The 72,089-nt window shown below is 40.0% G+C and overlaps 1 protein-coding gene across 1 annotated transcript; it reads left to right on the forward strand.

Moving 5' to 3' along the window:
• Positions 1-24,783: 24,783 nt before the first annotated feature.
• Positions 24,784-60,093, forward strand: LOC308499047 (uncharacterized protein; the record flags this gene model as incomplete). The annotated part of the gene is made up of 5 exons (XM_081051830.1): positions 24,784-24,957; positions 27,277-27,303; positions 37,839-37,965; positions 38,252-38,347; positions 55,161-60,093. 5 exons carry the CDS (start codon positions 24,784-24,786, stop codon positions 57,695-57,697), a joined length of 2,961 nt encoding a protein of 986 aa, XP_080907956.1. The 3' UTR covers positions 57,698-60,093.
• Between the last annotated feature and the right edge of the window lie 11,996 nt (positions 60,094-72,089).

Here is a 72,089-nt window from a genome sequence, read left to right on the forward strand (position 1 = left end):
AGTGCACTGAGTTCCAACCAGGATAAACCCAAACAGGCCCATACAAAGACACATGATAGTTAAAATTGCAAAGGTTAGAGACAAAGAGAGAATCCTAAAAGCAGCAAGAGAAAGGCACAGTCTTACATACAAGGGAACTCCCGTAAGACTATCAAATGACTTTTCTACAGAAACATTGAAGGCCAGGAGGGAGTGGCAGGAGATACTCAAAGTGATGGAACACAAAGGCCTACAACCTAGATTGCTTTATCCAGCTAGGCTATCATTTAAAGGTGATCGAGAAATAGAGCTTCCCAGAAAAGAACAAACTGAAGGAATTTTTTACCACCAAGCCAGCATTGCAAGAAATACTAAAAGGACTTCTGTAAATAGAAGAAAGATGAAAACAATCTAACCACAAATTTAAAACATGGCAATAACTATGTACCTATCAATAATCACTATAAATGTAAACGGATGAAATACTCCTATCAAGAGACATACGGTGGCTGAGTGGATAAGGAAGCAAGACCCTTGTATATGCTGTATACAAGAGACTCATCTCAGATCAAAAGACACACACAGGCTGAAAGTGAAGGGTTGGAGTAAAACATTTCATACAAATGGAAGCGAGAAAAAAGCTAGAGTTGCAATACTTATATCTGACAAAATAGACTTTAAAATGAAGAACATATTAAAAGACAAAGATGGGCACTATATAATAATAAAGGGATCAATCCGAGAAGAGGACATAACCCTAATAAACATCTATGCACGTAACATAGGAGCGCCTAAATATATAAAACAGGTACTGACTGGCATAAAGACAGAGATCAACAGTAACGCTATCATAGTAGGGGACTTCAACACACCTTTGACAACAAAGGACAGGTCCTCCAGACAGAAAATCAAGATGTAAACAACAGCTTTAAATGATACATTGGACCACTTGGATTTAACCGATATTTTCAGAGCATTTCACCCCAATACTGCAGAATACACGTTCTTCTCAAGCGCACATGGAACATTTTCCAAGATAGATCATATGTTAGGACACAAAACAAGTCTTGATAAATTTAAGAAAAATGAAATAATACCAATTGTCTTCTCTGACCACAGTGCTATGAAATTAGAAATGAACTACAGGAAAAAAACTGGAAGACACACCAATTCATGGAGGCTGAATAACTTATTACTAAATAATGAATGGGTCAAGCAGGAGATCAAGGAAGAAATCAAAAGATATCTCGAGACAAATGAGAATGAGAACACGACAACCCAAAATCTATGGGATGCCGTGAAAGCAGTCCTAAGAGGGAAATTCATAGCACTGCAGGCCTACCTAAAGAAACAAGAAACATCAATAATTGACAGTTTATCTTCACACTTAAGGGATCTGGAGAAAGAACAGCAAAATAAGCCCAAAGGGACCACAAGAAAGGAGATAATAAAGATCAGAGCAGAAATCAATGAAATAGAAACCAGAAAAACAATACAAAAGATCAATGAATCCATGAGTTGGTTCTTAGAGCAGATAAACAAAATTGACAAACCTCTAGCCAGACTCATTAAAAAAAGGAGAGGACCCAAATTAATAAAATCAGAAATGACAGAGGAGAAGTGACAACAGACACCGCAGAAATACAAACAATTTTAAGAAATTACTATGAGCAACTATATGCCAACAAATTTGACAATCTGGAAGAAATGAACAATTTTCTATAGGCGTACAACCTTCAAAGGCTAACTCAAGAAGAAACAGAGAACCTGAATAGACTGATTACCATCAGGGAAATTGAATCAGTAGTCAACAATCTCCCAACAAACAAAAGCCCTGGATCAGATGGCTTTACAGATGAAATATTCAAAACGTTCAAAAAAAGAATTATCACCTATTCTCCTCAAGCTCTTCCAAAAAATCCAGAAGGAGGGAAGACTCCCAAACACTTTTTACAAAGCCACTATCACACTGATCCCAAAAGCAGACAATAACACCACAAAAAAAGAAAACTACAGGCCAATATCTCTAATGAACATAAGATGCAAAAATCCTCAACAAAATATTAGCGAACAGAATTCAGCAATACATTAAAAAGTTCATTCACCATGATCAATTGGGATTGATCCCTGGTATGCAAGGGTGGTTCAACATCCACAAATCAATTAATGTGATACACCACGTTAACAAAATGAAAAATAAAAATCACATGATCATATCAATAGATGCAGAAAAAGCATTTGATAAAATACAGCAAACTTTTATGATAAAAACCCTTAAAAAAGTGGGTATAGAGGGATCATATCTCAACATAATAAAGGCCGTATATGACAAACCCACAGCTAACATCATACTCAATGGGGAAAAGCTAAAACCATTCCCCCTAAGATCAGGAACAAGACAAGGTTGCCCACTTTCTCCACTTCTATTCAACATAGTGCTGGAAGTTCTAGCCACAGCAATCAGACAAGAGAAAGAAATAAAAGGCATCCAAGTTGGTAAAGAGGAAGTAAAATTTTCATTATATGCAGATGATATGATACTATATAGAGAGAACCCTAAAGACTCCACCAAGAAACTATTAGGGCTGATAGATGAATTTAGTAAAGTAGCAGGATACAAAATCAATATTCAGAAAATAGCTGCATTTTTATATACCAATGATAAAACATCAAAAGGAGAAATTTAAAAAGCAACCCTATTTACAATTGCTTAAAAGACTTAAAATATCTGGGAATAAATTTAACCAAAGAAGTAAAAGATCTGTACTCAGAAAATTATGAGACACTGAAGAAAGAAATGAAAGAAGACATAAATAGATGGAAACACATTCCATGTTCATAGATAGGCAGAATTAATATAGTTAAAATGTCCATACTGCCTAACACAATATACATATTCAACGCAATTCCTATCAAACTACCAACGACGTTTTTCACAGAAATAGAACATATAATCCTAAAATTTATATGGGACTATAAAAGACCCCGGATAGCCTCAGCAATCTTGAGAAATAAGAACAAAGTGGGAGGTATAACGATGCCTGACTTCAAACTATAATACAAGGCTACAATAATCAAAACAGCATGGTACTGGCATAAAAATAGACACATAGATCAATGGAACAGAATAGAGAATCCAGAAATAAATCCATGTCTATATGCCCATCTAATATTTGGCAATGGAAGCAAGAATGTAAGATGGGGTAAAGACAGTCTGTTCAATAAGTGGTGCTGGGAAACCTGGACAGACACATGCAAGAAAATGAAGCTGGACCACCTCCTCACACCATATACAAAAACAAATTCAAAACGGTTTAAAGACTTAAATGTAAGATCTGAAACCATAAAATATCTAGAAGAAAATATAGGAAGAAACTTCATGGACATTACCCGGAGTAAGACTTTCACTGATATATCCCCTCGCGCGAGGGAAGTAAGAGAAAAAATAAACATGTGGGATTACATCAAACTAAAAAGTTTTTTCACAGCAAAGGAAACCATCAATAAAACAAAAAGGGATCCTACTGAATGGGAAAAGATATTTGCCAATGATATATCCGATAAGAGATTAATATCACAAATCTATAAAAAACTTACTCAACTCAACTCCAAAAAAACAAACAACCCAATTAAAACATGGGCAGAGGACTTGAGGAGACATTTTTCTAAAAAGGACATACAGAAGGCAAGCAGACATATGAAGAAATGCTCAACCTCACTAACCATCAGAGAAATGCAAATAAAAACCACAATGAGATACCACCTCACCCCAGTCAAAATGGCTATTATCAATAAATCAACAAACAACAAATGCTGGCGCGGATGTGGAGAAAAGTGAACACTGTTGGTGGGATTGCAGATTAGTGCAGCCACTATGGAAAACAGTATGGAGGTATCTCAGGAATCTGAAAATGGAACTACCCTATGATCCAGTAATTCCACTCCTAGGCATTTACCCGGAGAAATCCAAAACTCCAATTCAAAAATCTGTATGCACTCCTATGTTTATTGCAGCACCTTACACAATAGCCAAGGCATGGAAACAATCGAAATGCCCATCGGTAGATGACTGGATTAAGAAGCTGTGGTACATTTATACATGGAGTATTATGCAGCCATAAAGAAGAAAAGAAATCTTATCATTTGCAACAACATGGATGGATCTAGAGAACATTATGTTAAGTGAAATAAGTCAGAAAGAGAAAGACAAGTACCATATGATCTCACTTATTTGCGGAATCTAAAGAAAAGAATATGTGAATGAACTAATCAGAAACTGTTTTGGGGACAAAAAGGAAAAACTGAGAGTTGTTAGATGGGCGGGGGGTTGGGGATAAAGGGAAAGGTGAAGGGATTAGGAAGCAGCTGGTAACCACAAGATGGCCTCAGGGTTTTTGAAAATTAACTTGGGGAACGTAATCAATAATGTTGTAAAGATTTTTTGGGTATTCGATGGACACGTGTCCCATTTGGGAGACCACCTCAGGGATACTGTAGATGCCTGATCATGGCACTGTACACCAGAAGCTAAACAATAATGAATGCCAACTATAATTTTATATATATAATGTGATGGCTCGGTGCGAGGTTGGAGGGATAGTGGATGGGGGAAAGGGGATTCACAGTGTGAGGGATATAAATGATGAATGTCTAAGTGTTATCTTGTTGTGTACACCTGAAACTAATTAATTAAAAAATAATAAAAATAAATAAATTAATAAAGCAAAATAAAATAAAATAAAGGGGATTCCCACAGCTTTGAGGAATATGAGGCATTTTTCAATGGCCAAGGTGACACCGCCCCCGAGAGATACCAGAAGTCACAGCAGTGCAGAGAAGAGAAAATAAAAACTTGTGCTTTGGCAACATCTACTGAAAAACAAAGAAGGAACTCTACATATAAACTTTTTAAACAAGGAAGTGTCAAATTCCTTTTTAATAGTTTTCATTCCCACAAATATCCAGAGAGAAAAATAATTTATCCACCATAATGAATAATTAAGGTAATAAGAGATTTCAGAAATAAAATGAAAAATCTCCAGAAAATAAACTTAAATGGACGACTGTGATTTAAATGACAGGGAATTCATTTTGGGGGAATCCAAAGATGGCAGAGTAGATAAGTGCTATGCTTGCTCCTCCTGTGACAACATTAAAATACAACTAAATTACAGAACAATCATACTGGAGAACCTCTAAAGTCTAGCCAAATATAAGACTTATAACTAAGGATATAAAGAAGCCACATCCAGACCTATAGGAGGGATGAAGATGCAAAACAGGCCCTCCCCACACAGTTTGTGGTGGTTGAAAATCGGGAGAGATATTTTGGTTTCAGAGGTCACTCCCAGAGTAACAAGGGACCCCAGCCTCACACTGGGTTCCCCAACCTGGAGTTCCAGTGCCAGGAAGAGGAGGCCCCACAATATTTGGCTGTGAAAAGCAATGGGTCTTTCAACTGTCCTGGCGAAACAAAAGGCTGTAGGAAATGCAGACATCTCCTACAGGTCCAACATACAGACTCACAGGCACTCACTCTGGGATCCAGTGAGGGGACAATGATGCAGGAATTATCAGAGACATGCAGGGAGAGACTGAATTGTGTGGCTTCAAGGAGAGTACTGGAGAGATAGTGACCATTTTCCCTGTATAGAATCCTCTTCATGTGCACCTGCAGGTGGGCATCATCTTTCCTGTGTGGAGCCCGCCCTCACATGGCCAAATTTGAATCTGAATGGGCCTGATGAACTCCACTCACTCCACCATGACGACTCCCTGGGACTCCGCCCCACACATCTCATGCAATGATGGAGGCACTCTTCTGGCCAGGAACCAGGGCTTCCAGGAGCCAGTTCCACCAGGTACTGCTCTCCTGAAACAACTCTCGGGGGTCTGTGGGCACCAGGAGGATAATGGCTGGCTTCAGTGTGCTCTGAGACTTTTGCTGAGTATCTCTGGACTCAGCATTGACACCAAAACAGAATCTACATTACCCTGGTAAAAAAAACCTCTTGTCAAACCCTGGTGTCTCCCTGAGACCCTACCTTAATCAATTCGTGTACCACATGAGGTTTTATCAGTGGCTGAGCCTTACAGGAGCTGGCAGGCAGCAGCATGGGATTTTTGCAGAGCTACCCCCACAATGGAAGCAGCCATCCCCAGTTTGCAGTGTGGCGGCACATCAGGGTTTAGCACAGGCAGTGATCAAACAAGGATTGCTTTGTAGCTCCTACCAGGTAGTCCCTGGCCAGTTACAGGCAGTAACTAAAAAGCTAAAGGAATTCATTACCACCAAGCCAGTATCACAAGAAATGTTAAAAGGACTTCTTTAAGAAAAAAAAAGGGGAAAACAAACAAATAAATGAACATATAAATATGAATGATAAAACGGCATTAACTATGTACCTATCAATAATCACTTAAATGTAAATGGATTAATGCTCCAATCAAAAGATGTAGTGTGGTTGAATGGATACGAAAACAAGATCCACACATATGCTATCTACAAGAGATCCAACTGCAGATCGAAAGTCACACACAGATTGAATGTAAAGGGATGGAAAAGATATTTTATGCAAATGAAAATGAAAAAAAATCTGGGTTAGCAATACTCATATCACACAAAATAGACTTTAAAACAGACTATAATAAGAGACAAAGAGGGACATTACATAATGTACAGGGATCAATCAAACAAGAAGATATAAACCTTGCAAAAATATATGCACCCAACATAGAAGCACCTAAATGTATAAAGCAAATATTAACTGACGTAAAGGGAAAAATTGACAGTAATGTAATCATAGTAGGGGATGTTAACACCCCATTGACACCACTGGATGTATCTTCCAGACAGAAATTCAACAAAGAAACAGTGGTCTTAAATGACACACTAGACAGGATGGAGCTAACTGATATTTTTGGAACATTTCACAGCAAAGCAGCAAAATATGCATTCTTTTCAAATGCATATGGGACATTTTCCAAGATAAACCACATGTTAGGCCACAAAGCAAGTCTGAATAAACTTAAGAAGATTAATATCATATCAAGCATCGTCTCTGACCACAATGATATGAAATTAGAAATCAATTACAAGAAACTGAAGAACACACAAACACATGGAAGCTAAATAACACACTCTTAAATAATGAATGGGTAAAAAATGAGATCAACGAAAAAATCAAGATACCTTGAAACAAATGAAAGTGAAAACACAGCCCAAAATCTATGGGACAGAGTGAAAGCAGTCCTAAGAGGGAAATTCACAGAAATACAGGCCTACCCCAAGAAACAAGAAAAACCTCAAATAAACAACAAAATGTTACACTAAAGGAAATTGGAAAAAGAACAGCAAACCAAGCCCAAAATGAGTAGAAGCAAGGAAATAATAAAGATTGCTGCAGAAAAATTTAAAGAGGTTAACAAAACAATAAAAAAAGATCAATGAAGCTAAGAGCTCGTTCTTTGAATAGATAAATAAAATTGTCAAACTTTTAACCAGACTCATCAATAAAAAAAAGAAAGGACCCAAATAAAATCAGAAATAAAAGAGGAAAAGTGACAACAGACACCGGAGACAAAAAAAATTTTTAAGAAAATACTAGGAGCAATTATATGCCAACAATTTGGACAATCTGGAAGAAATGGATAAATTCCTAGAAGCATACAATCTTACAAGGCTGAATCAAGAAGAAACAGAAAATCTGAACTGACCAATTACTATTAATGGAATTGAATCAGTAATCAATGAGCTCCCAACAAACAAAAGTCCTGGACTAGATGACTTTGCAGGTGAATTTTACCAAGCATTCAAAAAGTAATTCATACACAGTCTGCTTAAACTATTCCAAAAAATTCAAGAGAAGGGAAGGCTCCCAAGCTCCTTCTACGAGGCCATCATTACCCTGATTCCAAAACCAGACAAAGACATTAGGAAAAAAAAAGAACTATAAACTGATATTCCTAATGAACATAGACACAAAAATCCTCAACAAAATATTAGCAGAAGAGATCGGGTGCATTCAGGGTGTATGGGGGAGGGGGGTTGTCACTCTGTGAAGGATATAAATGATAAATGTCTAACTATTACATTGCTTTGTGCACCTGGAACTAATAAAAACAATTTTAAAATATTAGAAAACCTAATTCAGCAATATATTAAAAAGATCATACACCATGATCAAGTAGGATTTATTCCTGAAATACATGGTTAGTTCAATATCCACAAACCAATTAAAGGGATACACCACATAAACAAAGTGAAAGATAAAAATCACACTTGTATCATCATATTAATAGATGTAGAAAAAGTGTTTGACAAAATCGAGCATCTATTTACGATAAAAACTCTCATTAAAGTGGCAATACAGGTAACATACCTCAACATAATAAAGGCCATATACAACAAACCCACAGCTGATTTCATAGTCAAAAGGGAAAAGCTAAAAGGATCCTCCTTAAGATCAGGAAAAAGACAGGGATGTCCACTTTCACCACTATCATTCAACAAAGTACTGGAAGTTCTAGTCACAGCAATCAGATTAAAAAAAAAAAAAGTATCCAAATAGGAAAGGAAGAAATAAAACTGTCATTATTTGCAGATGACATAATACTGTACAGAAAGAAACCTAAAGATTCCAACAAAAAACTATTAGAACCAATAAATAAATTCAGTAAAGTAGTAAGACACAAAATTTATATTCAGAAATCAGTTGCATTTTTATACATCAATAATGAACTGTCAGAAAGAGAAATTGAGAAAACAATACCATTTACAATTGCATCAAAAAATAAAATACCTAGGAATAAATTTAACCAAGGAGGTAAAATACTTGTACTTGGAAAACTATATGACACTGAAGAAAGAAATTGGAGAATATATAAATAAATGGAAGAATATACCATGCTCATGGATAGGAAGAATTAACATCCTTAAAGTATCCATACTACCCCAGCAATCAATAGATTTGATGCAATGTCTATCAAAATACCAATGGCATTTATTTTTCACTAGAACAAAATCCTAAAATTTATATGGAACCATAAAGACCTCAAATAACCATGGCATCTAAAGCAGAAAGAATAAAATTAAAGGTATCATGCTACCTCATATCAAATTACTACAAGGCTATAGTAATCAAAACAGAATTGTATTGACATAAAAAAAGACACATAGATCATTGGAATAGAGTCGACAGTCCAGAAATAAATCCGTATCTATAAGGTTATTTAATCTACAATAAAGGAAGCAAGAATATACATTGAAGAAAAGACAGTCTTTCAGCCTATTAAATAAATGATATCAGGAAAAATTTCACAAACACATGCAAAAAAATAAAACTGGAAAACTTTCCTACACCACGTAAAAGAATAAACTCAAAATGGATTAAAGATTTTTTTCATTTTTTAAGACTTTTTAAATTAAAGTTTATTGGGGTGATAATTGTTAGTAAAGCTGCATAGATTTCAGGTGTACAATTCTATATTACAACATCTGTAAATCCCACTGTGCATTCACCACCTAGAGTCAGTTCTCCTTCCATAATCATACATTTGATCCCCTTTACCTTCATGTACCACCCCCTCCCCACTTACCTTCTGGTAACCACTAAACTATTGTCTGTGTCTATGAGTTTTTGTTTCTCATTTGTTTGTTTTGCTCTTTTGTTGTTTTTGGTTTATATACCACATATCACTGAAATCATAGGGTTCTCTGCTTTTTCTGTCTGACTTATTTCTCTTAGCATTATTCTCTCAAGATCCATCCATGTTATCACAAATAGTCCTATTTCATCTTTTCTTACCGCCAAATAGTATTCCATTGTGTATATGTCCCACAAAAATAGCTTCTTGATCCATTCATCTATTGAAGGACATTTTTGTTGTTTCCATGTCTTGGACACTGTAAATAAAGCTGCAATGAACATTGGGGCACACTTATCTTTACGTATAAATGTTTTCAGATTTTTTGGGTAGATACCCAGGGAAGGGATTGCTGGGTCATATGGTAATTTTATTCATATGGTAATTTTTTTGAGGAACCTCCACACTGTCTTCCATAGCAGCTGCACCAGTCTGCATTCCCACCAACAGTGTATGAGTGTTCCATTTTCTCCACAGCCTCTCCAACACTTGTTACTATTTGTCTTGTTGATGATAGCCATTCTAACTGGGGTGAGGTGCTATCTCATTGTGGTTTTTATTTGCACTTCTCTGATGATTAGTGATGTTGAGCATTTTTTCATATGTCTACTTGCCATTTGATTGTCCTCTTTGGAGAAATGTCTCTTCCAGTCCTCTGCCTATTTTTCAATTGGGTTGTTTGTTATTTTGTTGTTGAGTTGCATGAGCTCCTTATATATTTTGGATATTACCACTTATGAGAGACACAAAAATCTTCTCCCATTCAGTTGGTTGCCTCTTTATTTTATCAATGGTTTCTTTTGCTGTGCAGAAGCTTTGATATAATCCTAGTCATTTATTTTAGCTTTTATATCTCTTGCCTTTGCAGTAAAATTCATAAAATGCTAGTTGAAACCAAAGTTTATAAGTTTAGTACCTATGTTTTCTTCTATGCAGTTTATTGTTTCAGGTCTTTTGCTTAAGTCTTTGATCCATTTTGAATTAATTTTGGTATATGGTGACAGATAGCAGTTCAGTTTCCTTCTTTTGCACATGGTCTTCCAATTCTGCCAGTACCATTTATTGAAGAGGCTGTCTTTTCTCCATTGTATGTTTTTCACTTCTTTGCTAAAAATTGTCCACATTTATGTGGTTTTATATCTGGGTTCTCAATTATATTTTATTGGTCAATGTGTCTGTTTTTCTGCCAATACCATGCTGTTTTGATTAAGGTTGCCCTGTAGTAAAAGCTAAAGTCTGGAGTGTGATACCTCCAGCATTGTCCTCTTTTCTTAAGATTGCTTTGGCTGTTCGGGGTCTTTTGTGGTTCCAAACAAATCTCATGATTCTTTTGTTCCATTTCTTTAAAAAATGCCATTGGGATTTTGATGGGGATTGCATTAAATCTGTATATTGCTTTGGATAATATGACCATTTTAACTATACTGATTCTTCCAATCCATGAGCACAGAATGTCTTTCCATTTCTTTGTGTCTTCTTCAATCTCTTTTAAAAATGTCTTACAGTTTTCAACATATAGGTCTTTCACATCCTTGATTAAGCTTATTCTTCGGCATTTTATACTTTTTGCTGCAATTGCAAAAGAATTTTTTTTCTTTTTCTGAGATTTCATTGTTAGTATATAGGAATGCAGTGGACTTTTGTACATTGACTTTGTAGCCAGTAACTTTGCTGTATTAGTTGATTGTTTCTAACAGCTTTTTGGTGGAGTCTTTAGGGTTTTCTATATATAGCATCATGTCATCTGCAAAGAGTGATATTTTAACTTCTTCATTCCCAATTTGGATGCCTTTGATTTCTTTCTCTCGCCTGATTGCTCTGGCAAGGACTTCCAACACTATGTTGAAATGTTGAAAAGCAGAGGTGATAGGGGACAGCCCTACCATGTTCCTGAACGTAGAACAAAAGGCTTCAGTTTTTCACCATTAATTATGACATTAGCTGAGGGTTTGTTGTATATTGCCCTTATTATGTTAAGGTATTTGTCTTCTGTACCTATTTTATTAAGTGTTTTAATCATAAATGGATGTTGTATCTTGTCAAATGCTTTTTTTTCATCAATTGATATAATCATATGATTTTTGTCCTTTATTTTCTTTATGTGATGTATCACATTGATGGATTTGCATATGTTGAACCATCCTTGAGCCCCGTGGATGAACCCCACTTGGTCGTGATGAGTAATCTTTTTAATGCATTGTTGCATTCGATTTGCTAAAATTTTGTTTAGGATTTTTGCATCTGTATTCATCAGAGATACTAGTCTGCAGTTTTCTTTTTTGTGGGTTGTCCTTACCAGGTTTTGGTATCAGGGTAATGTTGGCCTCATAAAATGAGTCAGGTAGTACTGTCTCTTCTTCAATTTTTTGAAAGAGTTTGAGCACAATGGTATTAGATCCTCTTTGAAGGTTTGGTAGAATTCACACGTAAAGCCATTTGGTCCCAAACTTTTGCTTTTGGGAAGGTTTTGGAAGAATGATTCTATTTCGTTACTGGTGATCGGTCTGTTTAGATTTTCAAGTTCTTCATGGTTCAGCCTTGGAAGGCTATATGTTTCTAAGAACTTGTCCATTTCTTCTTGGTTATTGAATTTGGTGGCATTTAGTCCTTCACAGTATTCTTGGATGATCCTTTGTATTTCTGTGGAGTCCGTGATAACTTCCTCTTTTTCATTTCTGATTTTGTTAATTAGTGTCTTCTCTCTTTTTATCTTAGTGAGTCTAGCCAAGGGTTTGTCGATTTTGTTAGTCTCTTCAAAGAACCAGCTCTTTGTCACATTAATTTTTTCTATTGTCTTTTTGTTCTCTATTTCATTTAGTTCTGCTCTGATTTATGTTATTTCCTTTCTTCTGCTGACCTTGGGTTTCACTTGTTCTTCTTTTTCTAGTTCTTTAAGGTGTAACATGAGGTTATTTATTTGGGATTTTTCTTGTTTCTTGAGATAGGCCTGTAATGATATAAATTTCCTTCTTAAAATTGCTTTCGCTGCGCCCCCAAAATTTTGGTAGGATGTATTTTCATTGTCATTTGTTTCCATGTATCTTTTGCTCTCTCCTCTAATTTCTTCTTTGACCCAGTCGTTCTTTAAAAGTATGTTGTTTAATCTCCATGTATTTGTGTTTTTCCTGCTTTCTATTTGCAGTTGATATCCAATTTCAAAGACTTTTGATCAGAGAATATGCTTGGTATGATTTCAATCTTCTTAAATTTGCTTAGGCTGCATTTATGCCCCAATATATGGTCTATCCTTGAGGATGTTCCATGTACACTCGAAAAGAATGTATAGTCTGATGTTTTAGGATGAAGTGCTCTATATATGTCAATTATGTCCATTTCATCCAATGTGTCATTTAGGGCTGCTATTTCGTTACTTATTTTCTATTTGTATGATCTATCCATAGCTGTCAATGATGTATTTAAGTCCCCTAGTATAATTGTGTTTTGGTCAATTTCTCCCTTTAGTTCTGTTAGTAGTTGCTTGGTATATTTTGGTGCTTCCTGATTGGGGCCATAAATATTGATGACTGTTATGTCTTCTTATTGTATAGTCCCTTTTACCATTACAAAATGTCTATCTTTGTCTCTTGTTATCTTTTTCACCCTGAAGTCTGTTTCATCTGATATCATTTTGGCTACACCTGATTTTCCCTGGGTACCATTCGCTTGGAGTGTCACTTTCCACCCTTTCACTTTGAGTCTATGCTTGTCCTTGTAGCTGAGATGTGTCTCTTGGAGACAGCATATGGTTGGATTTAGTTTTTTGATCCAATCTACTACTCTGTGCCTTTTTATTGGTGAGTTCAGTCCATTTACATTTAGGGTGATTATTGATACATGAAGATTTCCTGTCATTCTATCTTTAGTTTTCTCTTAATGCTGTGTCTCCATTGTTTCTTTGCCTTTTTGTTGTTGTCTGTTATTTCTGTGTGGTAGTATTCTATGATGTTTCCATCTATTTCTTCTTTTATTACACTACAAATTTCAGTTCTGAATTTTTTTTTTAGTGGTTACCCTTAAGGATATGTAAAAGAAAGTTTGATATTTAAAGTATTCCATTTTCTTCAGCATGCTTATTTTCTCCATTCCCATATTCCGGTTCAGGCCTTTACTCTCCCCCTTTTTATGTTTTGTTTTCCACAAATTGTCCTTGTTGATGGTGGTCGAATATCCTCCTTTAGTATTTCTTGTAGTGCAGGTCGTGTATTAGAAAATTCCCTCAGCTTCTGTATGTCTGGAAAGATTGTTATTACTCTTTCATATCTAAAGGATATCTTTGCTGGATATATTATTCTTGGCTCATAATTTCTCTCTTTCAATAGTTCGAATATTTGGTTCCACTCCCTCCTGGCTTGTAGTTTCTGCAAAAAACCTGATGATAATCTAATGGGCTTTCCTTTGTAGGTTACCGTCTTCTTTTCCCTGGCTGCCTTGAGGATTCTTTCTTTGTCATTGATTTTAGACAGCTTCATTACAATGTGCTTTGGAGAAGGCCTGTTGGGATAGAGTTAATTAGGTGCTCTATTTGCTTCTTGGATTCGAGGATCCAGTTCTGTCCAAAAGTTTGGGAAGTTCTCATCAACAATTGGTTTGAATATATTCTCTGTTCCCTTCTCTCTTTTTTCTAAATCTGGTATGCCCATTATTTTTATATTGCTCTTTCTGATGGAGTCAGTAAGTTCTTATAGAGTTATTTCATTTCTTTTAAGTCTCAAGTCTCTTTCTTTTTCCATCCGTGTCATTTCCAGGTTTCTATGTTTGATGTCACTGATTGTTTGCTCCATCTGGTCAACTCTACTACTTAAGCTGGTTATTTCATTCTTAATTTCTTCTACTGAGTTCTTAATCTCCAGAATTTCTATTCGGTTCCTTTTTAAAATTTAAAATCTCTTTGGTAAATTGCTCATGTTGTTCTTTGATTGTGTTTCTGAGTTCATTAAACTGCCTTTCTGTGTTTTCTTGCATCTCATTGAGTTTTTTCACAACTGTAATCTTGAATTCTCTGTCATTTAAATCACATATTTCCATATCTTTAAGTTCCTTTTCTGGAGATTTTTTCCTTTCTTTCTGAGCTGTCTTGTTGCCTTGGTTATTCATGGCAATTACTGACTTATTATTTCTCTCCCTAGACATCTACAGGACTGGCTTCTGCAACAGGTTGATAGGAAGAGGTCTTTCTTTTTTTTTTCCAATACTTGTTGGTAGAATGTTTTATTTTCTCTCCGACTGCAGTTTTTTTTTTTCTCTCTCACTCGGTAGTGCTCTTTTATCTGCACTATTCCAGCTTCTTACACAATGGGGGGATTCTCTGGGAGACGGGCTTCTCCTCTGTAAATATTTCGCATGGGTCACAGGGCGTAGTGACCTGGTGGTTATGTGGAGAGCTTTTGAAGTTCCAAAGCTCTTCCTGCACCAGATTCAGAGCCTATGTTTTTCAGCAATTCTGTTTACTCCTGCAGAGATCCACCCAGATAGGTGGGGCCAGGGCAGGGTGAGCTGTGAGAGGTGGCCCAGATCAATGGTGGTGACCACCACCACAGCCAGTCCTGCTTCCACAGCTCCCTCCCCGTTTCTGGAACTAGTTGGGCTGCGAATCTGTGTCTGTGGTCCACCATTCTCAGAACAGCAAATATTCTGTTCTTTTGATCTGACACTGCTACTGTTCCACTTCTACCACCGGGCAGGTGGGGCAGGGCGAGCTCTGGGAGGGTAGGCTAGTCTCCGTCTCTAAGGCTTCTGTTCTCTGCTTGGCAATCAGGGCTTAAACCACCGTTTTCAGGCTTCTTCCCTCAGTCTTTGCTCCGAGGTCTGTGCTGTGAGCATTTGATTCAGCAGTGTTATATGCTGCCCCCTCAGCCCTGTGGGCCATAAGCAGAGCCCTAGCAGGCCGACTTCTTTCCTCTCCCGAAGCTGCGGTAGTTCCGGGATGCAGCAAGCTTGGAGCACTGAGCTAGGTCTGAGTCCTGCTCCCATGCAGCTTCTTCTTTGCACTTCCCCTTTCCTCCTTCCCTATTCGTGTGATTCACCCACCTTTAGGTGAAGTCAGTAGTGGGCTTCTTTGTCTTGCCTGTCTGCTGTGCAGGGAGTCTTTTGTGGAGTTATTGTTGTTCAATTAGTTGTAAATTCTAGGGGAGCTTTACAGAGGCCCACCTCACACTGCCATTTTGATGATGTCTCCATTTTCATTTAGTTTTATGCAAGTTTTTGTTTTATGCAAGAAACCATCCTTTTGCAGCCTAAAGGGTACTAGAGTTGAAGCCCTGGTATTATGTGAGGATTTCTGTCCCTTGTAGGAGCAGCTTCAAACATGTACCCTACTTCCCATCTTTAGTTCCCATGATGATTCATTTTGGATAATCATGAACTTGATAGAGAAACGGGTATTCTGAGGTTAACACCAATTCTCTCTGTGCTGGCTATAAGCACCTCACTAAGGGAGTAACAACACAGTGGGCGGTCTGCCTGTGGACAAAAATTGGCTCACTATCGCCAAATTATATGGTCTTGGAGGATGCTTTTGCCTGAAGAGTTTGCTGCTGCCGCTTCTCTACTCCTTCCCACGTGTGATAAAAAGCACCCCCTGGTACCCTGGGTGGCACATTGGGCCTCTCTGCCAGACCTGACCCTACCCTTCCAAGGCCCTGTTCTATCAGGGTGTTCTAGTGGCCAGCACACTCAAGGAGCAAGTCTTTCAGGCTGTCATTGCAATGGGCGCCAATGGAAAAATCTGCTTGTCACCCCACCTGGTCACACCTCTGCATGTCAACAAAAGCCTTCTGAACCCAGCTGCCTAGGCTCAACAGTGACCTCAGGTAAAACCTGGCACCTGTGCTTTTCTGTCTTCCCTTTCTGCTCTAGCTCAGTCAAAATATCCTTTCTAGGACATGGTAATCTAGTTATTGCCATGGGATTGTTTGAACAAATAATATCTTCTGTCTAATATCGTTCTTCTTTTCCACCTGGAAAAATCTTTCAAAATCTTGGTCAATAATTGCTTTTTGAAGACTCTGCACATTTTCTATAGATCACATCTCCCAGACTGTGGAGGATGCTCTTTACAACACCCACAACCTATGATGTATGCTCAGACCACATCCCCAAATTCTACCATCTGCCTCACCATGCCCCACTTTCATTACCTACATATCACACAGGAGGCATTGCATTATAACGACCTATGACACACACTCTTGACAACATGCTTGCTATGTGCAGGGCTCCTTGCTAACTGACTGCATTTTAGAATGTGAGAACTTACAACTCCTGATCTCCTAGTCCCTGTCCTAAACTAAACTGCATTGTTTTCCTTCCCTTTCTTCCCTCCCTCTCTTCTATGGCCCTCTTTTCCTCCTTTCCTTCCTTCTTTCCTTGCTTCTTCCCTCCCTCCCTCCTCCCTCCCTCCCTTCCTCCTCCCTCCCTCCCTTCCTCCTCCTTCCCTTTTTCCCCCTCCCTCCCTCCCTGCCTCCTCCCTCCTTCCTACCTCCCTTCTTTCTCTCCCTCCTTCTCTTCCTCCCTTCTTCCCTCCCCCTTCCCTCACTCTCTTCCTTCCCCCTTCCTTCTTTTCCCCCTCCCTCTCCCTCCCATCCTTCTTCCTTCCTCTTTCCCTCCCTTCCTCTATCCCTCCCTTCCTTCCTTTCTCTCCCTTCCTCCCTTCCTCCCTCCCTCCCTCCTTCTCTCCTCCCCTTCTTTCCCCCTTCCTCCCTTCCTTTCTCCGCCCTCCCTCCCTCCTTCTCAGCCTTCCTTCTTTCCTCCCTCCCTCCCTCCTTTCCTTCCTTCCTTATGCCCTATGTGGGGCGGCAGATCCATGAAGTTGCAATTTCCATGGCCACCCTAGGGAATGTTGAAAGCCGATTGCAAAGGAAGTTAAGACAGGAGGTCCGAGCTGTCAAGACCTGGAAACCCAAGTCAAAAGTAAGGGAGCAAGATCGTGGGCCTCAGAGAGTAACATGCACGCAGATGTGGTGTGCTCTCGTGGCAGCAGGGGTCGATTGGGGAAAAATAGACTGACAACCCAATGCACTCCTGCTGGAACTTTGGAAACAGTTGCATCCCAAACAGCAACTCTGGAGAAGCCTAAAGGAGAAGTCTGGGAAAGCCTGTCCTTGCAGGACTTCATGTGGCCCGCTTGAGACTGACTTCTTTCAGCTTGATTAGGAGTGGGGCCAAGGTCAGAGAGGTCAAACAGGGACCGGAGGCCTCACCTGGAACTGTCCCTACATTAGTCCCCTTCTAATGAGCAGAGGGTTTTGGCCCTAGTTGACACTGGCGCAGACTGCAGTCTTGTTTATGGGAACCCAGAACTGTTCCCTGGGCCAGCAATCTGCATTGATGGCTACGGGGGAAAGACTGTGACTTTGAAAGCTGTTTCCTTACCACTGGCATACGAAGGCTTCCCCCTCGTACCTACAAGGTTTATGTCTCCCCCGTTCCAGAGTATATTCTAGGGGTGGACATGCTACATGGCCTCAGCTTACAGATGTCCATAGGAGAGTTCCGTCTCTGGATCCAGGTGGTGAAAGCGGTGACATACGGGCATGCTCACCACCCTCCTCAAGGGCTACAGCCCTGGCATGTGAATACAGTGTGACTGTACCGCCTGCCAGGAGGGCAGGAAGAGATTGGTCGTCCAATATTGGAATTGGAGAAGGCACATATTGTGAGGCCAACGCACAGTCCCTTTAACTCCCCAGTATGGCCTGTAAAGAAGCCAGATGGGACCTGGCGAATGACTGTGGACTATAGGGAGTTAAATAATGTGACGCCACCTTTGCACACTGCAGTGCCTTCAATTCACAATTTGGTGGATCGTCTGACTGTCCACCTGGGAACGTATCATTATGTAGTGGACTTGACCAATGCTTTTTTCTCTATTGACATTGTCAAGAGCAGTTTGCTTTTACTTGGGACAAGCAGCAATGGACTTTTTAAGTCCTTCCACAAGGATACTTGCACAGCCCCACTATCTGCCACGGGCCTGTAGCCCAGGATTTGACACAGTGGAATCACCCATCCTCTGTGGCCTTGTTTCACTATGTTGATGATACTTTACTAACATCTGATTCCCTTTCAGATTTAGAGCAAGGAACTCCCTCTTTTCTCCGCTACCTGAAGTCATGTGGCTGGACGGTGAATGTGGAAAACGTCCAAGGCCCTGGCTTATCCATCAAGTTTTTGGGTGTTGTGTGGTTGGGTATGACAAAGGTCATACCTGAGGTGACTATTGACAAAATACAAGCCTTTCCCGGCCGATTAAGTTTTCCAACTGTAGACGTATTTGGGTCTGTTGGGGTATTGGCGGGCATTTGTACCCCATTTAGCACAAATGGCAAGGCCCTTGTGAACATGATAAAAAAAAAGGGGGCCTCATGGGACTGGACAGAGGCTATAGAGCAAAAACGGGCAGTGCAGCAAGCACAGGCTCTACAAGTAGTAGCTCCTGGCCGCCCATTTGAACTTGATGTTCACGTAACCCAAGAGGGGTACGGATGGGGCCTCTGGCAACGGCAGGTCACCAGTGGGATTTTGGTCCCAATTGTGGATAGGAGCGGAAGTCCACTACTCTCTAATAGAGAAACAGCTGGCCGCTGTGTACGCAGCCCTAGTGGCCACAGAAGCCATCACAGGGACGGCACGGGTGTTGGTTCAAACAATCTATCCCGTCCAGGGGTGGGTCCATATGTGGACCCAGGGACCCAAAACGGGGGTGGCACAGACCACCACCCTCGCCAAGTGGGGTGCCTACTTGGAGCAACGTAGCACCCTTAGTTCAAGCCTTTTGAGCACAGAGCTACAACAGGTCCTGGGGCCTGGGGAGCTTGTAGCCCAGGCTGAGCCACGCGCTCTGCCTAAGGGGAAGAACTTGGAGTCCTCACCCTACAGAGAAGGACAGCCCCCAGTATCTGAGAATGCCTGGTTTACTGATGATTCTAGCTGAGGAGCTGTAGCCATTTGAATGGCTATTGGTGTGCAGCCCAAAACAGACACCATTTGGTTTGATACTGGGATGGGCCAGGGTACACAGTGGACCAAGCTACGGGCTGTGTGGATGGTAATCAGCCACGAGCCTGGGCCCCTAGTTATTTGTACTGAAGCTGGGTGGTGTTCCGGGGCCTAACGCTGTGGCTCCCTACATGGAAACATCAAAACTGGTTGGTAGGACACCGTCCATTGTGGGATCAAGCCACGTGGCAGGACCTCTGGGACCTAGGGCAGAGAAAGGAGATGACCCCAATACATGTCACAGGTCACTCCCCCTTTGTCTCCCCAGATAATGATGAAGCAGATGCCCTAGCATGGGTCCGATGGTTAGAACAGGCCCCTGCCACTAATGTGGCCCATTGGCTGCATAGGAAATTGCAGCACGCTGAAAGCCATACCATGTGGCAGGTGAGCAGATGCTGGGGTCTGCCTTTGAAATGACAGGAGATAGCAGATGTCTGTTATGACTGTGCCGTCTGTGCCCAGGTCAGCCCCCAAAGACGGAGGCTCCCCTGGGAGATACAATAAATTATGTGAGGGAGGGTGCTCCTCATTCCCTGGATAAGTGGATACATTGGACCCCTGCCTAAGGCCCACAATGAGATATATGAGTTCACAACAGTGCACACTGCTATGGGGTTGATGTTTACTTGGCTGTGTCTGGCTGCGGATCAGCGGCATACAGTGGTTGCTCTTACACGGCTGTGCGCCCTCTATGGGTGCCCCCAAGTCATTGAAAGTGACAGGGGTACCCATTTTAAGGGGAAAGAAGTGCAGCACTGGGCTGCCAGGATGGATGTACAATAGTTGTTTCATACCCCATATAATCCACAAGCAGCTGGCATGATCGAATGCTACAACAGTCTTTTGAAGCAAGGCCTCTGGGTGTCAAAACACCCTCCCACAATGCGTGACTGGGCCTCGAGTCTACGGGACGTCTTGAGAATCCTGAATGAGAGACCACGGAAGGTAGGGCCTGGACCAATAGAAGCTCTACTACATCGAACAGCGTCTTCCATTCAATTATAGGTTACCGCAAGAGAGACTCTGTTAAAGCCAGGCTACAGCAGAAATGGAAACATTTTACTGCCAGCACCCACATGCTTGAAATCAGGGGAACGGCAGCAATGGACTTGGCTCTGCCAGGTCAAAAACTCCCACTGTCAGTGGTTGGGCCTGATAGCCCCATGGGGGGCTGGTTTGATTCGTGATTTGCAAGTGACGTCAGGGGTGGTGGCCAAGTGACCACCGCAAGTGACTGTAGTATACGGAGGTCCTGATGTTGGGACAATTTTGCGGGGAACCTATATGCTCTCTCTATGTCCTATTATGAGGTCCCCTGTTCTGCTACATGTTGAAACTATGCAAGGGACCCCAAGCATTGCCATAAAGGTCTGGTACCACAAACCAGGAAAGGTGCCAATGGAAGCGACCCTCCTTTCCCAGGACAAAAAGCTAGCATGTATCCTCCCAGATGGAAAGGATTTGCCATTGTTGGTTCCTAAAACTGCTATTTCTTTCCGCCCATAGGTATACAGAACAGGGCCCCTCACAGAAGACACTTTTCATGTGTAGATTGTGAGGCGAGACCCTGGAGCAGTGGACTGTGGGGACAGAGTCCCAGAGAGCAGTTTCCAGGCTCTCAGCCTCACGTGGGGACGTGCTGGTTCGGGTGGTGAATGACCATCAGCTGTGATTAGTTGGCCATAAGCTGTAACCAGTTAGCCAATTGGCTACTCAAGTAACTGCTGGGACAGAGTTGATCAGTTGGTTGGTTGGCAGGCAGAAGAACTGGACAGCGGACTGCGGATCATGTGGATCCTACTGCGTGTGTCTCACCCGGCCACTAGAGAGAATCTAGTCGTATAACTCCCCATTCACGACTCCGTGGGTGTTCCTTTTTGGAGTCACCATATCCTGCATTCTTATGGGAGGAGTGGGACCAGAGACCCCGCATGACACCCTGCAGAACATATTCTCATTGCTCTAAAAAGTATGTTAAATCTCGAGTGTGTATATGTGTGTTTGGGCATATCTCCACATTCCACATAGACTGTTATAATGATTGAACTGAGTTTTCTATGGGAAATTCACACAAACTTGTCTAATATTTTGTATGAAGCAATTTTATCAAATATCATACTAAGAATTATCTGTTGACATTACAATCTTAACAACTCCTCAAAGTGAAAGAACCCAGAGAAAGAGAGCATAGCACATGATGAAAAGAATTTTAAAAAATTAGTATTAAAGATTACTCTGTGAGTAAAAATAAATGGACTTTTGATTTTTTTCAACATTGAAATTTAGTAGATCATAAATGTTCTCACTACACAAAAATAAAATGGTAACTATGTGAGGTCATGGATGTGTTCACTAACATTATAGTGGTAATAATTTCACAATATATATGTGTATCAAATTATCACATTGTACACATTAAACTTACATAGTATTATATGCCATTATATCTCAATAAAACTGTAAACAAGAATTGACAGTTAAAAAAGAAAGTTAAATTTTAAATGTTCCATGGCAGCCATCAAATTAACATGAAATAAAAAGTACTTTTCCTTTATTACCCTGAGCTTCTTAGGATGGTCAGTGATCATATCAGAATTTTAAGCCACTATGTTACTTTGACCCAAATCAGAAAATATTAGTTCTAAAATTATATCAGTTAAAAGTGGATGTATAAATATATTTTCATATGACATAGTAAGCAAAGAGTGTGTGGCTATTTTGGATATTTTATTACAATTCCAATAGAAATAGAAATATATGGGAATAAAAAATCATGAAATAGTTGTGAAACATTTGCAAAATAGACATAGTATTTATATTTTGCTGAGAAATGGGAATATTTGATAGTAGTTGAAAGCATTTACTTAAGTTAAAAATATTAAAGAAAAACAATAAACAGAGACACAGACCTTACACTTTCACAAATATTAACTCAAAATGGATCATAATCATCTTAGAAGTAAAATACAAAAGTATAAATCTTCTAGAAAACAACACAGAAGAAAACCTATGTGACCTTGAGTTTGGCAATGAGTTTTTAGATAACATCAAAAGTGTAACACATGAATGAACAAACTGATCAGATTGACTTCATTAAAATTAAAATTAAAAACTTTTGCTCTGTGGAAGAATGTCAGGAGAATGAAAAGGGAAGTCACAGACTGACAGAAAAGATTGACCAAAGACATATCTGATAAAGGAATTTTATCCAAAATATACAAATAAGTCTTCAAACTCAGTAGAAAAATGAAAAACCCAATGAACAATGGGTGAAAGATTTGAACAGACACCTCATAAATGAAGATATACTTATGGCAAATAAGCACATAGAAAGAAGCCCAGTATCAATGTCATTACAGAATTATAAATTATGAGATCCCATTACACACCTATTAGAATGGCCGAAACCCAAAACACTGGCAACGCTTAATGCTGGAGAGGATATGGAGCAGATGTCTTTCATTGCTGGTGAGACTGCAAAATTGTACATTCACTTTTGGAACACAGTATGGCAGTTTTAATAAAGTTAAACCTAGTCTCTACTATACAATCTAGTGATAGCACTCTTTGGTATTTTCTCAATTGATTTGAAAACTTATGTTCACAAAAAAGCCTGCACAAAATGTTTATAGTAGCATTCATAATTGCAAACACTTGGAAGTAACCAAGTGTCCTTCAAAAGATGAGAATAGATGAGTGAATAAACAGACTGTGTACATCCATACAATGCAATATTATCCCGGATTTTAAAAATGAGCTATCAAGCCATAAAAAGGCATGAAAACAACTTAAATGCATATTTTAAGTGAAAGAAGCCAGTCTAAAAAGGCTACTTACTATATCATTGTACCTATCTTTCTCGAAAAGGTAAAATTATTGTCAGTAAAAAGATGAGTGGCTACCTGGAGCTCAGGATAGGAAAGGAAGAGGGCAGAGGTTGAACAGACAGAGCATAGGAGATTGTTAGGGCAGTGAAACTACTCTGTATGATAATGGAATGCTGGACATTACACAAGATGACATTATGCATTAGGTAAAACCCATACAACTGTACAACACACAGTGACTGCTAATGTAAACTAGTTTAGACGTTAGCTAGTAATAATGAATAATTCTTTAATAGTGCAAAATATACCACGCTAAAGTAAGATGATAACAGCAGAAACAGTGTGTGAGATGATAAGAGTAGTTATATGGGAACCCTTCCGACTTTCTGCTCAATTATTCTGAAACTTATATCTGCTCTAAGAAGTCTACTAGAAAGAAAAATTATGTTACTGTGTCCATATTTCTCTAATTTGATGTGTGCACACATTAACTTTCAAGTCAGGTTTACCTACAGAAATGCAAAATGATACAACAATAATTTCCTTATTTGGGGTTGTATGTATTTTCATGTATTACTTGTGTCATTTGAACAGCTAGACTATTGCCTCCCCACCACCATCTGCTGGTCACAGATGTTAGTTACTCTTTTATGTTAATGCTGGCTCCATTTTGTAGTATCTGTTCTATTTCACAGCTGGCGAAAGAGATAGTTGTGTGTGTGTGCCTTTACTTCTCTTGGCTGCTTGATTTTTAAAGGGACACCTCTGAACGGGCATTGCACTCCCTGACCTCCTTCCATCCCTCCATCCCTCCGTATCCCAAGTCTTTCCCTGTGTGTTAAAAAGAAATTCAAACACTCCAGATAGTAGAAATAGTAAAATAAGCATCATATACACATATTACATAGATTTCATGACAACCAGTTACCATATTTGCTTCCCTAATTGTTTTGCTTAACTTAAAAAAGTAAATTACAAAAACATGACTTCATAATTATAAACATATTAGTATACATCTTTAAGAAATAACAATTTCCGACATCGTCCAAATATTACCGGACTTTCCAAGGGAATGGTTAATGTTCCTTAATATTTCTAGTATCCAGTCCATATTTATGTTTCCGCAATTGTCTCTTGCAGCTGTAGTTTTCCCAACCAGGATCCGATCGAGAACCACCTTTGCAAATGTGTTGTTAGGTACTCAAGTTAAAGTCCAACCCCAAACCTCTGGGGACCTACTTAAAGTCTCCAAAGGTCAGGTTCAATTGTCAAGTGCGCCGCTCGCTGACGAAACGGAAACGCTTCTAATATTACTTCCTGGTCTCAAGGTTCCATGGGAAACGTAGTCTTCAAAGTGTGGGCTTGCCGCGGAGCCCTCTGGGAATGGGTCTCACTCTGCGCACGAGCGCGCTCGTCCCGCCTCCTCCCGTCGGCCTTGTCCAGACTGAGAGAGAAAGAATCTCTTAGTGGTTTGGTCTTTGCGGGAGCAGAGGCTGCGAACCCGGGGGTGAGTGCGCGGGGCCCCTGCGGTCAGGTCGGCTGCCGTCGGCGTCGCGGGAGGGGCAGTCCCGGGCGTCTCCAGTGTGTCCTCCCCTCCCCCTGCCCCGTGTGCGTGCGGGGTCGGCCCGGGCGGACCCTGCGGCGCGGTGGGGCTGAGTCCTGGTCGGGAGGAGGTGCTCCGTGCGGCCGGGGTGCGGGGGCTGACGGCGGCCCGAGGGCAATGCACCTTTAGGACGTTCACGGTAAACTTGAGGCTACTAATCGGGGTTCGCACAGTTATTCTGAGAATTAGATGAGGTGTGATGTGCAAAACATTTTCTCAAATGCTTGTAATCACTGTGTGAGCTGCTACCAAAAGACACTTTGTTCCCTTCGTTTATTTCATTTAACCGTCACAACAGGCCTGCTTAGCGATAGAAACATGTCATTTCCCAAAGTGAAAGAGCTTTCGTGGGGTGGAATGATGTACCCCAGGGGCACAGGCTGGTAGGCGAGAGAGGGAGGACTAAAATACAGATTTTAACTACCCATCTCTTGCTCTTCCTAATGTCCTCCCCGCCCCAAACCCAGAGCGCCAACCTTTGGAGCACTTAGCACAGTAGCCGGTCCTCAAATTCCCAGAGACATGATTGTGAAGTAAATGCGGACAGAATCTTACCACGTGGTAAACATATCCTGGGTGTGTGGGTTTTCTCCAGAGCCCCTGGGTGGGACTGTGAGGCTCTTGCACCTTCCTGCACTGTCCAGGCTGTCCCCATGCTCAGAGGCCCAGTCTGACAAACTAATGCAGTGCTGGCCGGTAGCGAGGTAATGCAAATATAACATAAACCATAATTGAAAAATGTTCAAGCAGCAGTGAAAAAAAAAAGGAGGTGAAGTTAATTTTCCTGGTGCATTTAATTCAAATAATAGTTTGACTCATGGCACTAGCCACTTCCGGTGGAGCATTTGCACACAGGTAATGGGTACAGTGCTGAGTAGTTCAGTTTTCCTGAATTCCAAAAGGGTCAGGATTAGAGCCATGAAGGTTTCAGATGAACTGAAATTATTGTTCAGGCTCAGGTCCCAGCCCCTCTGGAGCAAAGCAACTCTTTTAAGTCAGGAAAGAGGGAGGAGCCCCAGGAACAAGTGCTGCTTTGGGAAACAGCTCTTCTGACAGACTCCTCACCAGAACTTTAGAGTAGAGGCAGAAGTGTCTAGAAGGAGCAGGTCCTGATTTTCTCCACCAGAAGCAGTTCTTGATCCCCGGGGGAAGCCTGAGTCAGACTCGGGGGTACCACCACACACAGAAGTCATCACAGACTGTGTGACGGTGGATACTGTGGACCAACTTGCAGAAGGTGGTACGTGGGGTTGAGAGGGATGGGTGCCTGCCAGGCTGCACAGGAAAGGGCACCTGACTGGATGGCTGATGAGGACTGATGTCCAGGGAAGGTGTAAGCAGACAGAACTGACGAAATCCTAAACAGCACTTTGTTTCCTTTGTTCTGCCCTCACTCTCTCCAGATTCTGAGCCGCTCTCACACCATGTCCATCACCTGGTGTGGTATCTAGAGTTACGCTCAGCTCCCTTTCCTGAACATGGACTTAACACAATGAGAGTACAAGAAGGGTTTTCTGTGTTGGGCACATAGGGAAGCTCCAAAATATTGGGCCTGAAATGAATGATTTTTGTAGAGTTACCCCATGCTGAACCCAACAATCAGCACAAGCCTGTTTATTCTCACAGGTAAGTTCCAGACATATCGACAAATGTTTTTTAGAAACCGCAACCAATTTAGAACAAAAAGTTAAAGAATATAATTCTTGCATGAAGTATCCCACCTTATTTCAGTTTTCTGGGGAAAATCTAACTCAAAGTGTAAAGACAATAAGAACTTGATGAACAATCCAGCCAGAGTTATGTTTTGACATCAGTTTTAATGAAGGTAGAGGGACCTCTGGTGGACCTGAATTTCTTTAGCCAATTCTGTTTTACTTACATATTTAATTTTTGTTTGTTTGTTTGTTTGTTTTAATTAGTCAGAAGGGGGCATCAGTTGTGAATTCTTTGATAAAAATCAGTTGACCTCACTCGGTAAGAACGCCCACGTGCTCATATCAGAGATGCACGTGACCAGGTGGTGCTGTCTCTGTGCGCTTCTTCCTGTTCCTTCTCCAGAATGTCAGAGGGACGTGCTCCCTCAGGGAGGCTTTTCCTCCAGGTTGTGTTAGGAGATTTGTAGGCAGGTGAATATAGGAGTTGTAAGGAAGACCAGGTTTCTCATGACACCATTTCACTTTCCTCCTTCCTAGTGGAACCTTCATTTTTTTCACCTTCTTCCAGGAGCAGCAGAAAATGAACATAGCTCAGGTGAGTCCCGTTATCAATACCCTGTTTATTTTACAATGGAAATTATAAAGCCTTACGTGTCTTTATGTTAACATGGAAAAGTAGAAATAGAGATGGGTGAGATGCATTCAGAGAATTTGTAGAAATAGAGATGAACAGCAGAGCAAAGGGGGCATGTGTATATATGCAGATGCTGTGATCCCACAAATTTACCTAATTGGAGCTCCACATTTATTTCTGAGATTTCATGTTTCATGTCTGTGCCAGTGTCAGAAAATACTTCTTTAAAGGCTGACATTAGTGAGAAGATAAAAGCAACTCTTTCATTGTAGAATGGAAAGATAATAAAAAATAAAAAATATCTTTGTAGATTTCAAATAGGTGATTCAGTTAACAAATTTCTAGTAATAACCCTAAAATAATACAGAAATTTATCTCTACTTGTTCTGCAATAAAAATAGAAGACTTAGTGCTAACTAGTATATACTCAGTCAACACTGTTTTTCAGAAACTCAAACACAGAGGTTGAATTAAGACATTTTTTAAATTAAAATTTCTTGCGGTAACAGTAGTCAAAAAAAAGTACGTAGGTTTCAAGTGTACAATTCTATAATATATCATCTATATAGTGCATTATGTGTTCACCACCCACAGTTAGTTCTCCTTCCATCACCATATATTTGACCTCCTTTCCCTCTTCTACCTCCTTTCCCTCTTCTACCTACTCCCTTACATTCTGGTAACCACTGAACTGTTCTCTGTGTCTGTGAGTTTTTATTTATTTGTCTTATTCCTTTGTTTCTTTCAGTTATATCCCACACGAGTGAAATCATATGGTTCTCAACTTTTCTGTCTGACTTATTTCGCTTAGCCTGATAATCTCAAGATCCATCCATGTTGTCACAAATAGCACTATTTCATCTTTTCTCATGGCAGAGCAGTGTTCCATTGTGTATATATACCACATCTTTTTTATCCAGTCACCTATCGAAGGACACTTTGGTTGTTTCCATGTCTTGGTCTCCGTAAATAAAGCTACAGTGAACATCGAGGGACATACTTGTATGTCTTTAAGGATAATGTTTTCAGATTTTTTTTTGGTATATACACAGGAGAGGGATTGCTGGGTCATATGGTAATTGTATTCTTAATTTTTTGAGGAACCTCCACATTGCCTTCTGTAGTGGCTGCACCAGTCTGCATTCCCACCAACAGTGTATGAGGGTTCCTTTTCCTCCAAAGCCTTCCAACACTTGTTCTTATTAGTCTTGTTGATGATAGCCTTCTAACTGGTGTGAAGTGAGTCTCACCATGATTTCGATTTGAATTTCCCTAATAGCTAGCTAAGTTTAGCATTTTTTCATATATCTGCTGACCGTTTGTATGTCTTGGCAGAAATTTCTGTTCATGTCCTCTGCCCATTTTTTAATTGGATTGTTTGTCTTTTTGTTGTTCAGTTGTATGAGTTCATTAAACGAGTATATTTTGGATATTAGCCCCTTACTGGAGGCATTGTTTGCAAATATCTCCTCCCATTCAGCTGGTTCCCTCTTTGTTTTGTTGATGGTTTCTTTTGCTGTGCAGAAGCTTTTTAGTTTGATATAGTGCAATTCATTTATTTTAGCTTTTACTTCCCTTAACCTTTGAGGTCAAATTCATAAAATCCTCTTTGAACCCAAGGACCATAAGTTTAGTACCTATGCTTTCTTCTATGCAGTTTATTGTTTCGTGTCTTATGTTTAATTCTTTGGTACATTTTGAGTGAATTTTGGTATATGGTGACAGATAGCAGTCTAGTTTCATTCTTTTGCATGTGGATTTCTAATTCTTCCAGCACCATTTATTGAAAAGGGTGTTTTTTTTTCCATTGTATGTTTTGGTTCCTTTGTCAAAAATTATCTGTCCAAATTTTGTGGGTTTATTTCTTTTTTACATCCTTTTTTTACATCCTTTTTTAAGTTTATTCCTAGGTATGTTGTCACACAGCAGCCTACCTGTCTGTCCCCTTGTACCTACCCCTAAAGAAAGGAGAGTCTGTGAGACTGATCCTTTCAGGGACTTTGCTTCACCTTTGTGCTTACACCTTATGTCTCCCTGTTTGGCCCCAAAAGATGGCTGGTTAATCAATGACGGGTAAGATTTCTCAAGGAAGGAACAACCTAAGCCAGGCACAGTCACATAGGGGCCATCAGGAGAACTTATGGGGTTGATAGAAGTGGGCATAGACCCCCACCTTCCCCTGGCTTAGGAGAGCTTCTGCCTCTGTGGTTGTATTCCTTCCCACATCCTGCTTGGGAAGAGAGTCAAAGATGTGATAACATGAGTTCTCCATCTATTCATATCACTAAGTTTCAGCACAAAGATTTTGTCCCTTGGTGAGGTACATACAACAATTATTAAGACATCCTGTGACTTTCTGTTCCGACTGCTTGCAGGCAAGGGTGATTAGTTTGAATCAGTTTCCTAGTATAATGTATGAAATTCACAGACCATGGAGAAAATAATGTTACTTTCTTGTGTGTACATCACTAAAAGCCACATGGTGGCCCAATTCGGGGCTCTGAGTCCTTTGAGACTGTGAGACCCTTGGCCTGTAGTGCATAAATCTCTTGACTTCTGCTTCTTTCTTAACCCTTCGCCGCCCCCTCTCGTTCTCTCACTGCCCGCGTTGCACTGGACGTGAAATTTTATTCTTTTTGTTGCAATTGCAAAAGAAATTTTGTTTTTATTTTTCTGAGATTTTATTGTTAGTATATGGGAATGCAGTGGATTTTTGTATGTTGATTTTGTAGCCAGCAACTTTATTCATTCGTTGTTTCTAATAGCTTTTTCATGGAATCTTTAGGGTTTTCTATATGAACAATCATGACATCTGTAAAAAGTAACAATTTAACTTCTTCATTCTCAATTCAGATGCATTTTATTTCTTTCTCTTGCCTGATGACTCTTGGTAGGACTTCCAATATTATGTTGAAAAGCAATGGTAAAAGAAGACAATTCTGTCTTGTTCTTGAACATAGAGTGAAAAACTTCGGTTTTTCACCATTAATTATGATGTTACCTGAGGGTTTGTCATATATTGCCTTTATTATGTTAAGGTATTTTCCTTCTATACCCATTTTATTAAGTATTTTAATCATAAATGAATGTTGTATCTTCTCAAATGGTTTTCCTGCATCTACTGATTATAATCATATGATTTTTATCTTTCACTTATGTGGTGTATCACATTGATCGTTTTTCATATATTGAACCGTCCTAATGCCCCTGGGATAAACCCCACTTGATCGTGATGTATAATCTTTTAATGCATCATTGTATTTGACTTACTAGAATTTTGTTTAGGATTTTTGGATCTGTATTCATCAGAGATTTTGGTTTGTAATTTTGTGTGTGTGTGTGTTATCCTTACCAGGTTTAGGTATCAGGGTTAGGGTTTACAGGCAAGAATTCCTGCCCATTCTCAGGAATTTTTTTTGCTTTCCCGTTCCCAAATCCTGAGATATAAACTGTTTTCTGTTCTCCACAATGAATCTTTTCCACAAAGTGATGGGTTCCTTGAACCCAGCCACCTGGGTTCAAGGAACTGATTTTCCCGATTTCCCGATAAAGTTTTCTTGGGATTCGGGAATGGAAAAGCAAAAACAATTCCCGAGAACAGACAGTAATTCCTGCTCAGAAACCCTAATCAGGGTAATGTCGGTCTCATAAAATGAGTTAGGGAGTATTATCTTTTCAGTTTTTTGGAAGAGTTTAAGTAGGACAGGTATTAGACCTCTTTGAATGTTTGGTAGAATTCACTAATGAAGCCATCTGGTCCCAGACTTTGGGTTTTGGGAAGGTTTGAGATGACTTATTCAAAATCCTTACTCTTTATCGGTCTATTTAGATTTTCCAGTTCTTCATGATTCAGGCTGAGAAGGCTATATGTTTCTAACAACTTGTCCATTTCTTCTAGGTTATAGAATTTGGTAGAATATAATCCTTCATTGTAGTCTTGGATGATCCTTTGTATTTCTGTGGCATCCGTGGTAACTTCTCTTTCATTTCTGATTTTGTTTATTTGTGTCTTTTCTCTTTTTATCTTAGTGAGTCTAACCAGGGGTTTGTCAATTTTATTAATCTTTTCAAACAACCAACTCTTTGTTGCATTAATGTTTTCTATTATGTTTTTGTTCCCTATTTTATTTAGTTCTGCTCTGATTTTTATTATTTCCTTCCTTCTACTGACTTTGGGTTTCATTTGTTCTTCTTTTTCTAGTTCTTTAACGTATAACATGAAGCTATTTATCTGGGATTTGTCTTCTTTCTCGAGTTAGGCATGTAATGATATAAATTTCCTTCTTAAAACTGCTTTCCCTGCATCCTAAAAATTTTTGTAGGATATATTTTCATTCTCATTTGTTTCTATGTATCTTTTGATCTTCTCTTGTTTCTTCTTTGACCCAGTTCTTTAAAAGTATGTTGTTTAATCTCCACATATTTATGGTTTTTCCTGCTTTCTTTTTGCAGTTGTTATCCAATTTCAAAAGCTTGTGATTAGAGAATATGCTTGGTATGATTTCAATCTTCTTAAATTTGCTGAGGCTAGTTTTATGTCTGAATATATGGTCTATCCTTCAGAATGTTCCATGTACACTGGAGAAGAATGTATAGTATGGTATTGTAGGATAAAGTACTCTATACATGTCAGTTATGTCCATTTTGTTTAATGTGTCATTTTGGGCTGATATTTCCTTATTTATTTTTGGTTTGGATGATCTATTCATAACTGTCAATTTTTTTTAGATCTCCTACTATAATTTTCTTTTGGTAAATTTCTCCCTTTAGTCCTGATAACTAGTTGCTTTGTATCTCCCTGATTGGGGGCATATATATTGATGAGTATTATATCTTCTTGTTGTATTGTCCCCTTTTTCATTATGAAATGTCTGCCCATCATTGTCTCTTGTTACATTTTTTATCATGAAATCTGTTTCATATGACATAAGTATGACTACACCTGATTTTCTCTGAATTCCATTTGCTTGGAGGATCAATTTCCACTCTTTCACTTTGAGTCTATATTTGTCCTTGTAGCTGAGATGGACGTCTTGGAGGCAGCATATGGTTGGGTTAAGTTTTTAATCCAATCTGCCACTCTGTGCCTTTTTATTGGTGAGTTCAATCCATTTATATTTAGAGTGATTATTTGATATATTTAGAGTGATTATTGAAATACTCATAATACTGAGTATTTCCTACCATTCTGTCTTTTGTTTTCTGGTGGGTCAGTGTCTCCATTGTTTCTTTGCCTTTTTGTTGCTGTCTGTTATTTTAGTGTGGTGATAAATTCTATGATTTTCCCTGTGTTTCTTCTTTTTGTGTGTTATATATCTCAGGTCCGGATTTTTTTTTTTTTTTTGATTGGTTACAACTAATTTTAAGTAACATAAAGTTTTGTGTGTGTGTGTGTGTGTGTGTGTGTGTGTTCTTCAGCATACTTCTTATCTCCAATCCTCTTTGCATATTCAGACCTTTACTCTCTCCCCTCACAAGTTATCCCTACTTATGCTGTGAGTTGATTTGTGAGTTGCAGTAGCAAGTTGACTTTTTCTTCTCTTTTTGCTTTTTTTAAATGATTTTTTGTTCTTTACGTTTAGGTTATGTTTAAGTGTGTAGTGCCTTATTTTGTGTAGGCATTGCCATTTCCTCCTTGTCTGTCAGTTCATAATACTGCTCAGGGTTTTGTATTCCTTTGATTTTTGTTTCAGGTCAAATAGCTCCTTCAGTATTTTCTATAATGCAAGTTGTGTGTTAGAAAACTCCCTCAGATTTTCTATGTCTGGAAAGGTCTTTATTCCTCCTTCATATCTAAAGGATATCTTTGCTGGATATATTATTCTTGGCTCATAATTTCTCTCTTTCAATAGTTTGAATATTTGATTCTACTCCCTCCTGCCTTGTAGAGTTTCTGCTGAAAAATGTGATGATAATCTAATGGGCTTTCCTTTGTAGGTAACTGTCCTTTCTTCCCTGGTTGCCTTATGAATTCTTTCTTTGTCATTAAGTTTTATAGCTTCAATACAATGTGCCTTTGAGAAGGCCTGTTGAGATTGAGGAAATTGGGTATTCTGTTTGCCTCTTGGATTTCAGGATCCAGTTCTTTCCACAGATTTGGAAAGTTCTTGTCAACTATTTTTTTAATGTACTCTGTTCCCTTCTTTCTCTCTTCTCCTTCTGGTACACCGATTATTTTTATGTTGCTCTTTCTGATGGAGTCAGAAAGCTTTTCTAGAGTTATTTCATTTCTTTTAATTCTCAAGTTAAGACATTTTTTTGATGAATCAATTGACTGTTTTTTAAATTAGTCTGTGTAAATATTTCAAGTACTGTGGTAGTCAGGTTGCTCAATAGACAGTTTAAAACTCTATTCTCTTTCAGATATTTCAACACTTCTCGTTCATACTTCAAACCCGTGCATTATGCCTTGTTTTCTCTCCCCATTTGCCTGTGATCTTGTGATCAGAGTTGATTATAGTGAAATCCATCTGGCCTTGTCTAATCCTTTTCCTTACTTGACTTTTCTGTATCACTTGCCTATACTTCTCATTCTTGTCATCTGGAAGGTTTCTCTATTAGTGTCTGTGACACCTTCCTCTTGTTCTGTCCTCCCCCTGCTGCTATGTTCATGGAGCCATCTTCTCTCCCTCATCCTTTCACACGGCTCATCCCCAGTTACCGTCCTTGGTCCCTTAATCTTCTCTATTGCCCTGTAATAACTTCATTCTCTCTTTAAAAAAAAAACAAAAAAAAAACAGCTTTATTAAGATTCTATTCATGTACCATGCCGTCCACCCATTTGAAGTGTAAAATACAATGATTTTTTTAAGTGAATACCCACAAATATGTGCAAACGTCACCACAGTCAATGTAAAGCATTTCCATCACCTTAAAAAGCAACTTTGTAAACTTAACTATACCGCCTCATCATCACATTTACCCCTTCCAAGCAACCATAGATTTGCTGAACTACTTTCTGTATTATTTTGTGTAGGGAAGTTTTACCTTAGACACATTGTGTTTGTGTTTATTGTGCAAGGTTTTAATTTTTACATTTTTGCTGGGTATAGAATTCTTGGTTGAGAAGAATTCTTGCTCTGTTAAAGTTGACATCCCTTTCAGCACTTCGAATATGTCATCTTACTGCCTCCTGTTTTCCATGATTTCTGACTAGTCTTCAGTTGTTACTGCTTTTGTACATGATGAGTCACTTTTTCTTGCTGCTTTTAAGATTTTAAATAAAATAACGTGGCAACTTTCGAAATCAGAATTACTTCTCTCCATAGGGGTCATTCTTGAAATTTCTTTAGTGACTTTTCTGAACTAATTGCATAGAGCCTGTGTTTCTTGTGCTCTGTAGCAGTTGAAGTCTCTTCAGAAATTTTCTTCAATGTCTGGAATCAGTAAGTTTCCCAGTCTTTGCTCTGTGCATGTTAGGCAATCCTTCAACGGTCAGTCGGGCACTTTTTAAGTCTGCAGTAGCCTTCACTTTCTTCTTAGGCCAAAGCTCATGGTCCCTAGAGGTGACAGCTTAGGGCCGTCTCACGTGTTTCCTGAGCATGGTCTCAGCTCTGGGTATGCACAGCGTTATGCATGTATGTAGCTTTGTAGATTCCCACAAATATATCAGAGCTTTTCAAAATCTTTATTAACATCCCATTCCCCAGCAGTTCCTTTTAATAAAGCTTCTTGATCATACCATTGATTGCTCCTGCTATTATCCAGCACCTCAGGTAGCCACTAAGTTAAAAAAATGACTTTAAATGTTTTGACAAATGCTTGTGAGGAGAAGGCTTTTTACATATACTATGTTACACACGCCAACTTAGCTCAGGTTACATATACGAACTTATCTCAAATATTATAAAGATATCCTTGTAAGAGGGATCTTTCAGAGAACCATCAACAGGCGAAATGATGCCAGTTTTCTGGGAGTAAGGCTTTGATGGAACTCAAACCCAGATCTGCCCCTCCTGTAGTTTCCAGGCTGATGATTGCAGACCGTTGGTTCTCAAACTACCTCAGACTTGAAGAGGGGGAGTGATTGGAACAGGATGAATTAAAAAGATACAGTATCATTGTTTTCATTGTGATTCGGCCAATTTTCTTGCATGTTTCCACAGGTTGCCTTTGTTAACTTTTATAAGTATTTTTCAGTTTTTTTCCATTGTTTTTGTGAAGGAGTTTCTGGTATCCCTAATTCATCATTTTCACCTCCATCACTTATCAGCATAATTTCTATTAATCCAACTGGTTTTTATTATACCAGATATTAAAGAGATTGTCAAAAATTTTAAAAAGCAAACCTTTTTCTCTTTCATTAATTTTTTGGTTTTGGAAAATATAGTTCAATTTTCTTACTGTTTTAGATCACAGGAAATTTAATGAGATGTGTTTCTGTTTATTTACTCATTCGTTTCAGTTCCCCACTTACTAGCACTGAGCTGCACAGAGAGAAGGTATTCACTCAGTAATTCTGAAGATGTAAATGAACATGTAATTGGATACATAACACTGGAAAAAAACTTGTTTCTCCCCTCTTATCTCTTCATCTAGCTTTATTTTATTTTATTTCATTGTGATAAGAACACTTGACATGAGATCTGTTCTCTTACAAACTTTTGCAAGTCCAATTCAGTATTGTTAACTAGCGGCTCAAGGTTGTAAAGCATTTCTCTAGAAATTAATATTTTGCTCAAGTGAAACTTTATGTTCATTGAATGGCAACTTCCCACTTCTCCCTTCTCCCAGCCCCTTTGAAGTGTGTTGTTGTGGAAACTTTCCCTTTCTCAGTTTCCAAAATTCTGACCTCTCACGGTTCTGTTATGACCTTTTAGAAAAGTTCTCTGGCTTTGTGACCTATACGTTTTCTTCGTGGCTCTATAATATCCAGGGACCCTGCAACGCTGGTTTTGGTGCTTTGCTTTCCACATTCCCAGTGTGCTCAAGGTGCTGTCTGATGGCCTCTGATACCTTCAGTTACCACCCAAATTGCTCCTAACTCCTTAATGCTTGTCTTCATCCTGGACCCCCCCTTTGTGTTCTACAACTGTGTGTGTGCTAGTTTAAGGGACAGTTTCAGCTTCATGTTTTACAGACATTCGGGAGCAACAAGACCAGATCTGTCTCACTGAAAATTCTACCACAGTTTTTTCTTTTGTGTCCCCGATATCAGTATTTGACCCCAGCATTGAAGAAGCTGCTCATGTTGCTTGACTGGGTAGCTGTATAAGAAAGTAGTTACCACACTGGGTGCTGCCTCTGCTCTGTGATTCCTCCCTACCCTTATATCCACTGCTATTACTTCAGTGTACACAGTTCCCTTATACAGGTCTCTGTGATTCTAAGGCCTTACTGGGTTGTGCTTTGCTCTTCATGAGCTCTACATTTATATATGTTTATACGTTCATTTAGACAGAAGTTCAGTCATGTGTGTTATCTCCAGAGCTTCCATGTACCCCTTCCTTGGCTCCCATCATTTATGGGAGTGATGTCTATGGAGGGATAAAACATCCTAGAATTCTCTAGGATCATCCCTTGGGATGTAGAAGAAGAGTTGCAGGAAGTCTCTGTATAATGAATTTTTTTTTGTTTTAAAAATCTACAATTCATAAATATATATAAATTAAGTATGTTACATTAAAAAGCTTTCTAACTCAGTGTTGGTGGGAATGCTAACTGGTGCAGCTGCTATGGAAAGCAGTGTGGAGGTTCCTCAAGAAATTACGAATAGAATTACGGTATGACCCAGCAATCCCTCTCCTGGGTATCTACCCAAAAAATCTGAAAACATTTATACATAAAGACACGTGTGCTCCAATGTTCATTGCAGCTTTATTTACAATGGCCAAGACATAGAAACAACCAAAATGTCCTTCGATAGATGAATGGATAAAGAAATTGTGGTATATATACACAATGGAATACTGTTTGGTGGTAAGAAAAGATGAAATAGGACCAATTGTGACAACGTGGATATATTTTGAGATTATAATGCTAAGCGAAATAAGTCAGACAGAAAAAGCAGAGAACCATATGATTTCACCAATATGTGGTATATAAACCAAAAACAACAAAAGAACAAGACAAACAAATGAGAAACAAAAAGTCACAGACGCAGACAATAGTTTAGTGGTTACCAGAGGGTAACGGGGGAAGGGGGTAGGAGATGAGGGTAAGGGGGATCAAATATATGGTGATGGAAGGAGAACTGACTCTGGGTAGTGAACACACAATGGGATTTATAGATCATGTAGTACAGAATTGTACACTGAAATCTATGTAACTTTACTAACAATTGGCACCCCAATAAGCTTTAATAAAAATTAAAAATTAAAAAAAAAGCTTTTTAACTAATTGAGTAACTCCAATTTCAAGACAAATTAAGTAAAAAATAGACATGCTTTTATATGTATTTGTTTTGGAGCCTAAGTGTAAACAGGAAAATAGTAGTTCTCAAAGTTATTTGCTCTGTCACCTAATTTTGAACTTTTGAACAATATGTGTTATCACAGGGATCCCTGTCATTCGAAGACGTGACTGTGGAGTTCAGCCAGGAGGAGTGGCCGTACCTGGGCCCCGCGCAGAGGGCCCTCTACAGAGATGTGATGCTGGAGAACTACAGCCACCTGGTCTCCGTGGGTGAGCTGACCTTATCACCTGACTCCCTCTGCAGTACAATTGCTTTATTTAAAATTATCAAATCACATGCACCTAGAGATTAGTGTTATTCAGGATTTTGATTAAGAGGCCTAGGTAACTGAAACCTCTAGAGACACAGAAACAACGTCTGTGTTATTACTTTCCCATTGAAAGGAACAAATGGATGCTTTCACTTTTCCTGTTGCTGCTGCATCTTTCTCCATAATCAGAAACTACAAAACCCATGGATCGGGTCTACATATCCCCTCAATTATTGCGTTCACAGGGTATTGCATTACCAAACCCCAGGTGATCTTCAAGTTGGAGCAAGGGGAAGAACCCTGGTCCTTAGAGGAAGAATTCCTAAACCAGATGTACCCAGGTAAGTGAGCACGGGCAAAAGGAATTTACAGGGATAAACCTTAAAGGGAAACACTTCTGACAGTGATTTTCTTTTTAAACAGCTTTATTGAGATGTAATTCGCATATTACACAATTCACCCATTTAAGGTGTACAGTTCACTGACTTTTAATATATTCATAGATACATGTAAACATCACTACAGTCAGTTTTCTTCACCTCAGAGAGAAACCCCATACTGTTTAGCTGTGTCCTGTCCCCTCCAGCCCGAGCAACTGTTGATCTTTCTGTCTCTATAGATTTGGCAATTCTGGACATTACATATAAGTGGGATTACACACTATATGTTCTTTTGTGATTGGTTTCTTTCGCTTTGCATCACAAAGTTCGTATTATAGGACGCATTAGTACTCCATCGTTTTAATTGCAAAATAATATTTCATTGTCTGGATATACATCATTTTCTGGATATGCATCATTTGTATGTCCATTCATCAGTCATTGGACCTTTGGGATTTCACCTTTTGGCTATTATTGAGTAACGCTGATATAATCATTCATTTACAAGCTTTTCCATGGCATTGCTTTTGTTTCACTTAAGGTCCCAGCTAGGAGTGGAATTACTCATTTCTGTGGTAACTCTGTGGAACTCTGTTTTCCTGAGCTGTACCATTTCACATTCCTAATGACAGGACACGAGGGTTCCAATTCCTCCACTCTTCACCAGCACTTATCTGACAGTTTTGTTGTTCTTGTTTTTAAATTTTCTATTGGGAATTTTGGGGAATAGTGTATTTCTCCAGGGCGCATCAGCTCCAAGTCATTGTCCTTCAATGTAGCTGTTGAGGGCACAGCTCAGCTCCAAGTCCAGTTCCGTTTTCAATCTTTAGTTGCAGGCGGTGCAGCCCACCACTCATGTGGGAATTGAACCGGCAACCTTGTTGTTGAGAGCTCGCGCTGTAACCAACTGAGCCATCCAGCCACCCTTCCAGAAGCTCAGCGGCAACTCAGCGGCTCCGTTGTTTTCAATCTAGTTGTGGAGGGCGCAGGTCACTGGCCCATGTGGGAATCAAACCAGCAACCCTGTTCAGAGCTCACGCTCTAACCAACTGAGCCATCCAGCTGTCCTCTGACGTTTTGATTATAGCTATGTGAGTGAATGTGAAGTGCTATATCACTGAGGTTTTGAGTTGCTTTTCTGTATTAGTCAGCTGGGCTGGCATAACACAATGCCGCACCCTGGTTGGCATAAATAACAGAAATTTATTTCTCACAGTTCTGGAGGCTGAAAGTCCAAGATCAAGGGACCAGACTGGTTGATCTCTGGTGAGGCCTCTTTTCCTGGCTCACCATGTCCTCAGATGGCCTTTATCTGTGCATGCATGGAGAGAGCAAGAGTTGTGATGTCTTTTCCTGTTTTTATAAGGACTCCAGTTGTATAGAATTAGGGCCCCACCTTTATTACCTCATTTAACCTTCATTACCTCCTCAAAGGTCTATCTCCAAATACAGTTCCATTGGGGGTTAGGGCTTCAAAATGAAAGTTTGCAGAAGACACAGTTTAGTCCATAACAATTTTCCTGATCCCTGATGAAGTCACACATCTTTTCATGTGCTTATTGGCCTTTGTCTAAACTAGTAAAACTATTCCAGGAATTCATAGTTTCAGTATAATTCCTTGAGCAAAAAGTAAAATCATCTTAAATAAGAGTTCTCATTGAAACTTTTTGTTGTGAAACCATTTAAACAGGGTAACAAAGATTGACGTAAGTTAGATGAAGCATATTTCACAGTCACTAAATATAAATGATTCGTTCGTACTTATTAGCTAAAAGGGATATCCCCAAAGAAGTATCTTAGAAAGACTGTAATAAAAGAATGATAGAGTTATTAAGTCATTAAAAATAAAACAATTTAGGATTTAGTGTTCTGTTATCGTTCAGGTTTGAATTTTGACAATGTATTCATTAACTTCAAGAAGGCCGCTAGCACAGTAGCACAGGTTAACATGAACCCATAAGCAGTTGAAAGACTGCACCAAACAATGTGATGTTAACATTCATAAAACGCAAAGTAATGGATTTGTAAGAACTTAAAGTTCACTTGAATTAGGAGATCTTAATAGACAGTAAGTCTTCCATTAACGTCTATAGATTCTTGAAAACTGACTTTATCTTCCTACCCGCTTATGCGAATTTACCTTGGTAGGTGGCCAGAGCCTATTCCAGCAGCTCAGGGCTGAAGGTGGGGACCCACCGTGGACAGGACACCATTCCATCATAGGGTGCATCATACATACCACACTCAGTCAGAATGGGGGCAGTGGAGACACGCCAGTTCATGAAAAATGCCCATCTTGGGGTGTGAGACGAAACCAGTGTACCCAGAAAAACCCCACGCAGAGATGGGGAGAACATGCCAACTCAGCAGACAATGACCCTGATGACCCTGTCTGGGAATTGATTTTTTTGTTCTCATCCACGTTGTCACAAAACGATGTTTAATGAAGTTATTTCAGTACCTGCTGTGCCTCATCTGATGGAAGAAGTCGTGCTATGGATGTTAAATGAGTATATTCATAGAGGATATGAATAATATTGATGTAGAATATTTCTATTTATTAATTAATACGCTGGGATCGTGGTCTCGCGGAACCGAAAAATTAGAAGCACAGGCCAGAGAGGCAATGCAGAACAGGATAGTTTATTAAAGAAAAGAATTACAGCTCCCAAATTGGAGGGGGTACCTGAAACTGGCATGCCCACAGCTAAAGCAAAGGCTTTTGTTTTTGCACCTTTTTTTTTTTTTTTTTTTTTTGCTGTATCTAAGGAGAAAAGCTGACGCCTACTGGTACATTTTTATCAAATTCTCAGCCTTGAGAATTCTCAGCTTTTGCAAAGGCTTTTTGAAACCAGTGTTTTTTGAACAGGACTTTTTGAAACAAACCAGCTGTCCTGTTCTAATGATGTTTCTCACGGCTACGGCCTTGAAGATATGACTGTGCTTGTCCATTCTACCAGGAAATTCCTGACTGCCTGACGTCAAACTAACTAACCTGCCTCAATCCCCCCTGTGAAGATGAAACCCTAACTACCATTAGGAATAAGGGCGATGACTGCTCTGGCTACTTCAGGCAGAGGAGGGGCGTAGAGAGACCAGCAGCTAGGACTTGTCCAGAGGTCTATCTAAGCGTGCCCTGTAGATGAATGAGTCCAGGTGAGGATATTGTCTTGTGGGCCATCATAGCCAACCAGTGGGTAGTCTGCAAGCTGAGACTCATTGTAGGCAACAGCATGCAGTAATCCCTATAATAATGAATAACAGAAAAATGAGAAAAGTTTCTTTAAATCCCACTAAACTAGAAAGCCAGGAAGTAAGGAAGAAAAAATCCAAGCCAAAGAATCCTGTCTTTTGTTTAATATTGGAAACTATGTCATGAATTTGTTGAACTTTATTTTCAATTAACTGAATTATCAGAGAGGTTGAAACAGCATAATCCTTTAAAATTTTCGCTTCCTTGATTGTGTTTGAAGAGTAGGCAATCTATGGCAACTCTGTTTTTGAGAACTGCTTCTCTGACCTGTCCTAACTCTTGTCCCATGGCATGGATAGCCTGTGAAGTAACATTTAGGGCCTTTGCCATTGAGCAAGCTATGTGACTAATCTCAACATTTAAGGCAATGGTCATAGTGGGTACTACAAAAAGAGATAAGGATGCATATTCAGCCGGGCTGAATAAATGTATGTCACTGTTACAGCTGAGAGTCCAAAGTAAGTTCTCTGCGAGGTCTAACCTGATGAGGCTTTTGGGGTAAAAAGGCAGTTAATCTTCGGAGACAGCAGCATCCCCCAGTGCTGTAAGCTGTGACGTAAGAGTAGGCTATCTTCCCACAAATGAGAAACCATCCAGCCAGTAATTTGACATGTGCATTAGCATAACTCATAGAAGGGGTAGAGCTACAGTTCAAACTCTTACCACCTGAAAGAATAAAGCACTGGTCGGAGCAGCCGGTGAAATTAACACATTGATCAGCCGGATTTACACCTCTTACCAGGAGGGAAAACATGCTCATATCCTTTTGGGTACTGATGGGACTCCAATTATAGATATTAGAATAGGATATGGGCTTATCAATAAACTGAAAGATACCCCACCAGACAGGAAGTGAAAGTTTGTTCTACATAGGTTTCTGCAGTGAGACAAAAGTCTGATACGTTCATTATATGTTTGGCTAAGTAAACCCACATGTTTTCATTTTTTTTGGAAGGGCATGGGACTATCTTGAACTTCCTTTTGGAAAACTATTAAAAAGAGCAAAACTTGATAATGATACATTTCAACTGAATGGCTCTGTTGAGTAGTTCATATATTCTAAGCCTATGGGAGGTGCTAGTACAGTAGTCTTCAAGGAATTTCCAGAGACCAGTTAGAATGTAGCCTAGGAAGAAAATGCAGGCTACTCCTAATCCGAGACCCGCCCAGGATAGATAATGACATGAACGGGGGACCGGATCTAGAACAGCACAACTAACTAGAAAACTGAATTCCCCTAGTGTGTTCTTTTTAGTTAAATTTCATCATCTGAATACTTATCTGTAGGACATAGAAGAAGTTTTAGGTCCTCTAGGGGTTGGCTGGAATATTTAGGACTTTTGTCTTTTCTTTTCTTTTATGGGGGTGTACTTGTCCAGGGCTTGACATAAGAGTGGTGGATCCAAGAGTCAAATTCTGGGACTTTTATTGTTGTGGGGCTAGAGAGAATCACGGTGTAGGGTTCCTTCCACACTGGATCTAGTGTTGAAGACAAAAAAGGGAGAGATTTAATAATAACTTCATCCCCAGGGTTAAATAGGGGTTTTTGACCTGCTTGGGGTTGGGCTTTTGACAATTGTTGGATGGCCTGTTGAAATTGTGCTAGAGAGGTTATATGTTGGGTTAATTCTATAGTCTCACGATCGATTAGGAGGTCATTGGTTAAAAAAGGTCTTCCATATAACATTTCAAAAGGGCTTAGACCACATTTAATTGGGGTATTTCGAATGTGAAGAACAACTATAGGAAGTAAAGCTATCCAATTTTGACTAGTTTTTTGTGATAGCTTTTGGAGATGATTTTTGATGATGTCATTGGTCTTTTCTACCTTGCCTAAGGATTGTGGCCTCCAACCCACAACAATAGAGGTGATAATATATCCCCAGGGCTTTGGAAACACCCTCGGTGACTAAAGACTTGAAAGAAGAAGGCCCATTGTTACTTGGGAGAGACCTGGGAGGCCAAATCTAGGTATAATTTCCAAGATTAAGACTTGAATACTTCAGCGCCTTTTCTGTCCTACAAAAAGAGTCTTCAACCCAGTGTGTGAAGGGTCTACCCATACTAGGAGATATTTATACCCCTTGGCTTTGGGCATTTGGGTGAAGTCTAACTGCCAATCTTCCCCTGGGCATTTGCCTTGTCTTTGCACCCCTATGGGTGTCTGGGGATGTTTTCGAGGGTTATTTTTATGGCAGACTTCACAAGATGTAAGAATATGTTGTATAGTCTTTTGAAGATCTTTTCCTGTGAATAATCTTTGGGCCTTTGGAAAATTTTCCCAGGTGGAAGGTTTGGTGGAGGGTGTTAAGAATTTTTCCATTGATTGGCTGCTGGGGGGTGTAAACGACCATCCTCCCCTTGTAACCAACCCATGGGTTGGGCAGTGTAGCCCCTTGTTTTGGCCTAATCTTGTTCCTTTTGAGTATATTGGGGCTTAATTTGAGTTATGGATCCATCCCAAACTAGAGGAGCTAGTATAGGATTAAGACCCATTTCGGCAGCATTTTTAGCTGTTTGGTCTGCTAATCTGTAGCCTTCAGAAATCTCATCACTTCTTTTTTGGTGCCCCTTGCAGTGTATGATTGCTATTTCCCAAGGAGAATGTACTGCCTATAGTAGTCGGTTGGTCTCCTGGTGATATTTGATGGGTGACCCAGTGGCTGTTAGGCAGCATCTTTCTTTCCAAATGTTTCCATGGGCATTTAATACTAAAAAGACATAGTTTGAAGCAGTATTGACTCTCTTTCCTTTACTTAGCTCCAGTGCTCGGGTGAGAGCTATTAGCTCAGCAAATTGTGTGCTGGCCCTAGAGGGAAGGCTTGTATATCCTAAGGTCTCATGTAGAGTAACCACACCATATCCAGCCTTTCTATAGGCATTTTCTGTAAAAGAGCTCTCATCAGTGAAGAGTGTCCATTCTGGGTTGTCTAGGGGTGTTTCTTGTAAATCTGCTCTAGCAGCATAGGTTTGCATTAAAACTTGTTGGCAGTTATGAGTTAATTCTTCCTCTGTCTCAGGGAAGAGTGTGGCTAGATTAAGGGTGGAGCAGGTCCATATTTGGATAACAGGACCCTTTAATAAGAGAGCCTGATACTGCCAGAGGTTGCTATCTGTGAACTAGTGACTATTGTCAGCATTTAACAGACCTTGGATGTGGTGTGGGGCAAAAACAGTTAAGTCTTGTCTCATTGTGAGCTTGATGGCTTCAGGAACTAGGAGAGCAGTCTCCACTACGGCCCGGAAACAAGTGCTGCAAGATCTAGTTCCTTACTTAGATAGCCCACTGATTGTTGTGAGGGCCCCCTGGGTGTGTCAGGACTCCTAAAGCCATTCCTTTCCTCTGTTATCTATAGGTGAAAGGATTTTCCTGTGGGAATGCTTAAGGTCAGCACATTTAATAATGCCGGTTTTGAAAGGCTGAAAATCTGTTTTGCCTCTGGGCTCCAAAGTAACAGGTGGGTATTTGCAGCCTGAGTATCTGATTAACTGAAAGAGAGGGCGGGCAATTTCTCCGTATTCTGTATCCCAGGATCCATAGGCGCCAGTAGCCAGTGATGCCTAGGAAACCCCTTAGTTGCTTAAGGGTCTCATAAGTGGAGATGGGACGGATCTTCTCCCAGGGCTTTAGTCCCTTTGGAGATAATTAGTCCAGGTGTTTGACAGAAGTTTGACACATTTGGCCTTGGCCTTGGAAATCTTGTAGCCCTTGGAGGCTAAAAAATGTAGAAGGGTGGTAGTGCCTCAGCTGATAAGGTCCTCAGATGGAGCACACAATAGGAGATCGTCAACATATTGTAAGAGTGTACAACTGTTATAAGGAAATTCTGATAGCTCCTTAAAGAGAACCTGTCCAAATAGGTGGGAACTATCTCTAAACCCTTGGGGCAATACTGTCCGGGTGAGCTGTAAAGTCTGGCTTCTAGGGTCCTCAAAGGCAGAGATATTGTGAGTCAGGATGTACTGGTATGCAGAAAAAGGCATCCTTTACATCTAAACCTGTGAATCATCTGGCAGTCTCAGGTGTTTGGGCTAAGAGAGCGTAAGGATTTGGAACTACAGGGTGTATACGAATAACTGCCCGGTTAACGGCCCAGAGGTCTTGGACTAGTCTCCACTTCCCATTTGGTTTAGGAATTCCTAAGATGGGCATATTGCAAAGACTACTGCATTCTTTAAGGACTTGTTGTTTGAGATTGTTAATGATTGGTATTAGTCCTTTCTTTGCCTCAGGTTTTAGAGGGTATTATTTCTGGCAAGGAAATAGAGTGGGGTCCTTAAGATGAATGTGGACTGGGGTGGCCATTAAGGTGCGACTGCTTATCCCCTGTGTGGCCCAAACTTCAGGGTTGATGTCAGCTTCTACCACCGGGAGGCAGCTAGGAATATTTACAGGGGCTAGGAGGCCAACACTTCCCATCTCAGTCATAATGTGTTAGTCCATAAACTGTTAGTCCTAACAGTTAGGTACGGCTTTCTGGCATGATTAAGAAAGAATGGGAGAACATTAGATCACCCCATATGCAGCCTAAGGGCTGGGAAAACTATTTAGTAATTGGCTTGCCCATTACTCTGAGAACAGTAACATGTCGATTGGAGAGGGTCCCTGGGTTGGAGAGGAGGATGGAGAAAGTGGCTCCTGTGTCTAGAAGGAAATCAATAGATTTTCCTTCTATTTCTATGGTTACCCAGGGCTCGTGAGTCCCAATGATTGATTAGATGGGATGAAGGAGCCATCGTTAGAAGCCCTAGGCGCCCTCAGTCCCGTGTGGGAGTCTGACTGGCCGAGGCTGGCCTTGGGGCTGGGAGCCTCTAGGGACAGTATGACATCCAGTGATCCCCTTTACAGATGGGATGGGGCCTTGGAGGTCTCCGGGTTGGTTCCAGTTGTGGACATTCCTTTCTCCAGTGTCCAGACTTCCCGCAGAAGTGGCAGCGGGATTTCCCGAGTCCCCTGTTGGGCTATAGCCTGTAAGGCAGCCACCAATACTTCCACCTTTTTTCTTATTTTCCTCTCCATGTCCTGGGCTCTTTCCTGGTCCTGATCGTAAAAGACAGTGTTGGCTACCTTGAGTACTTGGTCCAAGGTGACTTCGAGGCCAATAGCCAATTTTTGTAATTGTCTGCGGATATCTGGGGCAGCCTGAGTTATAAATTTGTTTTTTAGAAGAATTTCCTCTTCAAAGGAGTCTGGCCTTATAGGAGTGTATTTAATTAAGGCCTCTCTGAGCCTTTCTAAAAAGACTGAGGGATTTTCTTCCGAATTCTGGCTAATAATAGACAGCTTTGAATAATTGATTGGTGTGGTCCTTGTTCTCCTTAGTCCCTCTAAAATGCATGCCAGAAAATGTTTTCCCTGCCAATTTCCCATGGCTGTGTCAGGATCCCAGTGTGTATTGTTAGTGGGTACTACTTGCTTCCCTGTAGGGAAGGGCTCCCGAATGGGGTCCCCTTCTGCCTGTTGATCATGATGTGCTAGTAGCTGATCATCTCCAAACTTTTCGGCAGCTTGTTGGGCTGCTTGTTTTTTAGAACTAGTGAGAGTTTGATTGAAGAGTAACATGGCATCTTTCCAAGGGAGGTCAAAGACCTGGATTAAGTTTTAGCAAACTTGTATATATTTATCAGGGTCATCAAAAACTTCCCTAGGTCTCCCTTTATTTGCCTGAGATCCTGTAGACAGAAAGGGACTTGAACCCTGACAGGCCCAAATTCTCCTGGCATCTCCTGTAAAGGAAGGAGATTTGTTCCCAGCTAGGGGTGCTTTTGTATAGGAAATCTTGTATAGGAGGGCAATGAGAGGGAGCTGGGGCAGGAGCCAGCTCAGGATGAAGGGCAAAGTATAGAGTCTCGGGACAGTCCTCTGCCTGGGTGTCTACTGAGGAGACGTTGTCTTGAGAGGAGGGTCCGGTTGGAATTTCCTTTGAATGGGTCTCCTTTAGAGGAGGGGGACAAGGAATCACAGCCAAAAGAGCTGGATCAAACGTACACTTTTGGCAGAGGTCTGAGTTGTCCCTTAGAACAATAAAGCCTGAACATATGGAACTTCTGATCATTTGTCTTCCTGTCTGCATACAGATCTAGCTGCATGATAGTATTGTAGTTAGTACTTCCCTCCGAAGGCCAAGTCTCCCCATCTTCTAATTTGTATTAAGGTCAAACCTCAGAACAAAAGAAGACCAGGTACTGCTTCTTCAGAGTCTGAGGGTGAAATTTGTCCCAATGTTTCAAGATGCAATTCGGGGGGGTGAAGGTGCATGAGGGCTGTTTGCCCATCTGGAAGGGAGGGAGAAAAGAAAGGCATCTCATTGCAATTCGTCTCACAACAACCTATCTAGAGTGTCCTCTAGAGCCTGGGTCAAGGAAACCACATGACTGGTTCCAAGACATGTGAGGAGACACGGCACACCAGGGTTAGTCATGCTTAACGAGGCTGCCCGACCGTGTCCCCGGTGAGCGCCTGCCCAAATCTGGGAATATTCCTGCCTGAATGTCTGGTGCCGTCTGCCCAGAGACCAAATAAGGCCAACAATGCAGTGTTCCAAAGAAGAGGGGTGTATGGCCCGACTCTGGGCATCTTGAAAATTGATGACACGATCAATGTAATGGTGGCCTTCCAAATAGAAGTGGTTAAGGAGGGAGTATATGCTAAAGTCCATCTAGGACCTTCTGTAAAGAAGATATGTTGCTTGGATGAAAGGGTGTAGAGGGAGGTCATGTTGTCCAATATGTGAGGGGGTATAGAAAGAGGTATTAGAAGCCCCAAAAGGCTTTGGACAGGGCAGCTTCCTTAAGGAAAAGCGACTCCGGAATATGTCGGTTTTCCCCAAGGAGTTTGCCTGATGGTTGGCAAAAATCAAGGTGCAAAACGAACGTGGTGAGATATTCAGGACCCCAGGGTGGTGTCCTCGATGGACTTGGGCCGCTAATCAGTTATTGGACAGTGGGCAATGGGTGAGAAAGTCACAAAAACAACAGATGTTGGGTGTGAATGTCAGGACACCTCCATTTGCATTTAAAAAACTTGGAGGGGATCCCAATAGTATGCTATGAAAGGATATGCCAGATGCCAGTACATTTTGTCCTGAGTGACAAGGGATGTCCTGTAGAGACAGAGCTCCATGTTCTTACCTTAAGAGGTCTTGAGGCTGGTGGAGAGTGTTGTGGAGGTCTCACAGGGAAGAGACCCTGGACCAGTGTTTCAAGAGCTGAGGAGAGATAGTGACAGAATGAAAAGAACAATACAGATGGGAGTAGTCATTCAACTGGCACCTTTATGGGCGGTTGGGCTAGGAAGAGACCTATGAGACCTTTGGGACCCACCTCAGAGTAGCTGTGGTCAGAGCCCCTCAGTTGTCTGCCAAGGCCCACAATCCTGGCCACGTGCCAGTATTCAGCCTCCTCGCAGAAAGAAAAAAAAGCAGCAGAGGAATAGGAGAATGTAGCATAGAGGAGGTGGGAGAGCCACCAAATGGCTCCTTACCAGGCAGTCAGGCTGGGAAAGACCCAGGGAGTCTTCAGGATGCACTGCAGAGTAGCCATGGCAAGAGCTCTTCAATTACTGCCAAGGGTCATTCACCCAACCTCGTGCTGTCTTCGCCCCCGCCCCTTTATGAGAAAAGGCAAGAGAAAAGGCAGTTGGACTAAGGCCAATATTCCTCCAGCTCAGCACCGGATGGGATTGAACAGAGCCCTTCTGCAGGCCTCCATGTCTTATATATTGGCAGCTGCGCTATTCACTTTTAAGTGGCCGATGGAGGCCCAATTTTGTTGAGAGATAGAATCAGTAAATAGGAGCCTGAAGCCAGGCAAGCGGTAGCAGAAACAGTGTGCTCACCTCTCCTTCGTGTCCCAGAGGAGCTCCCAAATGTTGTAGGATATTTCTGTTGTGTGTACTCTGGGATCATAGTCTCAAGAAACCGAAGAGTAGAAGCACAGATCAGAGAGGCAATGCAGAAAAGGATAGTTTGTTAAAGCAAAGAGTTACAGTTCCCAAGTGGGAGGGGGTACCCGAAAATGGGATGCCCACAGTTAAAGCAAAGGCTTTTGTTTTTATACTTTTTTTTCTGTATCTCAGGAGAGATACAGGAGAACCTACTGGTACATTTTTATCAAATTCTCAGCCTTGAAGAGGCTTTTGAAAAGGCTTTATGAAACAAACCACGACTTTTTCAAATGAACAAGCTGTCCTGTGCTAATGATGTTTCTCACGGCTACAGCCTTGAAGACATGACTGTGCTTGTCCATTCTATCAGGGAATTCCTGACTGCCTACAGTCATGCTAACTAACCTGTCTCAATATTTGTATTAAAGTGAAACATATTTGTATATGTGTATGCTGAAATCAAAAAACAAGCTTTTAAAATTTCATGGAATAATAAGATTGTGAAAATATAGTTTTAGTCTGAAAACAATAAACCCAATAAGTTAGAATCACCACAAATAATATTGTCTCAACAGTTTGACAAAATGTAGTAATTAATGATAAAATGAGTAAACAAAAAACTCTTTCCACGTGGAAATGTAAAAAAAAAATATTTTAAACAATGTATGCAAAGGAAATCAATTCCAAAATTACATGACATTTATAATATAATAAAAATAAATATGTGCGTTAGAAACCATAGGATATAGCTAAATTAGTGAATAGAGGTAAATTTGTAATATATTTATATTAATAATGGAAGAACAGTAACAAAAGTATACTAATGAAAGCAGAAGAATTTAAAAGTGAAATTAATAATAAACTGGAAAACATAGAAATTTTAGAATGTTCTTAGAATAAAAAATAATAAAATGGGTGAAACTTAGGTAACCCTAACAAAGACAAAAGAAGCACTTTTTATATAAAAAATTCGAGTGGGTTTGTATTTGTAAAGATTTAACGCAATGTCAGACTAAATCCCATCATAAAATAGAGTGAACTTGCTCTGCCAGATATCAAGGATTTATGTAAAGCTCTGAGTAGTTAAGTAGTATGCAGCTGGAGGTGGGATATTTTCATGAATTAGTGAAACAGAAAAGAAAGCTCAAGATAAAACATGTGCTTTATAGGTAATTGGTCTTTAACACATGGCACTATTTCCACAGAGCAGTGGGGAAAGAATTCTGAGGGAATCTTATGGATCAGAACCAAAATATTGGATTAAGGTGGCTTGATGACCTAGTTTCCAAAGCAAAACTAGAAATATTCTATATGATGACAAAGAAAACGTGTTCATGACTGTGCTTAGGGAAGGAATTAATAGGATATAAAAAGGTTTAACCAAGGGAAAGATAGAATAAATGTATTCCCTCCTACTTCACCCACTAAGTTCAGTTAAATATGTACTTGTACATAAGTACATATAGTAGTACATCTATACGTGTGTGTGTGTGTCTGTGTGTCTGTATTAAGATTCTTAAAGATGGAAAGGAGTGAAGATGAGCTAGGGACGTTGGCACCTGATGAAACACTTGGTGCCAGTAGGAGGCCTCTGGGGGCCTGATCTCACCCCTGTCCAGTGTCTAAGTGGCATCTTCTCCAACTCCCGGGTGTCAATAGAGGTTTAGTGGGGAACCTGGACTTCTCTCCCGACTTGGCAGTAGTGAAGCTGCACCCAGCTTCTTCTGTTGGTGTGGTTTCAGAGGAGGCTGGCTAAAACTGAACATCCACTTTTATAAAGTCCAATTCTTCAATTGTCTCTAAGTGTCATGGTTTTGTTGTCCTGTGTAGAAACATTGGCACTCAAAGGAACACATATTATTCCTGTTTTTTTCCTAGAAATTTTTAAATTTTACATTTTATATGTTATGATCTATTTCGTATTCATTATTATAGAAAGTGAGGTATATGTTTGGTTTAAATTTTTGAGGAGGGAATCCAGTTATTCTAGCACTACATGTTGAAAAGAATATCATTTTTTTATTAAACAGCATTTGCAAGATCTTAGAAAACAGGTGGGAATATTTGCATATTTCTGCATATGTATATATTTTATATAATTCTGTATGTGTAAGATTGTGTATTTCTGTGGCATCGCTATTCTTTTTTATTCATTGACATATCCTTATGCCAATAGTACATTAACTTTATTGCACTAGCTTGTTAATTAATTCTTGAAATCAGGTAGTGTGAATCCACCCACTTCCATCTGTATCAATTTTAAATGAACTTCTTGATATTTACAAAAAAAGCATGCTGGCCTTTCAGCTGGGATTGCATGGAATCTGTAGATTAAATTAAAGACAATTGACATTTTAATAATATATGGCCTTCTAATCCATAAATAACATATACCTCTGCATTTATTCAGGATTTCTTTTATTTCTTTCATTATGATTTTTTTCGTCAGTAGTTTTCAGCATAGAGATACCAAGTGTGTGTGTGTCTGTGTGCGCACGTGCACGTGCACACAGACGCACGCGCATGTTATGTGTTACGGTAAATAATGATGTTTATCTGATTTCAAATTCCCATTGATCATATTTGTATAATATTGGCTTCTGTATATTGGCTTTGTATATTGCCATTGCTGAAACAGTTACTAGTTAAGAAACTTTTTAAAAGATCTTTTTGTGATTTTTCTGTGTAGACTTACTCTGTATCTTTCATTTTTATTCTTGTCATACTGTATTCATTTGAACTTCCATTACACTCGTAAGTAGAAGTCCTGAGAGTAAACACCGTTGTCTTTTTTCCCAATCTTAGGGTTACGACATTCAGTCTCTCATTCTTAAGTATGATGTTAGGTATAGGCTTTTTGTAGATTCCTTTTATTTAGGTCAATGAATGGATTTTGAATTTATTGAAATATTTTTCTACCTTAATTTATAGGATTGTGTGGTTTTAATTCTTTAGACTATTTATATGATGGATTACATTGATTAACTTTTGAATATTGGAACAGTTTGCATTCTTGGGATGAATCTCACTTAATCCAGATTTATTATTTTTATATATCACTTTGTTCTTTTAGCTACTCTTTTTCAGTATTTTTACATTTGTGTCATGGGGTATATTGGCACATATGTTTCTCTTTTCTGAATTTTCTTAGGTTTTCCTATTAGGATAATACATACCTTATAAAATGATTTAGGAAATAGTCCCATATCTTGTATGTTCTGAAAGAGATTACAAGGTCTGACAGTTCAGTTCATGAACTTGTTGCAATGATATTTCTAACCTTTTTTGATGTCAGAGGGATTATCCATTATGAATTTATACCAATTGAACAAACATTTAACCAAGTTTACTTTATGGAAGTGCTGCATTAAAAAGTTAGAGGACCTGAACTTTTCGCCAACAATTCATGGCTCTTACATCATGACAGTGTACCAGCTCACCTGTCACTTTCTGTGAGGGAGTTTTTAGCGATCAGACAAATACCGGTACTGGATCACCCTCCCTACTCACCTGATTTGGCTCCCAATGACTTCTTTCTTTACCCAAAGATAAAGGAAGTATTAAAAGGAAGACATTTTGATGACATTCAAGACATCAAGGGTAATACGATGACAACTCTGATGACCATTCCAGAAAAAGAGTTCCAAAATTGCTTCAAAGGGTGGACTAGGCACTGGCCTCGGTGTATAGCTCCCCAAGGGGAGTACTTCAAAGGTGACTGTAGTGATATTCAGCAATGAGGTAGTACTTTTTCTAGGATGAGTTTGCAAACTTAATTGTCAGACCTCATATGTAAAATTGATATTATTTCTTCTTTAAACATTTGGTCGAATGCACTAGTTAGCTCAGGTAGTCCTGGAGCTGCTTTTTGAACTACATATTTTTGACTGTATATTCAGTTTCTTAAATAGATATATTTAGGATATTTCTACGTGAGTGAGTTTGGTAGTTTTTATTTTTAGGAAATGTGTCCATTTCATATGAATTGTCAAATATATGGGCATAGAGTTTTTCATAATATTCTTTATTATCTCTTTGATATCTGTTGTGTCAGTAGATACATCCCTTCTTGTTTTTATTTCTGATATTGATCATGTGTTTTCTCATTTTTTCTGTGTTGATTTTTATCTTTTTTAAACGTCTTTACAATTAATGTAACCTTTGGCTTGATTGATTTTTCTCTGTTTTCAATTTTATTTTCTAGTCCTTATCATTTTCTTCCTTTTGTTATCTTTAGCTTTACATTCTGTTTGTAGTTTCTTAAAGTGGAAGCTTAGGAAACTAGTTGGAGGTCTTTTCTAATGTGAAATTTTAAGATATAAACTTATCTCTGAGTACCATTTTAGCTGCATGCTGCTAAATTCTGTTTTGAATAGTCTTGTTTTTATTTACTTCAAAATATCTTAATGTTCTATTAGATGCCCTCTTTGACCCATGGTTTAATTGGAAGTGTATGAATTTAGAATTATTTTGTATTTTTCCATATAACTTGGTGTTACTGATTTCTAGTATAATTTCTCTATAGGTTGAGATCACACTTTATATGATTTCTTTATAGTTGAAAAGATTTGTCTTACAGCGCAGAACGTGGTCTGTCTTGATGAATGCTTCATGTGCATTTGAGAATAATGTGAATTCAGCTCCTTTGTAATGTATTGTTTCTGGGTTTTGAGGATATGGTTTTTACAAATGCTGCTTCATCTCTTCTAGCTGTAATAGTGTAATAGTGTAATATCTTCCTGCCTCCTTTCTTTTTCTGTGTTTTGTTTGCCTGCTTTTATTCTCCAGTGTGGTATGAGATGGCCACAAGTACCCTAAACAAATAGATTTATTTCTCTTGCCCATGCAGATTTCATAGAGTAGATAGGAATATGTTTCCAGGTAAATATTTTGGCAGTGGCTGCTGTGACCATTTCCCAGAATGTCTTGCGAATGGAAATTTCTCAGGATTCATCATGATCTTTCCTATGCGTTCTTGGTTTGGCTCAAGGAAAATTTTGCTAGTGTGTACAAATCCTTTAGATACTTGTGGAAGAACTGCATAGAACAGTGTTTATTTTTTTTCCCTCTTTCTTTTTGGGATGCATGGGGGCTTGAGTATTGTGGATATTGTCAAAAAGACTTTCTATTATTTTAGACCATCTTTTTCTCAGATCTTTGGCTAGAAGAAACTGGCTTTTCTCGGAGCTCTTTTATTGTTGGCTTTGGATTGCAGGCTTCTCCACCACTTGAGCACCTCATATAAGATATATGGGAAGCAAAAAGAAAATCTTGAAACTGTGATCCACATCATTTCTTATGTCCAAGAGTCCACTTTCTTTCGATTTTGTAGTATCTTTATTTGTCTTTCAAATTTTTTCCCCCAGGGATTTGTATTTGAAAGAGGGAGGACAGGGGTTGCTTCATCTTGGCCAGCACTGGACACATCAGTTTTTTGTTTTTTTTTTAAATGACATCACGGATGGGGTAGAGAGAGAGAGAGGCTGACTGTGTCTGTCTTTCTGAGTGCATGAGTTATTAATTTTGGAAACATGACCAGAGACTATAGACAATACATGACAAAAACATATGGCTGTAAGCGCCTCTCAATAAGAAATGTAAGATTCAAATGATGTTTTCCATTTTTGTCATTTTAGGATATTACAAAGTTGACATCCACATTACGAGGAACCAGGAAAAACAAGAGAAACCTCTGTGGCAAGTAATATTCAGTGACAACAAAACATTGAGTGAAGAAGAGCAGAAAGTTATAGCAAAACCAATTAATCTGGATATAACTCCAGAATTTCCACAAAAAATGCCCTGTAAGTGTGACTCATGTAGAATGAACTTGCCACTTGTTTCTGAATTAATTGTTAGGGATAGAAACTGTTCAAGAAAGAAGGCTGATTACATGAATGTATGTGAAAAGTTGCAGCTTTATATTAAACATGAGAAAACTCATACTGGAGAGCGGTCTCACAAATATAATAAAAATGTGAAAGCTCTCAGTCATAAGAAAAATCATCAGATATTTGAAACTACGGAGAAGCCCTTTGAATGTAATGAACTTGGAAAAGTTTTACATAATGAGGCTATTGTCTCTGTTACAGCTCAGAGTTGTCTAACAGGAGAGGAATCCTGTCAGGGTGATGAATTTATGAAAAACTGTGATAAAGCAACTGTGTTTAACCAAATGAGAACTGGCACAAGAGAGAAGTGCTTTGATATTAATGAATGTGGGAGATCGTGTCACAAAACCACCATTGTGGAATTCAATAAAGTTTGCAGCGTTACAACAAACTATGAATGTAATGAAAGTGAAAATGACTTCAACAGCAATTCACCCTGCACTCCGTCTCAGCGAGCAATTACAAAACAGCGAGCTTTTGAAAGGAGCAAATGTGAAGAAAACTTCAGCCAAAATTTATCCCATCTAGTACATCAGAAGATACAGAGTGGAGATAAGTTCTGTGTTTTTAATAGAGGTGCAAATGACTTCTCCCAGGAATTACACCTTACAATGCATCAGATAACTCAGACAAAAAAGAAGGTCTACAAGACTGGTAAATATGGGAAATGCTTGTATCAAAACTCACTTCTCTGTGTACAGCAGGAAAGTGACACAGGAGAGAACTCATTAGAAAGTAATGAATGCAGAAAATCCTTTTACGAGAAAGCACACCTCATTCAGCATCAGAGGACCTGCTCAGGGGAGAAAACGTGTGAATGTGAGGAAAGCAGGAAATCCTTTTGTTCAAATTTACACACTATTCACTATCCTGCTACGCATATGGGGGTCAATCTCTGTGAATGTAATGAATGTAGGAAAACTTTCTATCAGACATCAAATGCCAGTGAACATCTGACAATTCACAAAAAGAAGAAACTTTATGATAACAATGAATCTGGGAAATCATACAAGAAACCTGCTCTCTTAGTACACCAGACAACAGACACAGAAATGAAACCCTATCAAAGTAATAAATATGGGAAATCATTCTTCAAGATGGCACAGCTCAAAGAACATCAGAGAATTCACACAGGAAATAAACCCTATGACTGTAATGAATGTGGGAAACCTTTTCCTCACAATTCAACTCTCAGAGTACACCACAGATTTCACACAAGTGTAAAATCCAATGTGTGTAATGAGTGTGGGAAGACTTTCTCCAAAAAGTCAAACTTTACTGCACAGCAGAGAATTCACACAGGGCAAAAACCTTATATGTGTAATGACTGTGGGAGATCTTGCGCCTGTAATTCAACCCTTAGAATTCCTATAGGGGAGAAATCATATGAATGTCATGACTGTAAGAAGACTTTTGCGTATAATTCAGCCCTCAGAGCACATCAGAAAACTCACACTGGGGAGAAACTCTATCAATGTAATGAATGTGGGAAAACTTTTTCCCAAAAGTCACACCTCAGTGCACATCACAGAATTCATACAGGTGAAAAACCCTATGAATGTAGTGAATGTGGGAAAACCTTTTCTCAGAAATCAAACCTCAGTGGACATGAGAGAATTCACAAAGGGGAAAAACCTTATGAATGTAATGAATGTGGGAAAACCTTTGTCTTTAAAGCAGCCCTCATAGTCCATCAAAGAATTCACACAGGAGAGAAACCCTATGAATGTAGTGAATGTGGGAAGACTTTCTCCCGGAAGTCATATGTCAGTGCACATCAGAGAATTCATACAGGGGAGAAACCCTATGAATGTAATGACTGTGGGAGAACTTTTGCCTCCAATTCAGCCTTCAGGGTACACCAGAGAATTCATACAGGGGAGAAACCCTATGAATGTAGTGACTGTGGGAAAACATTTTACATGCTATCACACCTTAGAGCACATACGAGGACTCACACAGGAGAGAGACCCTATGAATGTAGTATATGTGGGAAACCTTTTGCCCTTAAATCAAAACTCAGAATACATCAGAGAATTCACACAGGAGAGAAACCCTATGAATGTACTGAATGTGGGAAAACTTTCTCCCGGAAGTCAAATGCCACTGCACATCAGAGAATTCACACAGGAGAGAAACCCTATGGGTGTAATGAATGTGGGAAAACTTTTGTCCGTAAGACAGCACTTAGAGTACATCACAACAGAATGCACAGTGGAGAGAAAACCCCTATGAATATAATGAATGTGGGAAAACCATTGTCTACAAAGCAGCCCTCATAGTCCATCAAAGAATTCACACAAGAGAGAAACCCTATGGAGGTAATGACTGTGGGAAAACTTTTGCAGACAGTTCATCCCTCCGGGCACATCAGATAATTCACACGGGAGAAACCCTGTGCATATAATGAATGCAGGAAATTTTTTGTCCCTAAGGCAGCCCTTAGAGTACATCACAACAAAATGCACAGAAGACAGAAAATCCTTGCATGTAATGAATCTGGAATGTCCTTTAAGAACTCATACAACACAGTGGAGAATCTCATGACACATAGACTGGCAAATTGTTTCCTTTAACTATTTGTTTCTGTGCTAGGCACATAGCTTGTCTGAATTTCCCAGTACAGTCGTGAAATATGATACTATTACATTTAAGCTAAATGTGGCCTTAAAAAGTCTCCTTATATTGTTCATGTCTGTGTTATGGAATGTGTTACTGGAATGGAGAAATTTCCATGGAAAACTTGTGTGCTGTGTGTATTGAACATAGAATATAAGGTTAAAGAAGCTAGAGTCTGAATAATTGGGTGAATCAGAATTCCCTCCTAACTTTTTAATTCCCCTCTGGCTTTTTTTAAGCCAGAATTAAATTTGTACTCTGTTGAGCTTTTACAGATTTTGGTCTCTTGGTTAAATGTGTATAGTTTAGGCAACTCACTGTTAGAGTGGGATGAAGTGCTATAAATACAGTAAATGTAAGAAGACCTATCAGAGTTCAACCTATCATTCTACATCGGAGATTTCACATGAGGAAGAAAACTTCTGTCAATGTTCTGAATAATCAGAAGACTTCATTAAAAATCATAGAAATCTTAGGGAACAGCACAAATGGCTTTACCACCAACTGAACTTCATTAAACATGAAATAATTAAGATTCGAATAAAATCTTGTATTTTTGATAACTAATTTTTGAACACATACTGAGTTTGCATCAAATATTTTTTTCTGAGAAAATGTATCACTTTCAAAATTGAAGATAAATTCTTGGCAGAAAAACAGACACACAGACCAATGGAATAGAATTGAAAACCCAGAAATAAACCCCCTTAAATATGGACAGATAATTTTCGACAAAGAAGCCAAAAACAATGGAGAAAAGACAGCCTCTTTAATGAATCGTGCTAGGAGAATTGGAAAGCCATGTGCAAAGGAGTGAAACTGGACTGCTGTCTGTCACCATATACTAAAATTAACTCAAAATGGGTCAAATACCTAAACTATAAGACCTGAAACAATAAACTGCATAGAAAAAAACATAGGACTAAACTTAAGAACCTTGTTCAAAGATGATTGTATGAATTTGACTCCAAAGGCAATGGAAGTAAAAGCTAAAATGAGTGGAACCATATCAAACTAAAAAGCTTCTGTACAGCAAAAGAAACCATCGACAAAATAAAGAGGCAGCCAACCCAATGGGAGAAGATTTTTGCAAACAATGCCTCCAATAAGGGGCTAATATCCAAAATGTATAAGGAACTCATACAACTCAACAACAACAAAAAAACAACCCAATTAAAAAATGGGCAGAAGACCTGAATAGATATTTCTCTAAAGAGGACATACGGATGGCCAATAGAACTATGAAAAAAGTGGTCACCCTCACTAATCCTAAGAGAAGTGCAAGTAAAAATCACAATGAGATATGACCTCAAACCAGTTAGAATGGCTATCACCAATAAGACAAATAATAAGCATTGGAGCAGCTGTGGAGAAACGGAACCCTCTTACACTGTTGGTGGGAATGCAGATTGGTGCAGCACTATGGAAAGCAGTGTGGAGATTTCTCAAAAACTTAAGAATAGAATTACCATATGACCCAGCAATCCCTCTCCTGGGTACATACCCAAAAAACCTGAAAACATTTATCCGTAAAGATATATGTGCTCTGATGTTCATTGCAGCTTTATTTATGCAGTGGTCAAGACATTGAAACAAGTGTCCTTCAATAGATAATTGAATAAAGAAGATGTGGTATATATACACAATGGAATACTATTCTGCCATAAGAAAAGATGAAATAGTGCCATTTGCAACAACGTGGGTGGAACTTAAGATTTTTAGGCTAAGCGAAATAAGTCAGAAAAAGCTGAGAACTATGATTTCACTTGTGGTATATAAAACTAAAAAAAAAACAACAACGAAAGAACAAAACAAACAAATGAAGAAACAAAAACTCATAGACACAGACAATAGTTCAGTGGTTACCAGAGGGTAAGAGGGGAGGGAGGTGTAGGTGAGCATAGAAGGGATCAAATATATGGTGATGGAAGCACTGACTCTGGGTGGTGAATACACAACATTATATATAGATGACGTATTACAGAATTGTGCACTTGAAACCTACGTAACTTTACTAACAATTGTCACCCCAATTAACTAATAAAAAAGTACATTCTTCACCTAGAATTGATGTACCAAAACTTGTGATTTATATGTAATACTAAGTTTTATAGCAAATACAGAAGGAAATATTTCCCTATGCACAAACACTGGTATGTGAAGTTTTAAACATTGAAGAATAACGTGAACTCTGGAGAACACCAATAAATGTTTGTGAGTGTTGTCTGACCTATGGGACACATCTGTATGGGTATGTAACAGATTTCATTACTTCTTTTAATAGGAGGCAGTAGCCAAACTTGCTCTGGTCAAGTTCACTTTCCTTTTTTGAGTGACAGTCTATGTGCTCTTCTGTTTCTTCCCTCAGTTTGATGCTGTTAGACTTTGGCCTGCCTGCTATGTCTGAATATTGGTCTGGCCCCGTTTTTCTAGGACCTTGTCTATCCATGAGAAAAGGACTCTTGTGTAAATGTGTGTACGTGTGTGCATGCATGTGTGTAGTGGATGGTGATTCTTACATGCTCCTTTGACCTTCATTTTATGCCATTTATGGTTTATTTTATGCTGAGTAATTAAAAAGCAAGTCTTCTTAGCCCTCTTGAATGCATGTAGCCTGAACAACCTGTCTAGGATCTTTTCCAACCCCATGGTGTTTGCTCACACTGCAGCATTGCAAACCAGTTAATTTCTACCCTTCTTGAATAGCAGGCTTTATAGTTAGAATAAACTCAGAGCTACTTTCATGTCAGAAGCACCAAATTGGTGTTGAAAAACATTCACATTTTGGGAAGCTATATAGTCTTAACCAAGGAAATGTTTGGTCAGTCTATCATCATTTCAGGAAACGTGGTTTGGTCAGCACAGAGAAATAAGTAACTGAAATACTAATTTTTAAAACCTGGACCACTAAAAACATCTCAACCCTGGACACGTTGCTTTCTGCAAGTATGATCTGATAGAGTATGTGGAAAATACTCAGGTCAGTTGATTCTCTAGGTTTTCTATTCCCCATCTTGTGTTGATATGGTGTGAGGGAAATGATGGTATAACTTTAGCACAAATTTGAGAACAGGTATTTCTTTGACACTGACTTATCAGCACTTAATTTAGCAGCATCCCTACCAAAGAAAAGAGCCAGTATTAAGAGCCCAACTGCTGGATGAAGGCTGTGTCATGGGACCTCCAGAGATAGCACACCTTACACTGGATCAGCTCTCCTTCTGGCTAGACAGTTTCAGCAGCGAAGAGAGTGTGTTTGCCTCTCTTCAGTGTCTTGACATGTTGATCCACAAAAGTTTATTGCACAACCAAAAGGGGAATGAAGTCAGAAGCCATCTCTGTCTACATGCTTGATTTTTCAGAAAACTGTTGATTTACAGAAAACTAAAGGAAATTATCTAACCTGGAGTACTTTAAAAAAAAAGATTTTAATTCACTTGAGGTTAGAATAGTTGTCGATTTGAAGAAAAGTTACAAAACTAATTCCTATATATTCCTCACACATTTCCCCTTGTTAATATTTTTAATTATTCTGGTATATTTGTCATACCTATCATTGATAGAGTATTAACTAAACACACTATTTTTCAGTTTTTCTCTATGGTGTTTTTGTATTCCAAGATGTCATCCAGGATACCACATTATACTTAATTGTCCTGTCACCTTAGCTTCCACTGGTCTGTGACAATTACTCGTGTCTTCTATGTTTTTTATTACCTTGACAGTTCATGAGTACTAGTCAAGTATCTTATAGAATATCTCTTAGTTTGGATTTTTGATGTCTTTTTTTTATGATTACATTGGAATTAAGTGTTTTTTGTAGAAAGACCACATAGTTAAAAAAACAAACCATTCTCATCCTATCAGTAGTACGTGCTGTCAACACGAATGATCACTGACACTGCTAAGCTTGGTCACCTTGCTAAGGAAATGTCCCTCAACTTGAAAGCATGTATAGCAAGCATCATGCTTGGCACTTGGTAAAGATTTCTTTCATGAATTATTAGTTTTTCAAGTTGTAAATAAAATAAGATCAGAATCCTTATGTCATTCTGACTTTAATGTTGGAAACAACATAAACAGGTTAAAAACTAGAACACCCAGTATTTTAAAATCGCTTTAAGCAGATCCAGTTCACAGTCCAGATTTTTGGTTTTTAGTGTTTATTGGAATATGAATGAATGATTGCAAATGTTTGGCAAAACCCCATATCTATTTCTAATAAAAACTGATGAGACAAGTAAAGAGTTAACAGGAGCAGTCTTGTGAGCTAGCAGGAACGAGCTTAAAATATAACCACTTGGTTCTGAAACCTCTGGCTAGCACTGCACCTGCAAGCTGACAAGCGCCTTACATTCACCATAGGTGGGGACAGAACAGTTCCTAATTGCAACGGCAAACCCTGCAAACTAACACCCATCATAGATGGGAACAGAACAGTTCCCAACTGCAACAGTAACCCCCTGAAAGCTGACATCCATCACAGATGGGAACAGGACAGTTCCCAGGAGAAGACAATTGTAATGACAGGCCCCCTGCAAGCAAACAAGCACCCTACATCCTGCATGGAAAAACAAAAAAGCCCAACACTCCTGCTCATCAGTGCAGCTGTCCCTATTGGGCTCTGCCCTGGCAAAACTCCCTTTGCCAGTATTTCTCTTTCAAACAGATTCTCTCTCTCTACCAAATGTATTTATCCATTCACCTATTGATGGACATTTGGGTTGTTTCCAGTTTGGCCCATTTATGAATAAAGTTGCTATGAACACTAATGTACAAATTTTGTGGGGACATAGGTTTGTATTTCTGTTGTGTAAATTCCTAAGAGTGAGATTTGGGGCTGTATGATGTCAATGCCAACTGTTTTCAAAAGTAGTACATCATTTTACATTTTCATCAACAATAGATGAGAGTTCAACTTGTTCCACATCCTTAACATTTTTTAGTGTAATCAATTTATTTAATTTGAGTCATTCTAGTGGGTGTGAAGTTATTCTCATTGGGGTTTTAATTTTTCTTTGATGGTGAATAATGCAGAGCATTTTTTCATGTGGTTACTGATTATTCATGTATGTTCTTTGATGAAGTGTCTTGCTAATTAAATCTTTTACCCAATTTAATAGAATTGTTTGTCTATTAATTTGTCAGAGTTCTTTATTTACTTGTAGTGTTTGAGGAAAATCTAGGACGGAAAACAAGTTTGCCAGATTTCAGCAACCAAGGAGGGAGAATGATGAAGCAAGAGAGGCGTGGAGAGGGGAGGAGATCGGGCAGGACCTTAAGGCACAGGTAAGACTTTGGGTTAATAATAAGGTGGGATGTCCATGGATGATTTTGAGTAGGGAGTGGCAAACGAGGGTTACATTTAAGGGACCACTTCGTCAGCTCTGGGAATAGACCCGGGGAACTAGAGTGAACACTGGATATGCTAGGGCATTATTGCAGCAGTTGGGGGGTGGCGCGGGTGGGGCAGAGGGAGAGGAGAGAAGAGGAGAGGAGAGGAGAGGAGAGGAGAGGAGAGGAGACTGGTTAGTTGCAGGTCTGAATGGTCTGTCCCTACTTTTGTTCCTGATAGTCCAAACTACATAATTTCAAATGTGGGGGACTGAGTGATTTCCTTGATCTTCTCAACAGAAGAGGACTCACTCAAGGCCTTTACTTGGAATACACTTTATTGAGAGTTGAGGGAGGGCTGACAGTGGTGGCTCGCTTAGCTTAACCCAGTGGTTACAGTTGTTAGTTGGTTGCAGTATTATGGTTGTTTGTGTGGCTCTTTGACTAGTGTGTGCTTTCTTCATATTGGGCTGTAATCTTCATGAGAGTGGGAAAATGACTTCTCTTTTAACACACCATCCACAGTTGTAGCATAGTGCCTGAATTTCTTTAATGTGTTTTTCCTTTGAGAATGTGGGTGTGTGTGCACGCCTGTGTGAGTGTGTGTGTGTGTGTGTGTGTGTGTGTGTGTGTGTGAGAAAGAGAGAGGTAGAGAGGAGTGGGGCAGGAGAGAGGGGGAGAGGCAGACATGGGGGCAGTGGGACAGGTGCACACTCCAAAGAAACTGCGCAAAGTTTTCTGAGAACAGAATGCCTACAGCCTGTGCACAATGTTCTTTTCTACTTTCTCAAGGTATATTTATCACCATGAATTTTTTTCATCATATCCAAAGTGATCTACATGTTTTCTCCTTAGAACCATAAAGAGCAAGAATTGTTTCCTGGGAGCATTTAAATGTCTCACAACCACTCAAGTACTATATTTAGTAATGTTTATTTCCTATTGTTTGCATATCTTGAAAATGTACCAGCATTACCATCTTAGAGAGAGGAGGCACTAAATAAAAGTGTGTTCTTTGAAGTGTTGGGACTATAAGCTGTGAGGGACAAAAGGCACATTTTCATAGTGTTTCTCCAGCATCCAGCCCAATGGCGTTGTGGTGATGGGATGGTAATGACCATGGGACATGTCACTGCTAACACAGGGACCCAGCTTCTCCCTAAGCTATTTGACTTAGAATTTCCCTAAAGAAGTTTATGTTTTTTACATTATACTGTAGTTTCGAGAAGACACCAAATTACATTAAATTAAAAATCCTTATAACTTTTTTAAAAAGTTTCCATGAATAAAGATCAGATGGATCTTGATACTGAGGAGAAAAACCATCATATTGCCACCCAAAATTGCTAGTTCTCCTTTAATAACATTGATTAAAAATAGCGTGTTGATTTAGTATTCATTGTGTATATATAGTGGTACCTCGTTTTCGAACATCTCCATTGATGAACATTTTGGTTTACAAACTCTGTAAACCCAGAAATAAATGCTTCGGTTTTCTAACACAACTTGGAAGTCGAACATGTTCCGCTGAATGCAAGATCCTGAGGCCTAGCTGTCAACTGTTTTCAAACATTTCAGAACTTGAATGGTCTTCCGGAACAGATAACGTTCGAAAACCGAGGTACCACTGTACTCAGTATATATATTTTTGGAATTTGCCATCTTGCTTAATGAATTCTGATATCTCTCAACTGGGTTTTCCAAAGTTTTTGGAATTTCTCCAGAATGCAAAGCAAAACAAAACAAAGTACTGAAACTCCAACAGGTTTAGAGAATATCATGACACATATGTCCATCTTGCATATCATAAACACTCTGGCAATTTTTAGTCTAAAAAAAAAAAGAAAGAATAAAACACTTTTGCTTTGCTTACCCCAAAGTTTGCCACAGAATTTTTTGACAAAACTGTATTCTTTACCACCAGCTTTGCTCTACAAAATCATGCCATAGCCTCATTAAATTACTGTGAACTATTGACTGGAAGAAGGTCATAAAATGGAAGATTCACAGCAAGGTAAAGAGAATAAATGAAAATATAAGAATGTTTACTTTTTGGAGTGTAGACAGTTTTCAGATTGTTAGTTTTAAGTAAGCGAGTCAACCTTGCTTTCAAAAAATGATTCTGCTTTGAATCCACTTTTGGTGAGACAGTTATTAACATGAGAACAATGTAGTAAAAGTTTGCTACACTGGGGTTTAAGACATTAGGGTTTCTTTTTTTTTTTTTTTTGGAGGTGATGGATTTATTTATTTTTTTAAATTTATTGTGGTGACAATTGTTTGTGAAATTACACTAACTAAGGTGTACAATTCTCTATTAGACATTAGGGTTTCGAGTCTCCCTCAGACTGTAGGAGGCAATTTTAAATCCCATGATTCTACAAGATGAATCAAACTTCTGAGCAGCAATCTCTGTGCCTCACCAAACCTCAGGGTCCTTGCTTCTTATTGTGATGCATTAGGTACCAGCTGCCACTACTTAGTTCTTAGGTCACTCGGACCTCTAGTCAAGTCTCTTCAACAGACTCAGTTCACTATAAAACTAACTTAGACCAGGAGGAAGATCCAAGATGGCAGATTAGGTAAATGCTATGCTGGGTGCCTTCCAGGATCACATCAAAACTACAACTAAATTTCAGCAAAATCAACCTCAAGAATCATCTGAAAACTAGCTGAAGAGAATCCCTATAATTAAGGATATAAAAAAGGCCACATCAAGATTGGTAGTAGGGGCATAGATGCATAATGGGCTGACCCCAAACCCACAAGTTGTGGATGAAAAATGGGAAGGACTCCTCAGTGGTTGACATCCCCCCTGAAGTGGTAGGGGTCCAAGCCCCACACTGGGTTCCCCAGACCAGAGGTCCTGTCTCAGGAAGAGGAGTCCTCAGAACATCCAGCACTGAAAATCAGTGAGGACTCTGTCTGTTCATCCTGGTGAGACAGAGGTGGCTAGAAACCCTGATGTCCTCTTAAAGGGCTTGTACACAGACTCACTCACTTGCGAACACTCACCTGGGATCCGCAGCAGGGGCAGCAATTCGAGAGTTGCTGGAAACATACGGTGTGAGAGCTGCAGGGAGAGCAGCCATTGTCCCTGTGTGGAGCCTGCATCATGTATAGAGAACAGGAGGATGCCCTCTTTTCTATGTTGAACCCTCCCACAAAGAGCCAAATCTCAGACCACACTGATGTGGAAAAATTTATGGTTGCACACCACCTTGGTGATGCCCTGGGTTGCTGCCCCACTCAGTTAGTGCTGCATCTACGGGGACATTCTGGATGCCTAGGCAGGCAGCTGCCCCACAATCTGAGAAACTCTTTTACAGCAACAGATGGCCCTTGGCAGCCAAGTGACTTTCAGTGGTGGGCGATCATGCACAACTTTCACTGCATGTATTTGGGCAGCTCTGGGGATCTGTGGGCCGGAGGTGAGTGGAGGCTGTCCTTGGTATTCTCAGGGTATTTTCTGAAGTCATCACAGGCTCACAACTGGTGCCAAGAAATGAATCTGCATTAGTTTTGTAGAAAACCACCAGCCATGCCTCATTACTTCCTGGGACCCTGCCCTACCCAGCCAGTACTACATTTCTGAGGACCTTCTCATCACTGGGTCAAACAGCCCTGCCTGTGCACCTAAAGAGTCTCCTTGTTTGTTTGTTTTTTGTTGTTGTTGTTTTGTTTTTTTAAGTGGTGAAAGAGTAGTTTATTAGAAGAGATAGTGCACTTTGAAGAAATAGAAGCAAACCCAAGCAGTAGAGAATGGCTCGAGGACCAAAGGTGGCATTATTAAGACAAAAGTACAATCCAAAGAATTTGGAGCGGGCCACTGAGCAAAAGCAAGGCTCAAGAGTTTTAAAGGGCCAAGGAGTCTATTTCAACCAGGCTGAGCCTTATGGGAAGTCAGGTGGCAACAGGCTTAGGGGACCCCTGGACCTTTTCCTAAGCTGCCCCAGCTGAATACTGGGGCAGCTGGCCTCTATTCACAGCAAGGCCACCCCTACATACCTTCAGGTCTAGCACAGGCAGCAACAAATCACATACAGCTTTGTAGCTCCTACCAGGTAGCCCTGGGTTGGTCACAGGCAAGGCTGAATTTGATCTGCATGGGAGCCCTTCCGTCAGAAACAACACACTCAGAGACCAGCTTCAGACCACACCAGAGCACTACCCCATTAGCCCCACAAATGGCACACCCATAGGGTGGCAACAATACGCACAAGAGCCCTCTGGGGTGACTCCCTCTCTGAGGGATCAGCGCCTACACAGCATCTCATACAATGAGAGCATAGCCAACCCTCACAGCCAGTCAGCCTGGGAGTGAATCCCACCCACTGATGCATCAAAAGCAATCAAGGCTCAGCTACAATAGGAGAATACACACAAAACACATGAGACAATCTTGGACCACTCTCACAGGAAAACGGAGACTGCACCACTGGACCACACAGGACACAGTACTTAAGGGCACCTGGCAAAAACTGAGAGGCATAGCAGATCTACCTAATACATAGATATTAACATAGAGAGGCAACAAAAATGAGGAAATAAAGAAACATGTCCCAAATAAAAGAACAGGAGAAACCTCCAGAAAAACAACATACGAAAGAGAGAGTTTAAAACAATGGCTGTAAGAATTCTTAAGCACCTTAGTAACAACTTCAAACAACAGATAGCATAAAGAGGGACATATAAACCATCAAAAGAACCAGTCATAAATAAAGAATACAATAACTGAAAGGAAGAATACACTAGAAGAAATCAACAGATTAGATGAAGCAGAGGGCTAATCCATAATTTAGAAGACAAGGTAGCAGAAAATACCCAAGCAGAACAAGAAAAAGAGAAAAGAATTTTTAAAAAGATACTTTAAGGAACCTTTGAAACACCATCAAATGCAACATTCACATTATAGTGGTAGCAGAAGGAGAAGAGAGGGAGCACATCACTGAGAACTTATTTGAAAAAATAATGACTAAAAACCTCCCTAACCTGATGAAGGAAATAGACATACAAGTCGAGGAAGTATAGAGAGTCCCAAGGAAAATAAACCCAAACAGCCTCACACCAAGACACATTATAATTAAAATAGCAAAGTTTTAAAACAAATTATAATAAGAGCAGCAAGAGAAAGACAACTAGTTACTTACAAGGTAGTTCCCATAAAACTATCAGCTGACTTTTCAACAAACTGCAGGCCAGAAAGGAGAGGCAAGAAATATTCAAAGTGGTGATGTCACAATGTGGTGTAAGGAGTACTTCTTGAAATCTCCCCTGGAATCTACAATAAATTGAACAACTATAATTGAACAAAGTACTGGCTGCATGGCAGAGGCATGCCTAAGAGACCTGCAACTGGAATCGTATAAAGGTTGGCAAATTGGGCGAGTATGGGAAGAGGGAAGGTGGAAGAGCAAAGACACGGTTGGGCTGCAGGACACAGACCAGAGCTCGGAGTTCCCTACAGTCCAGAGCTACCACAGTCACAGCAGAGGTAAGAACTCAGACTAGGAATGCTCCCCTTATGGCCCACAGTCCTTCCTGAGGGATCAGCATATAACATGACTGAACCCAACCATCACAGCACAGACCTTGGAGCAAAGACTGAGGAAAAAAAGGGTGAGAACAGTGGTTTAATCTTTCATTTCCAAACAGAAGATGGAAGACATAGGAACAGAGCCTGGCCAACCCCTTACCACCCTCCCATTGCTAGAAACAGACTCCAGAAGAAACAGTAGCAGTGTCAGATCAAAAGAACAGAACACTTACAGCTCTGCGAACTGCAGCCCCACAGCTACAGACTCACAGCACAACTAATTCTGGTGAAAGGGAAAGATATGTAGGGGCAAGATAACTAGACTGGCAGTTGCCATTGCTCGGAGCCACTTCTTATAATCCAAAATGCCCCCGCCTCTGCCTATCTGGGTGGATCCATGCAGGGGTAAACAGAGCTGCTGAGGCACACAAGTGCTAACTCTGGTTGCAGGAAGAACTTTGGAACTTCAGAAGCTCTCCATATTTCCTCATGGAGGTAGTGCCCTAAGACCCAGGCAACCTGCTCACAGAGGAGAAACCTACCTTCCAGGGAACTCCCCCATTGTGCGAGAAGCTGGAACACTGCAAAAGAAAATACAACTCTACAATGTGAGAGAAAAAAGGCTGCAGTGGGAGATAAAATAAAACATTCCACTAACACCTACTGGAAAGCAAAAGACCCTTTCCTAACAACCTGTTGCAGATGCCTAAAAAAAAAGGAATAATAATTCATTAATTGCCGTGAATAACCAAGGTAACAAGGCCGCTCAAAAAGAAAATGAGAGTCACGTCATAGGAATGGCGGCAGCTGGGCGCTCTTTTTAGGATATTGTTGGAAAGGGGACGTATAACCCATAGAGTTCTTTGCTCATCACGCAGAACAGCTGGGAGACTCGTAGAAGAATTACTTGAAGGTGCGCACTAATTGCGAGCAGCGTAAGAGGAAACAGCGAAGTGGAAAGGTGCCCCCCCCCCATGGAGGAGCAGTGGCCAGCGGCGCCCAAAGCCCCAGGGATGCACCAAAGCCCCAGGGACGCACCAAAGCCCCAGGGACTCACCGGTCCCAGGGCGGAACAGAGAACACAACGGCTAGGAGAACAGCTAAGAGAATCGTGGAAGGTTTGCTTAGGGGTGCGCTAAGTGGGAGAGCAGGGGAGGAGAGAAGAGGGTGAGAGGAAACGCGCTACGCACCCCTCCCCCCACTGTAGAGCTGCGACCCTGCAGCGCTGCTGCAAGGGAGCCCAGGGCGGAACAGAACACAAAAGCCAGGAGGTGGGCTCTTTCCCTGCGTCCCACAGATGATCTCACCGCTGGGGCGGGCAGCTAGTGGGCCCTAGGGCAGACAAAGAACATGGACTCAACACCTGGGCCCCTCCCCCGCTCTTCCAATCCTACCCCTGCCCTTTCAGAGACTTAAACTGACCCCTGAACTGAGGAGTAGAGTCAGATTACAGAGGAGCCTCAGCGCTCAGGCTCTGGGAAGATTGGCAGCCATCTCTGACCCACATAAGAGGTTGGGAGGAGTGGGATTTTCACTGGACGAAGAGAGAGGAGACTCCTCCACCCCTAGCCACCACCTTTTCGGGCCTGCGGGAGGAGTGTGACTCAGCTGGCCTGGGAGAGAGAAGACCCCTCCATCCCCAGCCCCCATCCTTTCTGGCTGGCCTGGGGGGGGGCAAGGGCAACTGTGGAGGCACTCTTGGAGATTGACAGGGAGAGGCGGCAGAGGCAGCTTCTGGCTTTCAGCAGCTCAAAAATCTCCTGCCCGCCCTCCCCCCACACATGGACGAAGTATCCTAAATCTCAGGAGTACTGGACACAGGGCTGGGGGTGCTACTCTCAGCGTGCATTTGTGCAGGCAAGGGCAGAAACAGCACTGACTCTCTAAAAACTGTCATCCAGACCCTTCAGCCCCTGGCATTTAAATTTACAGTCCTAAATTCATTCTGGGCACCAGGTGACCGGCGCTGCCTGCGCAATAGGCAGGGGACTCTGGCACAGCAGAGGACAACCTGGAGATTACTTGGTGGGCTTAAGTCAAGACTGGTGCTGCTCCTTGTTTTGCTTTTTTTGTTTGTTTTGTTTTGTTTTTTGTTTTTTCTTTTTCTTTTATTCTTTTTTCTTTTGTTTTGTTTTGTCTTATTTTGTTTTGTTTTTTTTCTGTTTGGTTTTTTTTTGTTTTGCTTTGTTTTGTCTTTATTTCTTTGATATATTTGCCTGTGTTGAGTGGGGGTTGTAGGTCGTTTTTACATGTGAATGTACGTGGGGGTTTTTTTGCTTTGTTGTTGTTGCAGTTGTTGTGCTTGGTGATTTGCTTTGTTCTGAAACTGCCCTACCAGGGCCCAGCTTAAGAAGCACATGATTCTACATATCCAGAAGCCAACTGCAGATCAAACCAGAGTACCACCGGGTTTGACCTACAAATCACACACCCAGAGGGAATTCTCTGCAGACACAAGAGCCCATAGAGGCCAAACCTCATTGAACTGGTCAACCCTTACCCAGCAGAACACTCTGCGGTGGGCAGAGCCAAGTCTCACAACTAGTGAGCCTAGGAGTTAAACCCACCTACTCACAAGCAAAAAGCAATTAAAGTTCTTCTTGAACAGGACAATATACACAAGAGTCACCTTTGGAGCACTCGCAGAAGAAAAGAATGAGATAAAGGACACATATTACATAAGATAACCCGGCAAGAACTAAGAACTCTAGGGGATCTACCTAATACATCAAAGCAAACGCAGAGAGTCAGTCAGAATGGGGTGACAAAGAAACATGTCCCAAATAAAAGAACAGAAGAAACCTCCACAACTGGAACCAAATTAAGCAGAGGTAACCTATCAGAGACAGAGTTCAGAACACTGCTGATAAGAATGTTTAAGGAGCTTAGAGAAGACATAAAGAAGGACATAGAAATGATAAAGAACAAGCAGTTAGAACTAAAGAACACAATTACCAAAATTAAGAACTCACTTGAAGGAATGACCAGCAGGTTAGATGAAGCAGAGGATCTATACAGCGACTTGGAAGACAAGTTAGCAGAGATCACCCAAACAGAACAACAGAAAGAAAAAAGAATAAAAAACAATGAGATGGTTTAAGAGACCTCTGGGATAACATCAAGCGCAACGACATGCGCATCATAGGAATACCAGAAGGTGAAGAGAGTAAGCAAGGGAGTGAGAA

This window comes from Rhinolophus hipposideros (assembly GCF_964194185.1).
Source record: "Rhinolophus hipposideros genome assembly, chromosome: 6".
Taxonomy (NCBI): domain Eukaryota; kingdom Metazoa; phylum Chordata; class Mammalia; order Chiroptera; family Rhinolophidae; genus Rhinolophus; species Rhinolophus hipposideros.